The sequence below is a fragment of the Amborella trichopoda genome, chromosome 2 (genome assembly GCF_054954075.1).
Source record: "Amborella trichopoda isolate Santa Cruz 75 chromosome 2, AtrichopodaSantaCruz75HAP2 v2.0, whole genome shotgun sequence".
NCBI classification, from domain to species: Eukaryota; Viridiplantae; Streptophyta; class Magnoliopsida; order Amborellales; family Amborellaceae; genus Amborella; species Amborella trichopoda.
In genome coordinates, this window is record NC_142337.1 from 20,090,960 (window position 1) to 20,163,048 (window position 72,089).

The window sequence follows — 72,089 nt, forward strand, 5'->3', positions numbered from 1 at the left end:
AATCCTCCCGTTGTACGAGAATCCATGGGGTCTTTTATACAATTGCCCTCTCATTTGCATGGAGGTCATCGAGGCCTATCATGTTGATCAGCTACTTAGGCACTTTGGTCATCCTCAAGTCGGGCTTCCACAAACTCCTATGTCCCCGATCCCTCGCATTCGTCATGACGAACAGTATCTGGCAGACAAGGAGCCGTTCATTTTTCTATGGGATTGATGCCATGATCTTCAAGAGGCCAAACCCATAATGGTGTCCCATGAGGTGATGGACGAGTGCCGTCAGGACCATTTGGTGCAGTCCTTTATCTTCAGATCCCCATGTTTCGAGAGATGTGCTCGTTTGCACTTAGAGAGTCAAAGCTTGAAAGATGATAGGGCATGCACGTTTTCCTCTTCTTTTTTTATGGCTTTTATCTGCTTTACATTATCCCTCTTTCTTTATGCTGACTTGCTTTTGTTGCCAAGACCATGCTCAAGCCAAAGAAGTAGTTAGCCATCATGTGATTATGACTTTGGAGGCGTTCGTTCTGGAGAGGGGAGATTACCAAACTGAAAGGGTTTCAGATTGCGTCTGGTTGAGAGGTTTGCTGCATGTCCTAAGCTTAGGTTTGCTATGGCTTGGAGAACAGCTTGGGCTATTGCAGCGAAGTTTATGGTGCGGCCAGCCCCAAGAGGGATTTGGGTTTGAGTGTGGTGCTACCCTTGGGTTAGGTGGGCTAGTTCGAAGAGGTGATCTATCAGACCTACAGCTTCCATGGGAATTAGAGGATCCAGTTGCACTATTCTTAAAGAAGTACTCCCTGGTAAGCTGAGTGGAAACTAGGGGGTTCTGGGGATTGTCTATACTTAGATCATCGTCATGGTCGTCGCTGGAAGCACAAACCCTGTCCTGCATCCAGCGTTGTGGCGATTACAATACTCTAGCCTGCTGGAGAATTGCGCCCAGTATGACCCCTTGGCTGCTCAAGGTGGGCGTAGCGGTGCAAACCTGATCACCCCTACCATCTGGCTGGTGACTCAGTTGGTTCTCTATGGGCTCAAAATTGAGGTTGAGTCCCATAGTCCAAGGGGACAGCAACACGCTATCTCACTGGACGGTTGGTCGATGCGCCTGCTTTTGATATGAGTTGACGGTGGACTGGTGTCCGAGTCCCATGCCCCCATACTTGGGTCACGGTACATCTCTCTACTTAGGCACAACAATGATAAAAAATACATGGATCCCTCTAAACTCCTAGAGGGTTAGGCCAGGCTCAGAGTTCCTACCTACGAGTACCTTTGAGAAATGAGATAGGGTGATAGGGTACCGCCCACCTTTGGCCTGAACTTCTCGTATAAGCGGTTATGGGACCAAAGCATTGTGGGGTTGTTCTTAGAGGCTGATAGCAATATACAGAGGGTCAAGGGATCTTCTTGTTGTGGACCACGATCCCAACTGCTCTTCCTCTAGAACTGGGTCCTTACTCCGAGAGCCTGAAAGCCAGATGCAAGTTTTTTTGAGAAACTATTTTTGTAAGATTTTTCAAGTGCGTGCAAGGGTGTGTCAAACCACATGTGTGTGTGACTAAAGTGTGACAAATAGGCAAGAATGTGGGTAAATAAGTACATGAATGAAAGGTACGATGGGTATCGAGCAATGCACGCTTCGTGTTAGCAAAGTTGATCGAACCGTACTGAAGGTGAAGGCTGGATGCCCCAGAAATGAGTGAATACTGGGGCACACGAGGGCTGGGCGATGTGCATTTGGATCGACAAGTCGACCAAAGTACAATGAAAGTGAAGGACTAGGCACCCCAATAATGAGTGAGTGTCGAGCATATTAGTGTTAAATGATGTGTGCTTTGGGTGTAAATCAACCAAGGAGCGGCCTATGCCAGGTTGTGTGTGCTCTGGTCCGAGTGTAACCATTCTTGAAGAGCAATGAAAAATGAGGGTGAGGAACCCACTATTCCAGAACTGTCGAGGAGATAGAAAGATCCAAGAAAGTAGTAAAGTTACGCTACCTAGCAGGAAAAAAGCGACAGAAAGCAGAATACTAGGACGAAACTTTCTGACATATATGGCAATGGTATCAGAGCCACTGTAACCAGTGATAGACTATTCCTTCACAAAACCCCACGCAGAAGGCTGAGGCCAGAAGAGCCTCTTGGGGTCTCAAAAGTATGGCACCATTGGCAATGAGGTTAGTGTTGTTGTCATAAGCGACTGACTTTTTGAGATTCCAAGGAGCGCATGGAGGTGACCGAGATTGACATAAGGTACTGGGGATGGCTTTTGAATCTATTTCCAGTGTCTTTTATCATTTTCAGGCTCCGACAGTGAAAGAACAACTCAAAGTGAGTTGGGATGAACTCCAGGTTGATGGTGGCCCTTCAGAACGGAGTCCAGAGGATCACTTCAACAAGTAGGGTATAAGGAAAGCTTGACGGGCCCCACGATGGGTGCTAGACTATTTTATACTAAAAAATACAAGCTGAGAACTTGGTTCCCCACCTTAGTTTTGGGTGCAAACAGGCCAAAAAGTTGATAGGAAAAGGGTCCCGACAAATTATATCTCGAGTGAGAATCGAGCCACAAGGCCGTATCCCCCTCGGACCGCCGACAAAGCCGACTTTCGGTACACCTTAGCCTTAGAGTTCAAGGGAGACTTTGGAAAGGGTTTAATGAAGAAAGGAGGAGATTTAATGAAGATTACTTGGAACTAGTAAAGGAAAACGAAATCAAAGAACAAAGCAAAGCAAACAAAACTATACTAAGAAAGCTTTAAATCATGCTTGTAAATGATAACAAAACATTGAAGATGAAGAACTAAATGAGCTTTATTAATGCTAATAATTGAAATAAAAGAGGGAAAGGATGAGAATGTGTGATTTAATAGAGAATATTAAAGAAGCGAGCAAAAGAGAGAGAGAGAGAGAGAGAGAGAGTTAAATGGAACCTTAAATGCTTATTAATGGAAAAAGTGCTTGAAATTCATATGTGCAATTAGATAAAAGTGCTTTAGGGAGTAGCTAGAGTTGGCATCCTCCCCCCCCCCCTCTCTTTCTTTGTTCCCTCCACTCTGCACATTAGCATGTCTCTTGACTTTCTCCCCTTCCTTCTCATTCTCACCCAATTCTTCATTGACCTATCTTTGTCCCTCTTTATTGCGATGGTTGTATGCCGTTGCACCCTCCTGTATGCCCGCAAGCTTTTGCTTGTTCTTCTTTTGGATGCCATTTCATTGTAGGCTTCACGCCAGCCCAACCTTGTCGTTGATTGAGGTCAATGCAGTAGTAAAGGCGAATTTGGGGTGTCAATTGAGTAGTTTGGGTAGGCGGTAGAGATCTTGGAAGTGCTTCGTGGAGTTTTGTTGGGGTCTTATGTAGTTGGGGGTGTATGAACCTTTCGAGTTAGGGTTATTGTTGAGTTTGTGAGTCAAGATGGATTATCCCTGGAAGTAAAGAGTGCTCGCTTTTGTAGTTTTGGAGCTTTTCTCCTTACATTAATAAAAGTAACTGAGAACATTAAAAAAAAAAAAACGATATTAGGGGCATATTGGTCCATTCTTCTAGTTTGAGGTCATCATCATTGTATGGATAAGCACAAATTAACACTTAGCCATGTAATTGCAAAGTTTTTTTTTATTTTATATTTTTATTTATTTATTTTTTGGTTGACACGACTCTTTCTTGACTAGATGAGGTTTGTAAGAGGTGCCTTATGTATAGAACTTGCACCTCTAAATTTTGCCTAAAGATACTCATCCGGTGTAAAAAATCTTATGATGGCTTGAAAATCCATATTCAATCCTAATTATGAAATTTTAAATTCTCAAACAGATCAACAAATCTATATACATTTAAAAATCTCTCGAAAATTAACGGTCCAAATAACTGGTTACTAGATATACTGTTTTTAGGGCTAACAATTCTCTTTTTTTTTGTATGTATACATCTTAACGCAAGATGATCAATTGATAGGGTTTCCAATTTTTTAACACTCCTTTACAACGTAATTTGACCGATTGAATTGCAAAGCATATAAATTCTATCCATGTTTGCTTTTCATTTGGGATCCAAATACTAGCCATTAGACCTCTGGACTTTTGAGTCTTATGGCCAATGTGCATGAATAATGGACTATGGCACTATAATTATATTCGTATATACTGTCAATGATTCACGCACTCAGGACTTCCTACAATTGCTTCACACATCCCTTCAGTCCCAACTGGTACGTTTCAAACTACAGAAAACTAAAAGGGTGTTCAGTAATACTTTCCCAATATGATATAATTCATTTCGATGTCAGGGAATAGGCAAGGTTATTTTTGGAAACTTTGATGCTAACGTGCAGTTTTCTGTTGTAAAATAGGAATTGCGATCAGCATTGTAAACCGCCGAAGTTTTGATAGAACTGGAACGACTTAATTTCACAAAAGGAAAATTTATATAACGTTATCTTAAAATGTAAAATTAAGGCGCACCTAAAAAATCCCTCGAAAAAAGTTCTTCATACTGGAAAAACATCTAATTTATCATCTCGACATCACGATGTATAGATATGAAGAAAAAAAGATTTCTAAGTCCAAAAAATAATACATCCTGCACATATCTGATCACCCATTTTCAAAAATTTCATGCGTTTATATATTTGTTTGGTTTGAACTATTTTTTTAGTTCAAAATTTTATAATTAGAGACAAAAATAGATTCTTACACCATCATAAGAATTATTTACACCAAAATTTTGGAGGTGTGCCTATTTAAAGTTGTGACCTTATGCAAACCACACCTTCACTAAATATGGGAAACTTGAACAAATAGCAGCTCTCACTGTGTCCGTGTATTCCGCACATTGAACCTGCACTTTGTGGGTGTGTATGGGTATATGTGGATAGTGGGTGTGGGTGTGGGTGTATGTGAGAGTGTGAGAGAGAGTTTGCAGCAAGTGGTGACTGCCAAACCACGAAAAGGTGGCCAGCACTAATCCACATTTGCCATATTCCTTAAACAGAATTTCAACATCAGCATTCTTTCATTGCTTTATTTAGCAGTAACAATGGATTCTTTCATTGCTTTATTTAGCAATAACAATTGAAAGTACAGTACCACTAACTCAAATAGCCCAACATTAAAAGCCTCCCGGCATTGGAGCCCACTACACCTCGCAAGTCTTTTGCCTATTAACAAGCCATCAGATGGACCAAAACGTTAAGGGAAACAAGTCTGCCAGGGATCACTTTAACTAAAAGTATTAACTTTAATCATCAATTCATTCCAAGTGCAAGCATTGTAACACCCTTCTCATTCACTACTAGTTTAAGGCAGCTCAAGACAGCAGATTAGTATACACGGAAGACAGTATCCATGCTAAATAAATATAAGAGGGGAGGAGGGGGACACCTTTGTATAAAGCTAAAGAGCCGCAATGCATTCGATTTCAACCTTACAACCCGCCGGAAGGGCTGCAGCCTGGCAGCACGTGCGTGCTGGATGGGGAGCCGGGAAATCTGCAAATACGAAGTGACGTATCTCCATCACCTTCTGATATTCCAGTTTTTTTCTGTTTCTTCATTAAAATATCAATTAAATGCACAGCCTAACTTCCCTTATTTCAGGCCTCATAATTTGACCGACCTTTCAATTCTTACGGTATGCGGCAATGGCTTACACTTTTCAATATTATGTCTTTATTTTAATGTTTTAAGTGATAACATTCTGTTCAGAATATCTATAATTGCTCCCACAGTAAACAATAAATTTCCTGCTGATAAAAAAAATTAAACAAATTAAATTTCCAACACTTTTGAAGTCGAAAAGAAAGAAGTGTATAATTCAAATTTATTTAACGGGACAGAAACTAATCATGAGAATACTTCCGACCAATGTCACACAAGAAGCTGAAAACTAGTTATAATAGCATAGGATTTCTGTGCACATTTGGGCATGTTGGTTTGCATGGGGCATGGGGAACAATCTTTGATTCTGGAAACTGAACCTTTTCAATGCCGTCACCCTCTTGAAAACAAGAGTTAGATACAAAGGAATAAATAAAAGGGAAAGTACACCAAAATAGAAGGGAAATGGATGCCACTACTGGAGACTACCAATGAGACCTATTACTCATTAATTTCTGCCCCTTCCACACAAGACAACTAGATATTTTTTCAGTGTAAATTTCCTAGAATCACGCCCTGGTGTTTCCTCTGAACGCTAGTTTATCATCACCTGACACAAAACAAGGCAACTGTTCCAAAAAACAATTATGGGAATTGCCTTGCAATTTGGTAAAGAATAACCAGGCCCAAGAGAAACCACAAACTAAATGATCTTCATATGCATCTTGAAGAAGAAATATGGATAAATGCAACCTTCAGAATAACATAGTTATCAAGATTAACACCACCATCATCTGGAAAGCAGACGAGAACCCTCATTCTTATAATAGTGTATATTGTATGGTTAAATGATTTGACAAAATGTAGGAACAAGACAGGGCACTTCCAAAAGATGAAAGGTGGTATTCAAAGGCCATCTAGGGCTTTTGAGGTGTGATTGAACCTGAAATTTGTGTAGTATCTGGGTAATGAAGACAAGTAAACAGGAACACAAGAGGAGAAAGACAAGAAAGATGACTGAGGTAATGATTAACAGGATAACCATAAAGGCCATAGATATACTCTAGAAATTATGAGAAAGTTTGAAATTCTAGAAGCAAGGAAAGTTGGGCAGTGAAGCAGCACAATACTGAGATCATTATCAAACATAAGAGGATGAGAGAGGAGAATAGGTGCAGCCCAATTGATGAGAATAAGGAATATCAGAATGAGGCTACCAAGATGTAAACTAGAAAATGGATAGAGATTCATAAGGTTGCAAAGCCTGTGATATTAATATCTAGGCTAGAGGGAGATATAAAATCATAGACAACTCATCCTGGCTCAAATGCAGATGAGGTAACTAAACAATCAAATTCGAGCCCACCTCAAAAATTTCACTAGAAGAGGTTGTTTTGATGCCCAGATATCCTCAAATTGATCATCTTGACATCAAGATGCATGGACATGAGAAAAAAGTGGATTTCAAGTTTTGGAAATAGTGCATCTTGTAATGCATTTTTGGACCGTCAATTTTCAAGGTTTTCAAGTTTTCATAGATTTGCTCAATCTACACTATTTTTTAAGCTTTAAATTTAATAATTAAAGATGGAAATACATTTTAAGGCAATCACAAAGATTTCCAATATTGAAACCACATTTCTCGCTACTATTTGAAGGTGTGCTTTACTTTAATTGTTTAGAGCCTCAGCTCTATACAAACCACACCCTTTTTTAAAATATTTACTCTTTTTATGTTTTTGGCCCCTTGTCAATGGCTCTGACATGACTTGGGCAAGTCTCAAGCAGACTTACCCAAGTAGCTCTGGTCGGGCAGGGGCGGGCAGGTGTAGAGTACCTTACCCAAATGGTGTTTTAGAACACGAAAACAAAACATATTATGATCAATTGTCATTTGTTAACAAAGAAGAGTTTTGTCAAGGAGATACTACATAAGAGACTTGTGGGAATTAGCTGATGCTTTTCATTTTATGATTTACAGTGTCAAAATTCATAACTGTGTAAAGCATATGTAAGAATCGTAATGTGGATTGGGAAAAGCAAGAAGGATACAGAAATGCACAATGGACCATTTCAGCAAGAGATCTGGGTGATTGCGGATGAAATTACTGAAAACCCATCTCTAGCCAAATAATCTGTCAGTTTATTGGCTTTGCATTATGGGTGTCAAAGTGACATCAAAACATAAACATTTGTAAAAATTGTCAATAAGAATGTGCAATACCCATGAGTAGGGTCCCCTCATAGACGCCCATGGAACAATGTTTCTAACAATAATTCAAGTTTGGAAGTACAAGAGCTATATCAACAGATCTTGATTTTTCTCATATAAATGAAATTGATGTATCTTCCCGTAAAGAATTTCTCAAAACTGACCATTGACTTCACCATGCCTCCCTCCATGAGCAGCAAGATAAATAGCTAATGTTCACAAATGCTTTTCGTAGAATGATTCTTCTAAGAAGGTTTGCAAAGTAGCCGTTGTTCACAAAAGCTCGTAGTGAAAACAGGCATCCAAACCTACTATGCTCTAACTAGAGGTGGAGTGTTGAAGTGTGTGCATGTAAGATGTGTTACGAAGGGTAGGCCCTATAAGAAAACATTGCAAGGGGGTAGTTCAGTTAGTCTTTAGTGCCCATGTCATATGCCCATCTAAACTACAGTCTTGTAGTGCATTTATGATGCAAGGAAGATGGGACAGAAATAAACAAAAATAATAATAATAAATAAACAAGAGAATATATCCTCTCTTAGAGTCTACAAGGGAGTCCAACCCAAGGAGCTCGTCACAAGATCAAAAGACAATTTCTTTACTCTTTAAAAAACAACCACAAACCTAAAATCTAGAAAATAGCAAAATAAAAATATTAAAAAGAACCTGTCTAAATAGATTAAAGCGGATATGGGTCAAATGTCAGGGGATAAGGTTCGTAAATATCTTCTCTAAATCATGATGGCTGATCTTAAAGACAGATGACTCAGATTATTTCTCAACACCTCACAGATTACCGCAATATTCTAGATAATATTGAATCCTAATATGTCTCTCCTTCTCAAGGCTCACAGATTACCTCAATATTATATTGAATCCTAATCTGTCTCCCCTTCTCAAGGCTTTGATATCAACTAATGCATGGAGAAGCTCTGATACCACTTGATACAAGGAAGATGGAAAAGAAATAAAAATACTAATAAAAATAATAACAATAATAATAATAAATGGAGGTTATGGAGGGGAGAACATACCCTCACTCAAAATCTGCAAGGGAGCCCACCGCAAAGATCTCTTCACAAGATCAATAAACAATTTCTTTACTCTTCAAAAAAACAACCCCAAACCTAAAGTCCAGAAAATAGTAAAACAAAAATATTAAAAAAACATTACATCAATTTATAAACTTAAACTAATATAAGGGTAATCAAAAAGTGTATGCTTCCGTTGGAAACTCTCCTCCAATCTCTATTGTGGGTTCCCTATCCATTTTCCCTATAGACTCTTGTTTCTCCTTCCAGATATCTAGTATTGGATCCCTGTCCGTTTTCTCCATAGACTCTCTCCTCTCTCCTTCCAATCTTTAGTGTTGGATCCCTATCCATTTTCCTATAAACTCACTGCGAATATAATATCTGTTACAAATTGTTGTGCTATCTGATTTCACTCCTCTGGATGTTTGGTACACGATCTTCAACCTAGGAAGGTAACTAAACAAAGGTGTAGACATGGACAGTCTTTCTTCTTGATTTCCCATAGGCTGAACCTATTTCCTGTTGTTTAGTATGATGATATTAAGAGTGTAATTGAAGTTTGGAACCTACGGCATTATTGCCAAGATTATCTACATAATCATAGGCTAGCTAATTTATTTTCTTCTGCCACTATTACAAATAAATTTGATGAGGGAATTCCACTTTGAGTTTTACCTATCCCAACTATTGTGCTACAAAATCCCATACATTGCTTTTTCATTCTCATAATTTTCATACTAGTGCACGTTTACATATTATCCGTAGTGATGTCTGAGGGTGAGAGGCACCAAAGTCCATTCCATTTAAGACTGGGAAATACACTTTGTTTTACTTATTGATGATTGTACAAGATTTACATGGGTGTATTTCTTAAGATCAAAGTCCGAAGTTTGCATATTTGGTAATTGGAAGCTGGGGATTTCTTAGAATCTAGAAGTTCTAGTTTATTGGAAGCAGGAACCGTTGATATCTGTAATTTCTTGAATACTTGTTTGATAACCTGTCTGGAAGTTCTCGAACATGAGATTAGACTTCACCGTGACTTAATAAAGCTTCACAAAGATTAGGCTTCATTATTTCACAAAGAGAGTGATAGAGGAGAGAGAATCAAAGAGAGATAGAGAATGATTAGAGAAAGAAAGGACATGATTAGAGCAAGAAAGGAGTTGGAAAATGCACATTTAGAGAAGAATGGAGTAAGAGAGAGAAAGGGCACAATTAGAGATGACTTAGAGATAGAAAGGATAAGGTTAAAGAGAGAGGTTAGAGAGAGAAAAGGCACATTTAGAGAATGGAGTTAGAGAGAAATAGTGATGAGAGAGACTGAACTTAGAGTGGGAGAAAAAGGACATGTTAGAGAGAGAAATAACACAATTAGAGAGAGATGTCAAAGAGAGAAAGGGCAAGGGTTAGATGCAAGGAGTGCTAGATAGAGAAACGAGTGTTGCAGAACATTAGAGAGATAAAAGACATGGTTAGAGAAAGTATTTAGAGAGAGAGAGAAGGGGCACAGTTAGAAAGAGAGAGATTAAAGACATGCATGGTTAAAGAGAGGTAGAGAGAAAGGGAACAATTACAGAGAAGAGTTAGAGAGAGAAAGGGCATCATTAGATAGAAAGGAGTTGTCGGGAGAGAGAAAGGACATGGGAAGAGGAAAAAAAGAAGAGGGGAACTTCCTAGAAAATGAGACAAGGGAACTTCCATGGCAAGCTTGGAGGTTGCAAGCTCGTACTTTTTTGAAAACCCAGAACTTCCTAAAGCCAGTTTCTTATAGCACTTCTTGTTAACAAGGAAATGCTACAGGAAACTGAACTTCCAATTTCTAGATCTGAAACTTCCAATTATCAAACTTGACATGTGTTTAAACAATTTCATGCCATGATTGTAACACAATTTCATAAGCACATCTAGATACTGTATCAGATTCAAGCGGAGAATATCCCACACGAGAGTTTCAAGAGTTCTTATTGGACCATAGTCGTCATTCATCAAAGTCCATGCCCTCATACCCAAAACAGAATGGCATTCCAAAGCGAAAGAATCACACATCAGAAATACTTGCAGAGCACAAATGCATCACTCTCAGGTTCCTAGTATATTGGCTTGAAGCATGCCATACAACTATATATTGATTAATAGAATGCCTAGTGAAACTTCATACCCCATTTGAGTGCTTGTTTCAACAAAAGCCTAATATGAGTACCATAGAGGTTTTTGTTTACTTTGCTATACTCTGCTCCTCATAGTTGTTGGAGGCAGGAGCAGTTTCGGGAGCGGAATTAGTTCGGGAACGGTGGTGAATCACCACAAGGTGGAAGCTCGCTGGGTTAAGATTGACGTCTACATTCAACAAGTTAAGAAGCTAGATCCTAGGATAACTGGAAGCGAGATCGCATGTCATTGGGATCGAGGTTTTGACTTGGAGGGATCTAAGCTCCACTATATAGAAACAAGGTCAATTAACAGTATATGATAAAATTAGGATCGAGCCAATGCCCGCTTGACCATTATCATACACTTTAACTTATTACCAATCCATGGTTTTGGTACTCCAATTTACTACTATAATATACTTTAATAATAGCATAAATTGGCTTACTATGATATTAAAATGTAGTTTTTTCACTAGCATAATTCTAGCATACCATGATGTAATATACACCACAATTTAACATATTCTAAAGAAATAAATCTATAATACCAAGGAGAGCAGCAGTAGTTAAATTAATTGTATAGCTCCTCTCCTTGGAGAGATCCTACAAGCATGTTGACCAAGATCCCATTTTATAGGAAGTGAGATCCCTATTTCTCTGAATCCAGCTCCCTCTAAGATCCCTTATAGGAACCACGGGATCGAGTTCCTAAGGTGGGACCGTGGCCTTACCCCCACAGTTCCGGCAACTATGCTCCTCCTTGATAATGAATGTGATAAGCTTTGAGCAAAGACTGTTAAATGTGTATTTCTAGGGTCCTATGACACTCAAAGAGGGTATAAATGTTATACACTTGTGAAAAATCAATTGTGTATCACTTGCAACATTACCATTCTTGAACACATGCATTATTTTTTATCTACACACCTCTCCATCCTCATATAATACTCCCATTTTTGTCTAAATTGTTTGATTCCTTGTCTCCATCACCAGATAACCATATGCAGCCTCTCCGCACCTATTCTAAAAGGGAAAGAACTGTCCCAACAGTGGTACCCTCTGACCCTTCACCAGGGTTAGATCTTAGTGTTTTTTGTACCTACTATATCCTCTGACCCTTCACCAGTGTCAAATCCTCCTCAACTGTACACTTCAAACACAACTTCTGATGTAGTAGTACGCCATGCATCTCATGTTTCTTCATAGGTAGCTTCCTTAGATATTGCTCCCATTACTCTCTTATAAACAGGCAACTGAGCGCTTATGCTAGAGGCAGGCTATGCAGGAGGAAATTGAAGCTTTTGACTAAATCATACTCAAGATCTGATACCAATGCCAAAGGAGCACGTAAAGTTTGAAGCAAATGGGTTTACTCCATAAAACTCAAACCTGATGACACTCTTGATCGGTATAAGCCATGCCTAGTGGCATGAGAGGGCACAAAACAGGAGTATGGCTTCGACTATGAAGAGACATTTGCCTAGTAGCCAAAATAGCTAATTCTACGATCTAGGTTGTTGTTGCTTCAATATAGAAGTGAGATATATTCGAGATGGACATCAAGAATGCCTTTCTAAATGGCGATCCAAGGATAGTGTTGTCGGTTTCGGATGCGTGGGGGGCTGTAAGGGGGACCCAGTCTGAGATCGCACTCTCGGAAACCGCAGTGCACGTGGTGTTCTTGCGAATGCGGGTAGGGACCAACTAAAGCGAGAGAATTAGGGGTGTGAGACGGGACCTACCTCACAGTGGGTTGACACTCTCGGGCATGCGAGCCACACTCTTAGATCGCGATGCTATGGCTCGATCTGGCTTTGGCTCCCTTTCCCTACTCTGCAGCTTATAAACACACGTACATACGATGGCCAGATGACGGGGTCGAAAGACCCTGACTTGTCCTTAGAAAAATGCGTTTAAGAATATTAAAAGGGGGGGTGCTAAGATGAAGAAGATGCGATAGAAAGTGAAAAGGAGAAGACAGAAAGGGGGAGAAATGACCACTTGTCAATCTGACAACCTACCGACATAACCTCCCCTAGGAGGTATTACCAGACGCAAAAAAGGTACCAGACCAAAGTCTGAATACCTAGGAGCATACTTGAGGAACTGAGCTGTGGGACAGACTCAAACCAGACGAACCTCAGCAGAGCCTCCTAACAAATAGTCCGATGAAACGAAGGTAGAGGACGGGGGTTTTATAAAAAGGGAAGAGAGACGAAAATGGGGTAAGAAATAGAGGAGAATACGAGGTACAAAGGAGAAAGAAAGAAATTTTTAAGAGTTTGAGAGATATTGAGAGACATAAGAGAGTTGAGAGTTGAGAATTTGAACGAGAAAAAGATAGAAGAGAGAGAAGAGAGATAGAGAGGAGGAAATGAGAGGAGAGTGGGAGAGAGGGAAAGAAATGAGAGATAGAAGGCGAAAGAAAGAGATAGAGAGAGAAAAGAACGAGAAAGAGAGAAACGAGAGAGGGGGAGAGAAAGAGAGATCGAGATGTAGGAGAGGAGTCTAAGAAAAGAGAGAGAGGGCACAAGGGAAACAGAGTCGAGAGAGAGAGAAGACAAGATGAGAGAGGAAAAAAGAGGAGAGAAAAAGAGAGAGCATCAGAGAGCGAGTCGAGAGAGAGAAGAAGAGAGATGAGAGAAAGAGAGAAGACGTGATGAGAGAGAGCAAGGGAAAGAGAGACGAGATACAACTTTACAAATGCACTAAAGAGCTTATATATCATCCACAAAAAACATGGGTGGAAGAAGAAAAGTGAAAGAAATTGCTTGAAATTACATTTTGTGAATTTAAAAAGTGAATTCGTGTATGGGGAAAAATGACAGGTTTAGCCCCTAGCAAGAATCATTGAAATGGCAAAATAGTCCCTCAAAAAGGTACCATATGCCAATGCCATGGTTCGGGGCCATTTTTAGTGGTTTCAGGAGACATTCCGGGTAAGATAACATTGTGAAAACATTGGGCTCGTTGCAACGATCGATTTGATACCAACTTTTAGTCTTGGATCGAGCATTTGACCTTACTTTGAAAATCCGGCCAAAACCAATAAACTTGTCATCTTCGATCTTCGATCTTGCTCATTCTGTAGCATTTCCAGACATTTTCTTTATAACAAATCACAAGGGAAGTTGTTGCGGTCATTTTGCAATAAAAACCCTTCGATTTGATGCCAAATGATCACTTGCCAAATTGGGGAGGTCGCCGGATGATGGGATTCCAGTGACCGAAAAACATGTGGTTATGTAAATTTGAAATACGATGTCTGTCGGTCTTTGCATCTTGTGTAAATTTTACCACAAATCGAAGCCCTCTGAGTTGTGGTCGCAACAGACCCACATTTGGGCGATCCGATGTTGGGGCTTCGAGATATGGCCACTTGAGCGAATGGGTGTTTTTCTTTAAGGAATTCTTCAACACGAGTTTTCGGGTCCAACTTCTCTCTAGGATTTCTCTCAATCCGAGCAACCTGTCGGGTCGTGCCTTGTATCAAAATGTATGGGTTGATGAGACCTACCACATACTGAAATTTGGGCTTGATTGGCCTGAAGATGAGAGAGTTATGACCTTCATAAGGCAATTTCGTTTTGAATGACACAATTTCCATAAATGAAAATTGGTTCATTGAGGCAGCATGAATAGTGTGAAACCCACCCATTTTGGCTAAGTTAGCCCTAGAATGGTCCAGAAGCGTCCAAATGAGCTGAAAATTAATATTTGGGGGTTTTTGGACCTTCTGAACTCAATGAAAGTGGTCTGGTACTCATTTGAGACCTTGGCAATATAGCTCTAGTTATGAGGTACTTTTTAGCATAATAAGGACTGGCTTTGTGAACTAAATATCGTCCTGATCTGCTTTAACTTTGTCGGATTGGGACGAAACTTGGGGGGTGTCCTTAGGGCATAAAATGCTATCATCACATGCGTTTTGGGGCCCAAATCCGCCCAAAATTTATTTAAGAAGTGCTTCTGTAGTCCACAGGCATTTTTAGTACCTACATGCCTAAGTTGTGACTATCTTCTCCTTTATTCGCATCGAGGATGCAAGTGTGTCGAAAAATACCCTACAACATCTATGTCTATGACATATCGCCCAGGATATAATTCGACAGATACACAATACATGTGCCAGTTGAAGAAAAGCTTCATATAGGGTAAAACTAACTTCTAGTGCTTGGTTTGGCTGTCTAACAGAGTTATTCATGGAGCAGATTATATTCAAAGTCCTAAAACGAGTACTCTTGTTTACTTGACATGTGTGCCAGCACATTTCTCATCTTATGTACATCATAAGATGATTTAACTGGAGTTCGAGCAATGCAGGAGGATCTTCTCAATACCTTTAAAAACAAAGGAATGGGACATCTTAAGTGATTTTTTAGGCTAGCATTTTACAATACTCCTGAAGGCTATTGCTAAGACTACAGAATATACCCAAGATCTTATATGGCTTGCCCATCTAAGAGATTTAGATACTATAAAAACAACATTAGAGCATAATGTGAAGTATTCTAAAAGTGATGGTGATCCCTGATCCTTCTACCTATCGATGACTTGTTGGCATTCTTGTATACCTCACGATGACTCAATCAAATATGGCTTATGTCGTCCATATTGTAAGTTCATTTGTCTTAGATTCCTGTCATCCACACTTAAATGTTGAGTATCAAACCATTTGTTGTCAAGGGACTCAAGACATATCTTCTCCATTCCACCAAATCCCATCTTGTGCGAGTGGCTCAAGACATATCTTTTCCATTCCACCAACTCCCCACTTGAGCGAGTGGCTTCACTGATGCTCACTGTGCTAGAAGCATGAAACTCATTGCTCTGCTATAGGATATTACTTGTTCGGTTGTCCCTTGGTTCATCAATTGTCACATAGAAATCCAAGAAGCAATCTACTATTTCCAAGCCCACATCTAAATCAGAGTATAGAACTATATCTTCTCCGATAGAGAGGTGCATAGTTGCCAGGATCTTCCAACATATGTGGCGATACCACTCCCGAATCTCGCTCCAGCGCTCCACGAAAGGATCATCATGGGATCTCAATATTTAACTTTCGGGACCTCAATGAGCACTATTAGGGATCTCAGTCCCCATTGATATAGATCATAATCTCCACCTCGAAGACCAAGATAACAAGCAATCTAATAGTTTTTTGTAATTTATAACTAGTTACTAATACAACTATACTATTAATATAGTTGCAGTGCTTGTTGGCTCTAAATAGAGATATCGCTACTATTGGGGGTTGTAGCCTTTAAAGGCCATGCGAGCATGTAAATATGATAAATTATATCGTTTTGTGCACTTCAGTGGGAGTGTACTATGGTTGACTGACCTAAGGTTGGGCAGTCTAATGCCCAAGTCATGTCCACAACCTTTTTCCTTAGGCATAAGCACTATCGTTATGGATTTATAAGAGGGTCATCCCTTGTTGAGGTCAAAGAGATGGCCAAAGATGTTGTTTGTAGGCTAGGAGAGCTTCATGGTCTCATGTGTGCGGATGTAGGCTTGTGAGAGCGAGAGCTCTTCAACAAAACTTCCGCAAAATATGTATATATGATAGCTGCATTTTTTGGAAGCAATCCTAAAGAGGCTTATGCGTACACATAGAGAGAGCCCCCTTTATTGGCTAATTTTGACATGCCAATCATGAGCCCCAGATATGACTGTTGACCATGGGTCCCCTTGGGTTGATTTGAGAAGACAACTGTGGATCAAGGATCCTGACACTGGTGGAGTGCTCTAACAGTCATTTTTTTAACCTATTGGTACCAATCCACTTTTAGAAGCATTTATATGTGTGTTTTTAAGTTTTTAAGAACCTAAGAAATACTGTTTTGACCTAAAATATGTGACTTTTTTTTAGAAATTTTTCAAAAATTTATTTTCTATTGTGAAAAGCCTAGAAAGGAAAAAATTAATATTTTACAATTTAGTAGGGGCCTGATTTTATGCGGGATCCACATTGGGGGGGAGGTCAAGGGCCCATCTCCCACATGTGGCTAGGTCCATAGCTACTCGAATTTCTCATCGAAGGTCATGATTCCAATTCAAAACCCCTATTCAACAATTTTGACAGGGAATCTGCATGGAACCCATTTATACAAGTCTAGAATCTTGATTCCTTATTTTTTGAATAACGATTCCAACACTCAGAGAATCTCGTTTCCAATTTTTACTAACTCTCAATTCCACAATTAGTAACACTCGATTCTGCACTTGTTGAAATTGGTTTTCATATTTATCGGAGTTCCACCACTTCTTTTTTCTTTCTTTGTTTTTGCATTTTTCTGAGAAGAGATGTTTAGAAGTTTTCAAGGCATCAAAGTAATCGAGCTTCACACCCAATCTCAAGCTACAAGGTATAGTCATCTTTTTTGGTATGAAATAACCAATGGAAACCAACGTGGTGGTCCACGTTCTCTACTTAATCCTTCAAGTATGCATTGTATTGATCCAATAAAGAGATTGCAACTCCAAGATGTTAGAAATAATGTAATACATATGATGTAAATGTGCATGTATGGCATGTCGATTAATGAATGGCATAGAGAAATGTATTGTTTCCCTCTCAATTTCAAAGATGTCGGAATCTTGATTCTATATTGGTTGACTCCAACTTGGTTGGAAACTCGATTCCAAAGAGCTAGGAATCTCGATTCTATCTTTTCTATCTACATTTTGGACAAATTCCAATTTTTAAAAATAGGAATCTTGTTCCCCACTGTATGGACAACGATTCCAAAAACAAAAATTTTCCAGCTGGTCGCGATTCCTCGAATTCCATTTCCTAAATCGATTCAGTTTCGAAATAGCTTCGAGTAACTATGGCTAGGCCACGAGGGTGGGAAATGTGGCCCACATGGGCCCCATGCCACACACACAAAGTGGGACACCAATAATTAAATTTAAAATATTATTTTATTACTTGAGGAGTCCTATTTCTAGTAGGATTCCTATTTGGACAAGGACTCCTAGTTTGATAAGAGTTTGTATAAAAACATTATTTGTTTAAAGAGTCCTAATCATAGTTAAGGGAATCGTGTGGGTAGGGTGACGATCCGGCTCTGTAACCTCGATCCCACGGTTCCTACAAGAGATCTTGTAGGGACCCCAGTTTTTCGATTTTGGGATCTTGCTTCCAAAAAAAGGGGACCACATTCCATCCATTAGTGGAATCCAATTACATTTTGAAATAAATCCATGCTCCCATCAACCATGGTCCAAGGTTTTGGTACATTAAAATATTGGGTTCCATATTTGTGGGTTCTACTTTCATTAACAGATGATACCAGGTTAGAGATTGCCATTGTTTGAAGTTCCCATTAATTGAGGAATCATAGGTTCTATGATGTTAAAATCCAATCCCTTTTTCACATATCACGAAGTTCCAAAATTTTATATTCTTGATTTGAACTAGGCATAGTCTAGAGTGACCCATTCTTTTATTAAGTCCTGTTGTGTAAGTCAATCGTCTTAGTTGTGAGAGTATATATATCATTTAAAATCTCATTTTAATGATTTCCTACTGATTTGGAGTCTTGAATCACAATGATGAATATTGTTAGTTGTGAGATGAGAATATATGCTTTCATTTCTAGCTTTAAAAATCTTCTTAAAGTTCTTTTACATTAGAGAGAGAGAGAGAGCAGTTCATCTTGTCATCTTGCCCTTTCGGAGAACCAGCCTTTGAAAAACAATGGAAGCAAAGGAGACTACATTCAAAGAAGATGACCCTTCAGTGGTAGGATTCTGGATTGCCAGTGACTTAGAGGGAATGGTGGATGCCAAACTTATGTCATGGCTTGAAGATGTAGTGGGAGGGACAGGCCGTGGTAATGGAGCACTCTGACGAGCCTCATCATTAGCATCAAGGCGGTCGCCTAATGCTTCTAATGCCCCAACATCATCCTCGAGGTGGTAATCACCATGATGAAAATCCCATCCTTTGTACTTCTCTACATAGTTTGATAGCAGTCTACTTAACAACCTGTCAATATAGTAAACCTAAACCAATGACTCGAAGCGTTGAGCATTTAACCTATTCTGCTTAACACTGTGAATATAACTATACATACTCCAACACCTCTCAGCACATGATGAGTTGACAACCTGAAACAACACCTTAACAGCCAATGAATACAATTCAGGAACCCCACCACAACTAAGGGTGGGGAGCACTTGATAAGGGATCCCTGATAAATGGCATTGGCAGACCTCAAAGCCAATCAGCTAAGGATTTTGATTCCTATACTTTAACAATCTCGTTATTAAAATAAGAGGAACCCCATTATATGACATACTTAAACCTCGATTCTTTAACCAAGGGAACTCGTACTAGCTCTACTTAACAACCTTATTTTTTTGCATAGTGGAGCTTAGATTCCTGCTAGTCAAAACATCAAACCCATTGACATTGGATCTGGCTCCCATAAACCTAAGGATCTCGGTCCTTGTCTTGTTCATTGTACACGCGCCGATCCAAACCCCAGGAAGCTTCTACAATAGGGCGGTTCGGCGAATCCCGAACTAATCCCGCTCCCGCCTCCAACAACTATGGTCCTAATTGCACTGAGTCTTATTTGGATTAGGATTCCTACTTGGACTAGGACTCATAGTTTAATTAGAACTCGTAATAAAATATTATTTTGTAAAGAGCCCTATTTTGATTAGGATTCCTACTTGGATTAGGACTCCTACTTTAATCAGAATTCAAAATAAAATAGCAATTTATCCTATCTAGAAGTGGATATGGGTAAAAAGATTCACAGGATAAGGTTCCCAAAATTCTCCCTAAATCATGATGGCAGATTTCAGGATGGATGGCTCATATTATTTATCACTCACCTCACTAATTACCTAAATATTTTTTAGATGATGCTAAATCCTCATCTGATTGGAACACCCTAGAGCCCTTGGCGCCTATATAAGGAGGTAAACCCCCCTCCATTCTCTACACACTTTTTTTTTAATATGGTTTGTTAAAATATAACTCCTAGTATCTATTTCCCCTCTCTCTCTTTTTCCTTTCTCCACTCCATGCCATTTATCTCTCTTTCTAGCTCCCTCTCTCCTCTCTAGGTGGCTCACCACTCCCATAAGGACATTAGGGTGGCACGCACCACTAGAAAAAAAGAGAGAAAGGGGTGCCCAGTCATAGACCAGGCTAGGGGCTGCCACTCAGTGGCATGCCCCAAGGACTGAAAAGGGTCTAAGAAGCCCTAATAGTGACCCATGCTCTCAAACCTATAGATTTTAGATAAGGGTAATCCAAAGGTGCGTCCCAGTTCAGATTGGTGAATTCAACAGGATCTAAGGATTCACAATTACTATTTATATCCTAAGTTGTAAGTTCAAGTTCATTTTTAAATAAAGTTTTTTTGGCAGTACGATTTAAGATCCTAGACTGTAGCACGTTTATTTCTGCATTGTATTCTGGTAATTGTAAGTAGAAATTCCAGCTATTAATAAATAAATTTCTTGAATTTATAAGCTGAAATTCTATACAGCCACACCTTTCACCCACTTTAACAAGTATATATAGTTTTAGACTGTACATACTCTTTAAGGCTGGGAGTCAGATCCCAAAAAGATGGGAACGAGATCCCTAACATTTAGAAACTCTATCCCTAGCACATGCACTGCACGGAATGCGCTCCCAGGTATAGGGATCTTCTAACCATGATTCTGATCCCGTTCCTAATCCCAACAACTATGGCGAGGTGGTTTGGCTCCATTGGCTTGTTAGTGATACGAACATCTAGGATATTGCTCCAGCTCCACTTTATGCTCATAACATCAGTGCCATTGAAATTGTTAAGAATCCAGTCTGCCATAAAAGGAATGTCCATGCCAATATAAATAGATCGCACTATCAATTCAAATTTATGATAAAAGGGTAGGGTGCGTCCATGGAAGCATCTATTACAACGAGTCCATCTTTGGAGATGGATTTTGGATTAAAAATTGCATAGGTCTATTATCTTGACCACCACGACCACTAATCTGGAAGAAAATGAATTTTTGAACCATATAAATCGTCTTTATTGTATTTTTTTTTCTTTTGTACCATTCATTTCAATCTTCAAAGATCATCATATCTGTCTTTGGAGCTCAAAAGATCATGGATCAAAGAAAGAAATTGGTTTGTAGTGATTTGGGATGTTGCTTTGTGTCCTAAATCCCTTGAAAATCAGGGCAGACAAATAAATCAGTTAACTCACATCTTTTCCATACAAAAAATACACCAATATTCATACCCAATTAAAGTTGAAAGCACTCATAGAGGAGGAACACATGCTTGATCCCTCCACCCAAATCTAGCCATCTGCTTTAAAACCAAATTCCAAGGTCTCAGCTATGAACAAAGTCAAAAACAATGAAAATCCTGCAATGGAAATGGAGAATATTAGGGAATCGATCACTAGAAAATTGTCAGAAAGCAAATAGTCAGCATGAAATTAGAGTTCAAATTCTAAAACTTCCAAAACACCAACCGAGATTGAGATCCCTTCAAACCAGGATCACACCCCCATTTCCAATGGGGCCACGATCCCCTTCCATAGTATCGTGACCCCCTTTTCGTCAGGGATCAAGCTTCCTTTAGTTAGAGACCACAATCCAGATAAGATGGGGATTGAGATCCCTTGATGTAGGGGAGCAAGTTCCGCCCAAGGTCTCACCTCTAGATTGCAAGAGTGAGATTCAGCGAGGAGGGAGCACCATTCCCTAGTCCACTCCCCCCATCTATGGCCAAAACCTACCCAAAGTGCAATGTAGGTTCCACAAGGAAAGAAAACCCTTTGTGCTTATCACAAGTGAATTGTTGGAGGCCTACTTATTGAGAGGGATTTGTATGCTCTAGGTATTATACTTGAACAAAGTAAGATGGTATAGGAACTAATGTCCAATCCCATTGAGATTTGAGGTATATATTTCACAAAAATTGAGTACCTTATTTTCAACTTTTAGATTGTGGACATTATACATGCCCAAGAAGCAAATGGAATTTAGTTTAGCCAACATTGGTTTCAACAAGACAAAATCATGCCAATAGGACTCTAGGCAAAGTTGACCTCCCTTGAAGAAACAAAAACCCATTTCTTTTCTCTATGGATAATGTTGTCATAAAGGTGATGCATCATCTCACCTAAGGAAGACATACAATGTCATTAATATTATACTAACAGTACATGGTTGAAGACACTAATTCCCTTACTAATGAAGTACTTTCATGTGACTATTTGAAGGTACAAGTTGCAGTGCTTCATGAACATTCAACCTGCAGTTGGCCATACAGTCAATTAAAGGTTGGAATGAACAAAAATCAAGTAACATCACTTGGAGAGACCTCTTCCAAATAAGATATAAACAATCTATAAGTTCAATGATAGCACGAAAAATGGAAAAATGGGATTGACCACAATGTACAATGCAAGAGTTTATCGCAATAAAGTGCTAACAAATCACAAGGATTTCAACCAAGACCCACCGATGGCATTGAAGATCACGGCATGATTTTATCTTTCTGCACTAGAGTAAAAGTAGGGGTGGCAATGGACCCGGACCCGACCCAAACCTGCCAGGTATACTCGACACGGGTCTAGGTATGGTTCCAAGTTTTGAACCCACGGGTAGGATCCGAGTTCAATAAAGGATACCCAGATAGTCTCGGGTCCGGGTTCGGGTTCTGCTATTCCTGATCCGGCAGGTACTCAGACCCGAATTTTTAGTTTACTTAAAGGCCAAGGCTCCAACCGTAAAATCATTTCAATACTTTTTGTCTTCCCCTGGTTTCCCAAACGGTCAAACCCAATCGCCATCCTCCCTCTCTGCAACTCTCTCTCTCTCAGTTTCTAAGAGACATAGCTCTCTCTGGATCTCGAATGTCTCTCTCTAATCACCACCCCTCAAAAATTGGTTCTCTGTTGTTCACCATTATAGGCTACAAAAAAGGAAGCTGATAGTCGTTGGAAATATGGCCTATCAAGGCCTAAATTCCAGTAGTCTCTCATTCAGTGGGAGCGATTGAGAGATTGAAATCTTGACGACTTGCGAAATGGGCGAAGATATGGCCTATCAAGGCCTAAATTCCAGTAGTCTCTCATTCAGTGGGAGCGATTGAGAGATTGAAATCTTGATGACTTGCGAAATGGGCGAAAATATGGCCTATCAAGGCCTAAATTCCAGTAGTCTCTCATTCAGTGGGAGCGATTGAGAGATTGAAATCTTGATGACTTGCGAAATGGGCGAAAATATGGCCTATCAAGGCCTAAATTCCAGTAGTCTCTCATTCAGTGGGAGCGATTGAGAGATTGAAATCTTGGCGTCTTGCGAAATGGAGCCCATATTCTTTTACCCCGAGTACGCATGAGGCATCGAGAGTTCACATGTTGAGAAAGCAATTTCTCAAGGAGCTGAGGGTCACTTCCTAGTCAGGATTTTTTAGGTTAGCCTCATGTTTAGCTGCAATAGGCCAAGGCTTGGAGAATCCAAATGAAAAGAATATAACCCGAGTACTTATTGAGTATCTGCCCTGTATGAAATGGTCAAGGCTCATGGGACATAAGTCCGTATCCTGACACGAGACCATTGCATGGCATGTCCATTTTCATTTCGTACGGGAAGCCACTCTTCCAAATGCATTATCCGAGTTTGGAAGAGTCAGTACACATGTGCTTTGAGAGGACCCCTGTAATTGAGTTGGATCATGTTCCACAGAAGTACACATGTAATCCATTGAGAGCCGAATGATTGAAAATTCTGACTCAGCGGCTTTGATATGGCCAATTATGTGTCCCTGCTTTATACTGTGGAACATACGTCTATTGGGTCGATCTGAGACTCGACGGAACATCATTCAAGACGAGCCCAATGGAGTACTCCGATACCTATAGTTATTAGCCTGAGATCTCACTATACCTTTTGTCCGGTTTTATAATGATGAGAAAAACCTAATAATTACGCAAAAATACTTTAAATATTTATTGTGAATTTTAGAGATTTTTTTGGAATTTTATTTGCTAAAAAATAAAGGTTTTCATATTGTTTAGCTCAAATTCCACTTTAATCCTAACCTGGTAGTGCCATGTGGCATCCGAGTGGCCATAGGGTTGCCACATGGCACCCCACACCTCACTCTAGGATCACCACCCAACTGGGCACAGATCCCTAGGTGAGGGACTAGATTGGCATTTGGTTGATTGTTTTATAAGGGGTTGTGTTATGGTGTCATGCTTTATATTGTTATATTTTGTTATATAATGTTATAAATTACGGCCCCATTTTTATCACGTCTTGATTAACTCACACATGGGTCATACATGGCATGTGTGAAGTTTAATTAAATTATTTATTTGATATTAAAGAGAAAATGCATTTTCAAATTTGAGTTGAAAAATATCTTCACACACATGTGTGAAGGAGACATTATCTTTAAATTGATTGGATTGAAATTTTAGATCTACAAAGTGATTGGCTTTGATAAAGAAGAATATCTCCACATGTGTGAGCTTTGCCAATTACTTATTTGCCCTTTAGCCTTTGCGGTTATCTACTCTAATACATTATTAAAAAAACTAAGGGTATTTTTGTAAGACCATATTGGATACAATTGGAACAAAAACATGGGCCAAGGACAAAATGGTAAAATGACATAACTTAGGGTTAGGGTGAGTGATAAGGGTGTGAAATCCCATCCTTCATCCTATTGGTTGGATAGGAATGGGCGGCTAGGTACATTAACCTCTCATGTGCCTATGGATTAGTGCATCAAGGGTATTGATTGAATCCAAAGTTACACCCATGTTATAAAAGCACATCATGATATTTCAAACCCTAACTATCTCAATTCTTGAACCATTTTGAAAAATTGTTGCTCCCCTCCTTTTAAGGTTTTGTGATAGAAAATTGAAGAGAGAGATCTTGTAGAGTTCCATTAATGGTGATCTTGATGGTGGTCCTCCTTTCTTATGCTTAAGTCCATTGTCTGCATTTATCAAGGTAAACTCCAATGAATTTTCTTAGCTCATAAGATCATATCCTTGGCATCTATAGTTGCTGGAGTTTTGAATTTAGAAAAGTTTCATTGATCTTAGAATCCCCATTTGATCATCTTTTTTATTATGCTTATTCATAGTGTGGTCCTTCATGAGTTATAGCATATATGCATGAGAATCCATGATCATGCATAGTATCCTTTAATTACTTTGCTTCAAACCCATCAAATAATTTAGTCTCAAAGTGTCACTCCATTTTCAGAACTTTTTCATCACGTTTTTACCTATGGGGGTTCATAATCTTTCCATACAAGACTGTTTTGGTGGTTCAAGGGACCTCGTGTGTAGTTTGACCATAACTCTATTATTTTTTATCCGATTTGATGCAAACCTTTTGCTTTCTGTTTTGGATGATAATGCCAGTGTGTTGAGATCTTAAGAAGTGATTTTAAGGTTTATAATTTTTTCCCATTTTGCTTAGACACTCTTGTGAGATTGAACCACTTTTGTAAAATTTGAAAGGACAAAAATAAGTCTTTATAGGGCCCGATTGCGTGGCCCCGACACAAGGGGTTTGAAACATGGCTTCCCTATTTTAATTTGGCATTCTAATTCCCTATTTAGTTGATTTCATTCTTTTGAATTTTTTTTAGATTAGTTGCATGATATATTTAAGCTTTGGGATATAGTTTATGTAATTTGTGCTATGAAAGTGTAATGCATAAGCTAGTCTTGTTTTATATGTAATTGCCCCATAAGGGGTTGGTATTTGAGTTTATTTACAGTGGTTATACAAGGCTAGAAATGGTTGTAATTGTTATGTAAAAAGATTATACTTTATTCAATTAGTTTGGTTTTTAGCAAGTGGCTTGTTGAAGGTGTCCATTTTGCCTTGTTTTTCGGCTTGGAAATTTGCTCTAGTCTTTGTATCCACTATCAATAGTGGGGTGGCAAAGAACCTGACAGCTACGGGTATGGGTCCAGCTTTTGGACCCGACAGGTCAAGTCCGGGTCCAAAACCTGGACTCGAATACATTCGGGTCGAGGTTCGGGTCCATCCGGACCCAACCCATTTCCACCCTTAAGTAAAAGCACTGGTGGCATTTTGGCACACTGAGAAACTATAGTGAGACACAAAAATAAACAAGGAGCCACATAAATATGTAGACCATTCATGAAAGCCACCCAATGAGCATCACCAACGAAGAAGCATCGCAATGTAAGTCACTGTTAAGAAGTAAAAGTTAAGGCGACTAGGAATGATACCCTTAACATATCATAGCATTATATTAAAGCAAAATTAGAATAGCTGGGAATGTCCATGAATAGATAAAAGAAATGGACAGCATAGAATATCTGGGAATGTCCATGAATAGACAAAAGAAATTGACAGCATAAGTTACTGACTATACATGCAACAGAATAATTTAGTGTCAGGCAAAGGGTCAATTAAGACTGAACTAACTTGTGATTGACTTCGATTGACTTCAAAGTGCTACTTAGTTCAAGGGAGGCCTACTCCACATGACACAGTACTAGCCTCAAAAATCCAAAAAGGAAAGGAACACAGTCCATAATATCAAACTGAAAACCAAGACTAATTGCAAGCGCAAGGCAATCTTTCCTCATAAAATGATGTCATTAACATAGAATAGGAGATTGTGTCACCTCAAGTTGAGCTAATCATCAAGAGATCAGTTTGATTAAATTTAAAATTTTGCGAGGGTCATCATTTAAACCATGCTGTGGATACATAAAGAGCAAGGTTTTTTAAAAAAATGCTAGGCGGCCCCTAGGCACCCGGCCTAGCCTAGGGTGCCCAGCAACCCTAAGGTGAAATTTTCCAAAAGTTTGCATATATCTTCTGTCCAAATGCATATATATGCATACATATTTGTGTCAATTTTGAATTTTTTTGCATTTAGAGTTATTCTAACTAACTTTTCTACGCAAATACATATGCATGATTGTTGCAATATGTTTGTCTTGTACCATTGAAGATTCTTTGAATAACAGAAATAGTGAAAACATAAATAAGTCCATAGTATATTAACCTCCATACTGCATAGTGGCATAGTCCATATTAGATAGTTTATACAACCATCATACACATAGTACCTAAAATTCTTTTAGATGAGTCTTCAAGCTTTACAGCTTTTCTTGATTCGCAAAGATTTGCAAGGACAATAAAATTTGGGTGTTTCGAGGGTCTAGGATTGAGTTTTTCAACTTTGGGGGGTTTAGAACACCCACAAAACAACCTTTTCCCCCTTTATGGGTCAAAAATAGCCAAATTTCCCTCAAGGGCAATGTTTCGCCAAAAAAAGAACTACTACCTAGAGATACCGGCCCAAGCCCAGGCGAGGCAATTTAGGGCCCCTTGGGCACATAAGCGGAGTGAGCCATTTTTCAAACCATGATAACGAGATCAATTTGATTGAATTTTGTTAAGAGAGAGAAAAAAGAGAAAGTAAATTCACGCACAAGATAAAGAAATTATAGATGACTTTTTCACTAATCGTGAGACAATGTGCCCCAGATACACGGATCCCTGCGGGAGTTACAGCCCATTATGCATGACTGTTACATGGTTGTTATAAACCATTATGCAACAGTTGTTACAGCCCATTATGCAAGATTGTTACATCGTTATTATAGTTGCATTATTCAAGACTATTACATGGTTGTTACAGCGCATTATGCAAAACTGTTACATAACAGTTATAGCCCATTATGCAAGACTATTACATGACTATTACAGTCACTACACTCCCCTTTAAACTTGAGCATAGAAGTGCCCAGCTTGTCCAAAGTATCCTTTAGTCAAACTCAATTAGAGGCCTTAGTATGTCTGCCAATTGATTCTCCGATCGAACAAATGGAGCACATATTGTCTTTTAAGCAACCCTTTCTCTGATGAAGTGACAGTCGGCTTCAATATGCTTCATTCTTTCATGAAAAACAGGATTTGAAGCAATATACATTACCGCATGATTAACACAATATAAAGGAATAGTAGCTAATACATTAACACCCATCTATTGAAGAAGAGAAAGGAGCCAAATTATTTGCCATGTAGCACTTTTGAATTTTTTGAACTGAGCCCAAGGTGATTATTTCAATCCATATATAGCTTTTCTCAATTTACAAACCTTTCCTTTCTCCCCCTGAGGATAAAAACTAGGAGGTAATGCCACATAAACTTCCTCTTGCATCTCTCCCTTAAGAAAGGCATTCTTCACATCTAATTGGTGGAGCGACCATTTCCTATTTACTGCAATAGACGTATTGATTTCAATTTTGCTACAGAAGCAAAAGTCTCCTTAAAGTCAACTCCATATAACCATGTAAAACCCTTGGCCACTAGATGAGCTTTATATCTCTCAATTGAACCATCTGGTTTGTACTTCAAGGTATACACCCACCTACATCCAGCCACATGTTGTCCTTCAGGCCGATCAATTATATTCCAAGTTTGTAGTTTCTCTAAGGCAATCATTTCCTCAATCATGACTACTTTCCATTATGGATGAGCCTATGCATCTACATTGGTGGGAATAAGAACAGAGGAAGAAGAGCAAAGGTATGCATGAAAGGAAGGTGAAAATAAAGCATAAGAAACAAACTTATTGATTGGACGAGAAGTACAAGTCATTTTTTCTTTTCTTATAGCAATAGGTAAATTGAGTTGAGAAGGAATAAGGGTAAAGGGTAGTGATTGTAACAGTCATGTAACAATCTTGCATAACGGGTTGTAACAGTCATGTAACAATCTTGCACAATGGACTGTAACAACCATGTAACAATCTTGCGGACTGGGTTGTAACAAATATGTTGTAACAGCCACAGTATTGTAAAATGGGTTGTAATAGCCATGTAACAATATATGCATAATGGACTGTAACTACTATAGGGATCTTTGTACATAAAGAGCACATTGCCCCACAATTTGTACAGAGCAAGGTTCAAAAATGTGGAATCGCCTAGGCAGGCGCCCAAGAACAAGGAGAGGGGTAAGGGAGCAACATGCTAAGTCAAAGTATCTTTGATAGCACATATTTAAGTATTTATTATTAATATTTTTATAAACAAGTGCCTTGAAAAACAAGTCATAGCATTTTCATAAACAACAGCACACGTGTAAATATTTTGTTTATTATATGTCCAACTATTCCAACAACTTACACGTGTAGAAATTTTGACAGCACACTTGTATGTGTCTATGTATTTATTAGTATTTTTATAAACAAATCGCCTTCGATGGACAAGTGCCTATGCGTTTATCAATATTTTTGTAAATCTATGTTGAACAACTTACACGCGTATAAATCGTTAGAGCACACGTGTAAGTGCTTATGTGTTTATCAATAGTTTTATAACCAAGTCCGTAGATGGACAGGTTGAAGTGGCACAAAGTCTAGGAACACTTTAATTGAACCAAAAAACAACAAAACAAATACACAATTACAGTTCTTTAACATAATGATACAAACATCTTAGACTTTAAATACCACTGAAAATCAACTCTAAAATGGTCCCCTTATGGGGCAAGTTACATGCCACTCACCAACACAAAATTTAAACACTTAGTTACATACAATAGACATACACCATTACATAATCAAATTACATGAACCAAACTATCCCAAAAGTGACAACAAATAATAATAATAATAGAACAGAGGTATTAGAGTGCCAAAAGTACTTGGGAAGCCAATGGTGCGAACCCCTTGTGCCCGGCGCACGATTGAGGCTTTTGACGACTTAATCTTGTCCCAAAGAAGAGTGCACGAGTGGTTTATATAACTCAGGGTATCTATCCAATTTGGGAAGCTTAAACACCTTTAAAACACTTCTTCTTTTTTTGAGGAAAAAAAAAAAAAAAACACTAGGAAGATCCAATCAAAATCGAGCAAGATAGAGCAAAACTGTCATATAGTCCACGGGACCACCAAAACGGGATTGCATGCAAAAGTGTGGATTCTAAATGATTCAAAGAGGTAATAGATCGCTGGAATTGAAACTGAAGTATAAGAAATGCACCAGAAAAATTCGTGTGGAGTAAATCAAGGGTAAACTATGCTCAATCAAAGTATCATCAAGGTATGAAGCTTATAGTCAAATGGATGACTACCCTATAAAAGGCTATCATAAAGATCACATGAAGCCAAGGTAAAAGCATTACAAACCTACTTTAACTAAGAATTTACTGCAAGATTTGAAGTGGAAGATCATGAAGCACAATAGGGAAAAACTCGATGGAGGGTTACCTTAATGATATCTTAACTCGACCCTGATCTCATGTAGTGAAGGATCACCTTAAGGCTCCAAATATAATCAAAGGAATGCAATGTAACATGTTCTACAATGGCTGGTGCGTGGAGCTCTTGGGGGCTCTTGCTCTCTCTCTTTCTCTAGGTTCCTTTTGCTTGTAAACATTTGTTTTTCAAAATTGACGTTATGTTGGACCATAAAATAGTATTTATATAAAGTGTTTGAGTAGAGTTAGATCTCAACCCTTGATGCACATCATCAATGGTACATGAGAGGCTAATTACCCTTAACCACTCATCCCCATCCACTAGATTTGCCACCATTATCATCCACTAAAACCTTAGGTCAAAGCCACATTTACCTTTTTGTCCTTAACCCCATACTTTTATTCTAAAATGTCCAAGTGCACATACAAAAATGTCTTCAATATATCTTTAATTCAAAAGTGGAGAGAATATTCAAGGGCAAGGGGCAAAATAGTAAATGGCATCATTGCATGGGAAAGGCCACTCTTCCATACGTATTATCCAACATTGGAAGAGTCTGTGCACATGTACTTTGAGAGAACCCTTGTAATAAAATAGCACTATGTCCCACAGGGGTACAACTGTAATCCATTGAGAAGCCAGATGGTGGGAAGCTCTGGCTCAGTGACTTTGATGCGACCAATTATGTGTCCCTGTCATAAATTGTAGAACATAGGTCCGTTGGGTGAGCTTGAGACACTGGTGAAACATCATTCAAGACTAGCCCAATGGAGTACTCACATCATTAAGTCAAAGCTTTGAGATCTCACATATACTTTTAGTCTGATTTAATTATGACGAAAAATGATGTGAAAATATATAAATATGTTTCAAATATTTATTGGGATATTTGAAGATCATTTTTGGATTTTTTAAACCACAAAAATGTGTTTTTCAAAATTGTTTGACCTTAATTCCAAATGGGTACATCCATGTAGATGCCACATGGCACCCAAGTGGCCATAGGGTGGCCACGTGGCACCATGGACCTCACGTTAGGCTCCTTCTATTTTGGGTGTGGATCCCCTTTTGACACTTAATTATTTAATTTGATTTTGAAACCTTGTGTTATATGGTTATAACTTAAAGTTACATTTTAAACACAAAGTTAATTGTTACACATGTGACATACTTGGCTTGTGTGAAGCCAAGGGAATTTTGAAATATAAATTATTATTAAAATTAATATCCGCATGGAAAATTGCTTGTGAATATCTTATGTAGATGCACCTCATTGGTGTGACCCATGTGAAGGTGTGAAGTGCATGTAAAGGATGTAGGTTGAGTTGATCCCATTGGTGGCATCCTAACCGTCCATTTTTTCTTTCCCATGCAATGGCGCCATTTACTATTTTGCCCCTTGCCCTTGAACATTCTCTGCACTCTTGAATTAAAGATATGTTGAAGGCATTTTTGTAAGTGCACTTAGACATGTTTGGAATAAAAGTATGGGGCTAAGGACAAGAAAGTAAATGTGGCTTTGACCTAGGGTTTTAGTGGGTGACAATGGTGAAAAATTTCATCCCTTCATCTTGGTGGTGGATGGGGATGAGTGGCTACGGGTAATTAGCCTCTCATGTGCCACTGATAATGTGCATCAAGAGTTAAGATCTAACTCTACTCAAACACTTCATATACATGCTATCCTATGGTCCAACATAACTCTAACTTTCGAAAAAGAATTTTTGTGCTTTAAAAATCCTAAAAAATCCTCCAAAAATCTTAATAAATATTTGAAACATATTTTCACATTATTTCTCATCACAATTAAATCGAACTAAAGGTATTTGTGAGATCTCAAGGCTTTGACTTAGTAATGTGAATACTCCATTGGGCTAGTCCTAAATGATGGTCCACCGGTATCTCAAGTTGACCCAACTAACCTATACTCCACAGTTTATGACAGAGACACATAATTGGTCACACATCAAAGTCACACCAATAAAAGCTGCTACCTGAAGTAAATGATAAACTTAAAAATCAATGATCAAGCTTCCCACTATCCGGCTTCTCAATGGATAACAAGTGTACCCCCTGTGGGACATATTACTACTCTATTACAGGGGTCCTCTCAAATCACATGTGCATATGCTCTTCCAATGTCGACTAATACTTATGGAAGAGTGGCTTCCCATGCAAATGAATGTGCAAATGCCATGGATGGTCTCGTGTTAGGATACGAACTCATGTCCCTTATGGCTTGACCATTCCATACAAGGCTAGCTCTCATGACAAGACACTCGGGTTCTTTTACACTCGATTGGTAACTTCAAGCCCTGGCTAATCGCATCAATTATGAGGTAATCTAAACTATATTGTCCTGACTCAAAGGTGACCCTCAAAGCGTAAACTCTCAATGCCGCATACGTACTCAGGATATTAAAACCTGGGCCCCAATTCGTAAAGCACCCAGATTTTATCTCTCACACACTCGCACTGAGAGAGAGACACTTGGCATTAAGGCCTTGAGAGGTCATATTGTCAACACAGGGGTCTATGTGTTTATTAATATTTTTATAAACAACTGTCTTATATGTCCATCCATGTCCAACAACTTACGCATGTACAAATTTTGATAGCATGCTTCTAACCCATGGTTATTAATATTTTTTATGTCCACCAACTTACATATGTAGAATTAAATTTCTACATGGGGTTGTGCCTTTAGAGGCTACAGTACCATCCTAATATTTTATAAACAACAGCACACATTGAGGTATTTATTTGTTTTTTTTTTGGATAACTTTGAGGTATTTATTTATTTATTCATAGTTCCCCTGCCCAACACGTCCAAGTCATAGTATTCTTGAGAACACATGAGTAAGCATTCATTGGTTTATTAGTATTTTTTACAACATAAAATTGAACCTTGTTCACTTGAATTTTAGCTCTTTTACTATGAACATTACTCTTAGCATTGGAAGCTCAAAGGATATCGACTATTAATTGACCTTGTTCCAAGGCACTACCTAGACGCTCGCCTAGGAGGCGTGCCTGAGGCAGTTGCCGCCTAGGCGTTTTGGGTGCCCAGCCGCCTAGGCGGACGAGGCCAAAGTTTTGAATATTGGTAGAGTGAAAAAAAATCTATATTTTTTTTATTTTGTGCTTGAATTTACTCTCTCTTTTCTCTTTCAATCCTAACGTGGTATCAGAGCATGGCTTGAAATCCTAGGATATCCAGTACTTTTGGTGACTCCAAAATCATGATTTTTCTTCCTTCTTGGCTTGAAGCTACGATGTATCAGCAACCTCGTATTTCCAGCGAGATCATCTCTCTTTCCTTTATCAATAAGTTTTCACCCCAAACTCTTTTCTTTTTCAGTAACCTCATATTTCCAGCAATCTCATATTTCCAGCAATCTCACATTTCCAGCAATCTCATATTTCCAGCAATCTCACATTTCCAGCAATCTCATATTTCCAGCAGTCTCACATTTCCAGCAACCTCACATTATAAACTAAGGAATTAGCACCTTAAAAAAAAAGCCTTAGGGTTTCTAGTTTGAGAGAGAAGGAAAATGTCAAAAATTGAGCACAATATTTTCTTGGGAAGCAATCAATTTGACCACTACTTAGAATGGTCCCAATCTGCCAAAATGTTCATAGAAAGCCAAAGGAAATTGGGTTACCACAGGAAAAGTAAAAAAGCGCATCCCACATATTATCCATCTCATGATGAATGGAAAAGTGAGACCTTGACAATAATGGCATAGCTCCTTCATTCCATGCAGCCAAACATCAACAAGGGGCTGTTGTTTCCTCAAATTGCAAAGGATATATGGAAGGCAGTAGCTAAGACATACTCATAATGAGATGATATGGCTAGGACTTATCAATTGCTTCATGAAATAGCGAATTTGCAGCAAGGAGAAATGATTGTGGAAGAGCTTTGGGATACTAAGGCACAAGAGGGAAGAACTAGACCACTATCAGTCTATTAATCTCACCACTGATGACATTAAAAATCAAGCCGAGCAATGAAGGATATTTAAGTTCTTAGCAGGCTTACATCTTGACTTTGAACTTTAGAGGGTACAAGTTCTTGAAAAGGACAAATTACCCTCTCTTGAATCAGTTTATAATTATGTAAGAGGGGAGGCTAGTAGAAAGGCTATTGCGGAAGGAAGAAACTCAAGCATCCATTCTGAATAATCAGCCTTTGCAACAAGCTTCAAGAAAAAGGAAAGCCGAATGGAAGGACCAAATCTGCCCCACTTTCTCCCGCCAGAAAGGAGAAACAAATGCCACTATTGTGGTAAGAGGAGACACACTTGAGAGCACGGTTGGGACTTGCATCCACACCAGAGACAAAAACCAAGGAATGCAAGTGCCATACAATATCGAGTGAGGGGCAGGAAACCTCAGCCACACAACCTAATGTATCCGATCCAAGAGATCAGGCCATTACAGATTTACAGCACCAGTCCAGTTGACTACTCTCAAGGCTTCCCCCAGCTTGAAGACACCAGTAGAGCAGCCAGATAAATATTCAACTGCAAAACATGCCTCCAACTCCACCTCTTCTACACACTAGATCATATATTCAGGGGGTACTAACCATATGAATGGTAAGAAAGTTGGTTTTTTAGTCATTTTCTCCTGCTTTTAGTGAAATTAAATTTGCTAATGGATCCATGACCAGTGCCTCTGGGCGTGGTATATATAAACTCTCATCAACCTTGTCCTTACACTCGGTAATACATGTGCCTTCTTTTCCCTTCAATCTTTTTTCTATTACAAGCCATCATGTTGTTACATAGTTGTTACAACCCATTATACAAGATTGTTACATAGTTGTTGCGTGGCATTATGCAATACTATTAGATGACTATTACAGTCACTAAAGTTTAAATTTTTGAAATAATTGAAACCATGTTGATAGTGCATAAAGCGATCAGTTTGATTAAATTGAACATTTTACAAGAAGGCTCAAATCTTTGAAACCATGTTTTAGGTTCCCATTTATGACCATGGATAGTTTTAGAACTTCCATACATAACTAGAACAAGGAGGATCCCTACAACTAAGTTGCTCTTGCTTAGTTGAGAAATAAAACTGAAGAAAGCATTTTTAACACTTGGGGATCGGGTTTTGTGGCCTTCAAGGGCCTTGGCCCTTGATTCTTTGGATAAAAGCTCTTTTTCATTTTCCATGGTTTGAATTCTCATTTTCTGGACATTCCTGGTTTGCGTCGGCATATTGGACTCACATTGATGAAGCAGGCCCCTAGAGTGGGTGTGAGTTGGTTCTACTTAGATGAAAGAATCCATTAGAACCAGTTGGAGCTCTCTATATGGGACAGTGGGCTCCATCACTCTCGGCCTTAGTGTATGACTAAGCATTGAGTAGAAGAGTGGATCCGCACCCTAAACAAGATATGGTTAATCCCTATGATGCACACCATCAAAGAGGGTTCAAGGATTCCCTGTCAAGGTTGGTTTTAGCCTAGTGGTGGATATTTAGCCAAAATATGAAATAGGCTCTTATGTGTTACGATGGTGGCTTGTGAGGACGAGTGCCTGAAAGCCTGGACAGGCATCCTATACAATGAGAGTGCTGTTAGTCATGTTCTTTCATCTAATAATAGATCAGTAGCACGCATGTGCTTAACAAATGACTCCCCTCGCACTGAAGGATGAAACACAGACACTCTGGTTAGGTGTTTGGTCTATAAGACCTGTAAACTTATCCTTGGGGAGCTTCTCAACTCGCATTTGTTGCTAACTTGTGGCACTTATGTGTCTTGGTCAACTTTAATAAACCAAACATGAGCCCCTCGAATGGGAGACTTGTGGGTCATGGGTTTGTTGGGGTGGCTTATAGTGCACAAGGGATCATAGGGTATTTACAGAATGTCCAATGGATATACTCTAGTTCCATAGATAACATTCTCTTCCAATGTTTTGAAAGGGACTCCTCATAGGCTTTCTCGAGAAAATAAAACAGTTTTCACTAATTAACCACCCATATTTGGCTTAAAACCTGGGATTAAAAGCATTTATTTTCAATCAGGGGTACTTTTGGAAATTCCAATTTCCTAAATGGAAATTTGTGCACCACATGATGAGGCTCATTAAGAAACATGTGACATAAATTTCGGCCCACGTGCTTGGATGACTGGGCCACAAGGACCCCACATCATGATTGAGGAACGATGGTTCCTCAGCTTTATGGTTGTAGCGTGGGGCCCACTTCATGCCTAGATTGTGCGCAAAGCCCATGGAGGACTTCTATAGCAAGATGGAGTTTTGCGGGTGATTAGTTAGTTTTGATTTGCTTTTTAAAAGCCAAAGTCCTCGTTTGTCAAGAAAAGATAGGATAAATCATATGAAATCTAATCTAGTTAGGACTTCCAGAGTTAGTCATGGAGATTCCTACTAGACCTAGAAGTGCTATGACAAAATCCAATGGGACAATGGGATTGGAAAAAGAATTGGAAATCTATGAATCCCAAGGTGTGATTGTGTTAAAATTCAACCTTCATCCATGATGGCTGGCGACGGGATGGATGGCTAAGATCAGCCCCCTCACCATTGATCTACAAATCCTATAAGAATACCATTTCAGATAATTTCATCTCTACCCCTCTAGACCTCTATATAAAGAGTGCCCCACCCCTTTATGCGAGCACATTCTTTCTTCCCAAAGAGAGGACCACGTAGTAAATAGAAAGGATGGTTAGAAAAGAGAGAGGAATGTGATAAAGAGAGAGAGAGAGATTTTAGGGTTGTTCAAGGTTTTGTACAAAGAGAAAGACTGGTGGTGAGAAAGGGCTGGGCTGGATTTTGGAATCCTTGTCTAATGTGAGAGATCAAAGAAAGAGAGGAAAATCATACAATGTAAATCACCTATTCTTTCTAATTTACTCTAAAATGAGAAAAAAAAAACGAGGTGAATAAGTCTCCTACAAGCTGCGCCATTGATTTGGGGAGATCATATGGGGTAATACCCAATGTTTGAAAATTCGGCCTAGGCGACAAAATGCCTAGGCAGGACCTAGGCAGCTGCCAAGGCGTCCTTGCTCCTAGGCACCCGCATTTGCTGCCTAGGCAGTAACCTCGGCATCTTAGACAGTCGCCTCGAGGCGATGCCTTGGAACAAAGTCGATTAATGGGCAATATCCCTAGAGCTTCCAATTCTAAGAGCAATGTTCACAGTAAAAGAAATAAAAGTCAAGTGAATAAGGTTCAATCTCACACGTGTTGGGACAAGGAAACTATGAATAAATTTGCGATAAAAAATATTAATGAACAAATGAATACTTACACGTGTGCTGTCAAGAATACTATGACTTAGACATGTTGGGCAGAGGAACTATGAATAAACAAATAAATACCTCAATGTGTGCTATTGTTTATCAAAATATAAGGATGGTACTATGTTTATAAAAATATAAGGATGGTACTATAGCCTCTAAAGACAGACCCATATAGAAATTTGTTTTTACACGTGTAAGCTGTTGGACATAAAAAATATTAATAAACACATAGGTTACAAGTGCGATGTCAAAATTTCAACACGTGTATGTAAGTTGTTGGACATGGATGGACATATAAGGCAGTGGTTTATAAAATTATTAGTAAACACATAGACAAATGTCCATCTAAGGCACTTGTTTATAAAAATATTAATAAACAAGTAGACACTTACAAGTGTCCTCTAAAAATTTATATATGTGCAAGTACTTTTTTTTTTTTTTTTTTTTTGGAAACATACATGTGTAAGTTGTTGGATAGAGATTTACTAAAATATTTATAAACACATAGACACTTGTCCATCTAAGGCAGCTGTTTATAAAAATAATAATAAATACATACACTTACATGTGTGCTGTCAAAATCTCTACGCATGTAAATTGTTGGACATAAATGGACATATTACAAACAAATACTTGCACGTGTGCTGTTGTTTATAAAAATACTATGACAAATTTTTTTGGGATTGTCGACAAAAGAGACCCTTTATCTTTTATACATGGAGGTCACAATCATTCCCACTCATTAGATGTCAAATTGGATGCTTTGGGGTGAGTTATTAAGTGCGAGAATTTTTCTTTTGGAACTTTGTATCTATTCAATGACATCCTTACAACCACCCATTTCAAAAATTAAGGGACAAGAATGATTGTGACCTCTATGTACAAAAGATAAATGGTATCTTTGTAGACAATCCCAATTTTTTAAGGCAGTTGTTTATAAAAATATTAATAAGAAATATTTACATATATGCGGTCCAAGATACTATGACTTAACGTGTTGCATCCCTCCTAGGCGATCTCCTGGCCACCTACAACTGCCTAGGTGGGCACCTCCGCATTTTGGAACCTTCTGTAGAGCAAATCCTAGAAGGTGATTCTAGGTAAATTTTCAGGTATGTGATCTTGCTGATTTTTCCAATTTTTGGAGCACCTAGTTAGCATCATGGCAGCAACACACTTAGGGCAGATCTTGTTCTTCATTTGTGTTTTTGAGTCTGGTTTTACTGTGCAAAATTTCAATGAGAGACATGTAAGACCAGGGAGTTACAACGGTATTAATGAAAGGTGCTCAATGCAGTTGTCCTGAAAATTTAAAAAAAAAATAGCACCTTGTAGCACCCGGCCATAGCCTTCCAGAGAGGGAGTGTATGACACCACAGCTAGGTTGAAAGCTCTACTCTCTAGAGTGAAGATCATATCCCAATGTACATTTGTGGGGGCTGCCTCAAGGTCATCAAGTGGAAAAAGAAGGAAGCTTCACAACCTTGGAGAGTGGCCCCTTTCATGGGAGACGACAGGAGCTGTGAGGGAACACAGCCACTTATTTCTTCATACTGGTAAGGATGAGAATGAGATGGTTGATAAATTGGCAAAGGAGGCACTCCGCCCCCCACCCCCAATGTGTTAAGACAACATTTTTCATAACCTCTTGTTTCTTTTGTCCTGCTTGTATTTTACCCTTTTAATAAAAGCAGCATATCTTAAGGGCAAAAAAGAAAGAATAAAAAGAATTGCAACAATGTTTTCTCTTGACACAAAGGTACCGATAGAGAGAACATTGAGAATACTTGCAGCACAAGGAATGCTGGGCCATGTTGCTTACATCCTAAGGGAGTGTTATATCCCTCAAGATTGCCATTGAAACACTATTTAATTTTCTTTTTCACCCAATGCATGTCAATCAAAATTCAAGGTAACTGCAGAACTAACATCCTTGTCAGCCAATAGGGGATCAAGATACGGACGAGGAGGTGCCGGATTCTCGACTAAGTAAGCTAGGCTATAGTATTTGTGTAGTTTGTCTTTCAATAGCTGCTCCTTTATCACCAACAAAAAAATTTGTTAACCAGAAGAAAAGGCACAAGAACAAAAGAAGTAAAATATGATCAAAGCCAAAGAGCTGCCAAGGTGACAATCAGTGACCCATGATCACAACTTTGAGTTCAATACCCATCCAGCCCACTATTAGTGTTTTTTTTTTTTTTTTGAAGGAATATGTTGCTTGTAGTATATTAAGACAGCCCACAGGGTGCTCTACATCATAATGTCTACCAACAAATGGGAGAGTTGTGTACAAGGTCAATTAATATAAATGAGGGGGCTGATGGAGATGAGAGCAAACAAAAGCTGCACAGTCCCACAAATAACAAAAAAAGGGGATCTGTCACACCATGTATATGGCATCTTCAGTTACTTCACTTGGTTTCTCTTATACCTTGTATTCTTCTTATTACTATTTATTTTAAGAAAATCCCTCTATATTGCCTCCAGCTCCTCAACCATACCAGCAATAATCTAGCGACTTTCTTAATTGAAATAAATCATGATTTACTTCGCTGGGTAGCTGTTATTCCCTGTATTCTTCATATTATAATGTATTTAACAGCATCCCTTAACATTCACTCTAGCTCCTCAGCTACAACAGCAATAATCTGGAAGACTAACATGATGAATATGAGAACACTACATAGGGTAGACCAAATAACAGGGTCAACTAGAGAAACGAAGTAGCTTTTAATGCGGCCAGCCTCCTCTCTTACATTCCGAATGACAGCCCCACTGATGCACCCGAAGTGTTTCCTTTGCATCCGAATCTCAGATGTCAGGCCAAGAGATCTACCAACTAATCTGAAACTTCAATGTTTATAATGGAACTTTCCTCTGGTCCCAAACAAACTCAAACCATTTGATAACTACCCACAAATTCTCAGCTATTGACCATTAGCTTCTAAGGAATAGAACAAATCCACATATATGCAATAACATGAGTTAACATGAAGTAACTATGTATGCATAAACATGTTGATGATGGATGACCATGCACAAGCATAACTACCTATGGATGAGTATCATCTACACCAATGTTCTAAAAAATGGCAGGCAGTGCCTAGGTGGCCACCCAGGGTGGAATAAAAAGCATAGGAGAGTCTGTGATCCAATTGTTTTAGGGCCAAATTCTGTGTAAAACAAAGAAATGCATATTGCATATAGAGGCAAGTAACACATTAAGAATACATAGCATATAGTTCATCCATAGTCCATTACTTCATAATCCATACATTTCAGACCATTAGTCCATACTCCATACCATAGACCATACTCCAAAGACTCCATCCACACAATAAACATAGGAAAATATAATCCAACATTCAAAATTTTGGAATTCAATCATCAATTCATCATCAAGAAAAGGAAAGAAATAACACATATAACATATCAAATATCCATAGTCCACACACACCTCCATAATCCATAACCATAGTCCATACATAAACATAAGAGGAGGAAAAGAAAATGAAAAGAAATATAGACTTGAAGACCGCATCATATGCATCGGTATCGAGCCCATCATCGGAATCATCTCCCTCCTCAACATAATGGTGATCCTCCTCTGTCTCTTCTGCATCTACCTCTGCTTCCTCCTCTTCCACCACCACCCTTGCCCTATGTGAAGAAGAAAGAGTGGCCCTAGGAGGCTTGGCTGCTAACCATGAGGCCTCCATGACCATATATGATGTCAATCCTTTATGCCCCTCGACCTCATCATCAACCAACCACTCCATGGCATTATCCATATCTTTTGATCTGAGGGAGTCTCTCTTATCTCTCTTAGCAAATTTCTCCTTCAAATACCAATTGTACTTCACATAAACTAGGTTATTAAGCCTCTTTGATTCAAGCCCATTTCTTTTCTTTGTATGAATCTAATAAAATCAAATGAAACTAATTAATATTTCAAATTTACAAGAGACAGTAATTAGAAATTACTAACTAGTAACTACTTACCCAAAAAAAAAAACCCTATCTACTAATACAAATTAGACTAATTAGTAAACTGTAAACTAATAAACTAAATTACCATCTCAAAAGTACTCCAATTCCGCTTATAGCCGAACAAGGTAATGGTTAGGCTCAAGATCTGAATGGCCAACTTTTGTAAGTTTGGAGTACTACACCCATGTTGGTTGGATCCACCAATTGGCTGCAAATTGATTATGAATTACGATTATATATGAAAATACAAACAACAAACATGAAACTTGAAGTTGAGGACTGGATTAAGTATATTATTACTTGGATCAATTTTGGTCGTTTGTCTCACTGCTATTGGACTCCCAAAAGACTTCAATGTGCACTTGTAACTTATTAGCCCATCAGCGGCATATAATGTCTTGGATATCTTAATTAAGGACTAGCACATCCAGACACTTCTTAAAACTAGTCATCGATAATCTTCCAAACTGCCTCATAGCGGCTCACATCATTATCCAAATTATGGGCTATCTCTCTTTCGCAACATTCCATTGCCTCGTATATGTAGCCCATGGAGGGCATGCGAAGGACTTCGACAAGAGGAAAAAATACCTTAAGAGCGCCCTTCACCCCTCGCCAAAAATCCTTTGATAAAATAATATCTCTCACCTTCTTTCCCTTTTGATCCCTGACCCACTTGCATGCTCTCCAATTATCAAAGGTGAACATCTGCCTCAACTGGACTCTCCTCGAATGTGTGCTATGTAGACATAGGTACCAAGTAGCAAACCTCGTGACCCCCAGCCTCACTATCTGCTCCTCTTTGTAAAAGGGTGAGGGTGAGGGTGAGGGTGAGGATGGGGGTGTGGCTCTATATGAAATCTGTAATTGAATTAGCCTTCCTAAACCAGCAATCTCGCTCAAACCTCCAATAGCCTCAAGCATGAGGTCTATACAGTGTGTTGTTCATGGTGTCCAAAAGATATGAGGGTAGGCTATGCGCAACAAATTAGCAGCATCATTATCTATGACAACCTGTCTAACATACTCCATCGCTTTAAATATGTCATGGGCTTCATGGCTATCATAAGAGGCATCAATAGACCTCAAGAAATAGTCCCTAAAGGACAATTCACCAACAAATTCATCTTACTTCTTCTTTTTTTTCACTCCAAATATCAAACATAATAGATACCCCATTCTGAGCCCATGCATGCTTCTGTGACTCCACAATCTCCCTCATAACATTCACCTTGTTTTTCAAAAGAGGCTCTGATAGCTTATATGGGGTTGGGGGCTTCAACCCACGCCCAAATTGGCTAAATACCTCTACCACGGTGTAAAAGCTACTTAGACAAGCGGCATTGAAAGGAATGTTTGCATCATAAAACCACCTAACAATGTACTGAATAGTTCTCTCTCTCTCTCTCTCTCTCTCTCTCTCTCTCTCTCTCTCTCTCTCTCTCTCTCTCTCTCTTCCTTCTTGATTATGTTTTCTAGTTGTTTGCTCCTATGTTTTCTCATCGACAACCTCAGGGTCAGGCCAGGATAAAAAATAACCCATAAGCCCCCCAACCCGAGGCCTCTTAGGTCCCTCACCCCCCAGAACTAACTAAAACTCCCTTTCTTTTCCCCATAGGATGAGACATAGCAAGCCGCCTCACTTCATCGCACCCCTCCTCATCACTATCATCATCAAAATTAACACAAACCCCAGACCTTAGCTTTGCTATGCATGCCTCCCTTTCCTCTTTTTTTTCTTTTTACTATATTCATATAATTTTTTATCTCCTCCTTAATCCCATCAGTAACTTTTTTACAATTGGCAACCTCCCCCCAATATCAGCAAGATGCTTTTTAACCAGTTTATACCCCCATTGTATTCTTCTCATAATAATTGCATCTTATGCAATTTTTATCTAAAGGATTCAGGTTATAGTCATATTTCCAACCCAGAACACCACTTCCATTAGTATCCGAAGAAGACATCTCAAATTAATCTAAGCAATCTGAAAAACAAAATTTTTTCACTAACCTTGATTGCTCAATCTTCAAACTTCCACCTTTGAGATGTTTTCAATCTCAAAATATTTTAAAAACCCTCTAATGAGCCTAAAAAATCTCCAAAAGTAAATCCAAACTCAAAGGGAGATGTTTGGATCGATTTCTCGAAACTTTGATAAATCCTTCGATCTTATGGAAACCACCAAATCTCAACTTTTTGAAGTTTTTCTCTCTCTAAAATAATTCAAATGGGGTTTAGGTTGCATATGAACCTAACCCCCCCCCCCCCCCCCCCAACCCTTTTACAACCTAAACAAAAAACACTCAAAAAGCCCCTCCACGAGGGGCATTTTCGCCCCTAGGGGGCCGCCCAAGGCTGGGCACTAAGCACCCACCTAAGCAAGCACCTAGGCGCCTAGGCAGCCGCCCAGGGACCCTCGGCCCAAGAAGCCTGCCTGGGCCTGGGCGATGCACCCAACCACCATGGAGCTGCTTTTTAAAACACTAATCTACACATGCAATAACCACTATACCCCTTACTGTTATTGACTCATTTAAACACAATTCATTCTCCATGCAAGTGCCTGCAAGAGTCCCTACAGAAAATTTAACTTGATTCAGATGATCTTCAAGTCCACAAAACCAACAGCTCAACCCAGGACTAAAAGAAAAGAGGGAAAAAGGAAATGACCGAGTCAAAAATTCAACACTCATTCAACTTGCATTGTATCAAAACTCACATTTTGCATAGATCTCATTGACTGTGTTGAAGTCCTTGATGTCAGCAAGCCTGTCCAAAAACCATTCCTAAGTCTTTTTTTACCCTATAACTCTTTCAAGATAAAATAATAGAGAAATATAATGATGTACAAATACATACCAGACTGTTGCCTTCACAACTGAAGAATAGTTTGCACCACTAGCTTTCAAAAGTTCTCCAATATTCTTAAGAGCCTGAAATGTTTCCAAATGCAAATAAGGAAGCAACACTTCTGAGTAAACCATCAAGTCACAAGGGCATAAAATCACAAGTTCATAAAGATAACCAGGCCGGACTATTCTTCTTATTACATTTATCATAGAAACAAGAAATCATGGGAACAAGTAGCAATTCAAAAGAATCCAGTTGACAAATTTTATAAGTAACTAATCTGGTGTTGTATTTGGTAATGATACCAAGGAGCACGAGGGTAGAATTAAGCTCCTGTTACAGCACAAAATGTCTATATCAGAAAGCCAAGTGACTTTGCTCACTAAGTCATCTTTCAGTGGAAACTAATGCAAATAAATTATGAAGGCTATCTTTAGGATATCCTCCAGACTCATTCTCCTTCGAAAATGTAAATTTCATGAATACATTATATTGGTGGGGTCTAAATTTGGATTCTACAAGTTTGAAGCCACCCGCAACATCTCTGACACTTCTTCCTAATGAGGGATCAGGAACATTAAAATCCTCGCTCAGAAGTACCTTAAGAAATATCCTTTCATGGAATAAATGTTGTGCATAACCTCTGCAAGCATCAAGTTTTTGGTTATTGTTGGTTCAAAAATTGTGCTGACCCAAATTAATTGGGATACACGGTTTGGATGATGATGATGTTAGTTAAAGAATTGTTGATCCCAAATAAGATTTCCTGTTTCAAAGTTAACGTTTCAAAAAGAAAAGAAAAAAACAAAATAAGACTTCCTTTTTGATAAACCAAATAAACATTCTCTACATGCTATTATTAAATGCCAAGCATTTAGGGCCCGTTTGATAACTTGAAGTATGTTCTTATTGAGAATCTCGAAGTTCCTTCTCCCTAAGAAGCTGGATGTTCTAGCTCCTTGTACGGGAAATTACTGTGTTTGGTAACCAGCCTGGAATTTAGAGGGAGCCAGGAATCTCTTTCACAATTCAGAAAAAAATTATGAATTATGCATGTCTTTAAATTTACCAATTAAAAAAAAAATAAAAATGATTAAGATATAGTTTTAGAATAATTATACATTCTATTGTAATAACTAATAAATATAACAACATCAAACATTTTTGGAAATAACATTCTACAAGACAATGAAATGAAATTATATTGAATCAATATACATAAAAAAAATTCAAGACAAAAAATATACACTAAAAAAATCAAAATCCCTAATAAAGTTTCACATTATAAAATCAAAATATGTTTTTTCAAATAAGAGAGCATTCTTTTCCCTAAAAATGAAAATTGAACCAAGAAAAATCAAGATATTATAGAGCAAAGGAAAAAAAATAAAAAAGATCATTCTAAAACTTTTTTTTTGATAAAGTTAACATTGTATTACTTGGACATAAGCGGGAATACAGTAGATTAGAGGGAGGAGAGTACCAGGATACCCACAGGATGGGTATCTCAGTCTAAAAATTGGTCTACTGACCCTATAAAAAAATATAGCCTCTTGAAGTGGCTGATTACAAAAGGTTGAACTTTCAAAAAATGGGGCTTATAAGAACGCCCAAAAACAAGGAGGAGCAAAAAGGTGTCTATTGTCCTAGGAAACCTCTGTGGTCCAGAGCAAAAAAGGAGATGGAGCAATCAGGGTCTTCCCGATGTGATCGTTGTCGGGCTCCGTCTTTAGCCAGAAGGTCAGCAAACTCGTTCGACGTCCCCCAAGTATGCCTCCAATAGACGTTGGTATCCCTACATATGTGGTAAATTTCGTCAAAAATCTTTGATAGATACCAAGGGGGGGTAGCGGGGCCTGCTGCCCAAGATACAATATTTTGAGCATCTCCTTCCACAACTAAAGGTTGGCCCCAAAAAGGATTAAATTTTTTTAGGCCCATAAGGAGTGCCAAGGCTTCGACAAACTGAGCATCTCCATGTCTGACAAATTCGAAAAATGTCATGAGGACATTGCGGTTGTGGCCACGGAAGACCCCCTCAACTCCTGATGGGCCCAGGTTCCCTAACGAGCAAACATCGAAATTAAGCTTTATGGCATTTTCTGGGGGAGGCTGCCAATTGTGAGGTCTATGTACCTTGAGAGGTTGAAATTGGATAATATTCTCCCACTGCCCGAGAAAGGTATTCATGGCAATCCCACCAAAGATACTTTGGGTGGAAGCCCAAAAAGTTACAAGGGTTGTAACCTTGTCAAAAAGCACTGAAACTTCGTTTTTGTGTCCTTGAAAGACACTCTCATTTCTTTCTAGCCATAAGACCAAGATGGTAGCAGCAATCGTTGCCTTCCACAATATTCTACCTGCTTTGGGCCAATGACCGCCTAAGTAATAAATAACAAGTTCCTTAATCGATGATGGGAGGACCCAATGGAGACCAAACAAGTGGAGGGTAACAGTTCAAAGTTCAAAGGCCGCACTGCAATGTAAAAGGAGGTGAGGATTAGACACCTCCTCTACTAAGCACATTACGCATCTGTTTGGGAACGGCAAGCCTCTCTTTTGAAGCTGATCGAGCCTGAGAGCCCATTGACAGCAAACAATCCAATTGAAGGTTTGGACTTTTGGAGGAGCTATAGTATTCCAAACTTTGGAGAGAAGAGAGATGGGATTTAACGGGTAGCTAGGCGATTAGGTAAGTTTCTTGTAGAAAGAAGCTACTGAAAACTTACCAGATGGAGATAGAGTCCATACCAGAGAGTCATTCCCTGAAGAAGGTAGGAACACCAGGTAAAGAGCAGCCAAAAAGTTGGAGAAAGCTGAAGTTTCCTCCTCGGTGAGGTTCCTTCTAAAAGAGGGATTCGAAGTTCTACGCCCCCCTGCAAGGACCATTTCATCTGCTATGGTGGACTCTTTGTTGGATGAAAGTTCAAAAAGGTTGGGAAATAAGTCCCTAAGGGGAGCATGTCCAATCCAAAGATCAGACCAAAAGTGCGCTCTATTGCCTTCTTTTGGATGGAAGCGTAGTGATTGCTTGAAAAGAGCAAGAGAAGAGGTGAATTTCGAGCTCCTGAAGCCCTGCTACGAGAAGTCTTGTGAGGCACCCAAGTGTGGACCAAAATCTTATATTTGTTCCGAATAACCTGTGCCCAGAGGGAGTTTGGTTGGGTGGCCAATCTCCACCACCATTTCCCCATCAAAGCCAGATTGTGTTTCTAAGATCCCTGATTCCTAGACCACTTTGAGATTTGGGTAGTCGGACTCTATCCCAAGAGATGAGGTGATGTCTGGTTTTTTCTGCTTGGCCAGACCACAGAAAGTTCCTCATAAGTTGGTCCAACCTGTTAGCCACCGAAGCTAGCATGTGGAAGATGGACATTAAGTATATAGGGGAGTTTGCCAATGTAGCTTTAACTAAAGTAGAGTGACCAACCAGGGAAAGAAACCTCCCTTTCCATCCACCCAATCACCTATCAACTATGTCAATCACTTGGGCCCATTGTCTCTTTTTTGGCTTCCCTAAGCCCAAAGGCAACCCTAAAAAAGTGGTGGGTAAGTCCTCCACTAAACATTCCCAAGAAGGAATAAGGGTTCTGATTTCTTTAGTTGTAAGACCCACTCCCATCATCTTTGATTTTTCCATATTCACTTTGAAGCCTGTGGCATTCTCAAAGCATTTGAGGAAGAGTCCGAGGTTTTCGATTTCATGAGTGGCAGCATCAAGGAAGACTGAGGTATCATTTGCATATTGCAGGTGTGATACCGAAGGACCTTGTGGGCTGCAAAGAAAAGACGAGAGAAGGCCCTCCTGGTAAAGGCGAGAGATAGACCTGCTGAAAACCTTTGCAGCTATTGTAAAGAGAAAGGGAGATAACGGGTCCCATTGGCGAAGCCCCCTCGAGGCTGAAAAATATCCTTTTGGACTTCCGTTTATAAGCACCCGAAAAATGAGGGGATATACATCCTTTCATCCATTTTCTCCATCGAATTCCAAAATTCATTCTGGCCATCGTCTCATCCAATAAGGACTAGTCCACGTGGTCATATGCTTTTTCCCAATCGATTTTGAAAATCAAGCCTGGCTTCTTGGATAGGTGCCTGGAGTGAATACACTCGTGGGCAACCAGCACACCATCCAGGATCAACCTTTCTTGGATGAAAGCAGATTGGGACTGCGAAATGATCATAGAAAGGTACCCATAAATGATTTAAAGGGGGCTATGGGAAACCCATCTGGCCCCGGAGCTTTGCCTTTGGCTAATTGGTCAATGGCGCTGGAAATATCCTCTGCTAAAAAAGGTCTTTCCAACCAACTTGACCAATGATCAGGAACTGTTAGGAAGTCCAGAGTGGTCATCCTAGGCTTGTGTCCCACAGAGGCAATGTAGAGAGACCTGAAGAAATGGAGGATGGCTGTTTCGACATCATCTGGCTGGGTAAGAGAGTAATTATCCACCTTAATTGTGGATATCAGGTTCTCTCTTCTCCGGCAGTTCGCTGTGCGATGAAAGAACGCAGTGTTCTGGTCCCCTGTTTTTAGCCATTTGACTCGGGATCTCTGGTACCAATAAAGTTCTTCTTTCTTGAGTGTAGCGAGGTATTCCAACTTGGATTGGGTTCTAAGAAGTGCTTCAGAGTCAGAAAGGGGTCAAGCTTCTTCTATTCTATCAAGGCTTGTATGGAATTTAGCAAAGAGCTTTTTAACTGAGAATGATTCCCTGGTCGCGATTGACTCCAAGTTTTTTGGGACTTTTTGAGAAGCTAGATTTTGGTTTGTAGTTTGAAACCCGCTCTACCCGAGACTTGAGAAGAGAAGGAATTCCACCAACTGGGGATGAGACTCAGAAGGGAATGCTCTTCTAACCAAGCCAATTCAAAACGAAAAGGTTTTGGCCCCCTACGGACCACCTGTGTATTAAGAAGAATAGGACAGTGATCCGAGGTGGGTTTAGGCAGGGTGAGCGCATCTGAATCAGGAAAAACAGCTTCCCAATCTAGAGAAAGAAGGAAGAGATCCAGTTTAGCCAGGGAAGGCTGAACAGAATGAATGGACCACGTGAATGCATTCCCTTGGATAGGAATGTCTAAACGTTCTCGTCAAGAGATGAAATCAGAAAAATCCAATGTACCTTAGGAAATATTTTTTTTTTGAGAAAGATTAACGTTGTATTTCTATGGGAGTTTACATGAGATATGATTGAGAGCACACCCTCCCATGGTGGTTAACAGCAAAAAATACATTAAAGCATTAGTCTTCCAAGATCAATAAGGGCTTATAAGAAGCGCCCATCTTACAGGATATACAATGAGATATACAGAAACTGAGCACTGACTTGCTCAAAAAGAGAGGTGGTAGACTGTACTGTAGAGGTCCTAAACAAAAAAGGAGTTGGACCCAGTCTAAAGGTCAGTACAGCTAAGATCCTAAACAAAAAAGGAGTTTGTCCTAGCCAGGGAGTCCAAATACAAACTAGCTCCCTCCTTGGCCAATAGATCTGCTAGACTGTTGGACATCCTCCAAGTATGATGTCATAAGACGCTGGTATCCTTGCATAAGTATGAAATTTCATCAAAGATTGAGGGCAATTGCCTAGGAGGGGGGGACAAGCCTCTAGCCCAAGATATTGTGTCAGAAGAGTCTCCTTCCACTATCAGTGAAGAGCCCCATGAGTGGTTAAAGTTTCTCAATCCCAGTAAGAGAGTCATGGCTTCTGCATATTGGGAATCAAAAGTCCCAAGATGGGCCAAAGGAGAAAAGAGGACGAAGACCTGGCTGTCTCTTAACACACCCCCTGCTCCTGAGGGGCCAAGGTTGCCTAAAGAACAGCCATCAAAGTTCGGCTTGATGCCCCCCACTGGTGGGGGTCTCCACCTGCAGATTCTTGGGGGTTTGGGAGGTTTATGGTAGAGAATGTTTTGCCAATGAGGGAAGAAAGTGTTCCTGGGGATGCCCAAAAAGGCTTTATGTTGAGAAGCCCAGAAAGTGGAGATACGCTAGGAAATATTAGTGTTAAGGTTTCTCTCATGGGACCATCGGGTGATATAGAAATCACCACCCAGGCACCACGCAGTGTGAGGTAAAGCTGCAATGAAGTCCAATTCAGACAAAAGATGGGAACGGAGGGAAGCTGAATTGGGACCATAAATGGCAGAAAATTTGAGCAGCAAACCATCTGTAGCCCTAGAAAGAATGACGGTGACCGAGAAATCTCCTATGTGGGACGAAAGCAGATTAAACTCAGTTGGGTTCCAAACCACCCAAATACCACTAGAAGCCCCTGTCACCGATAATGATTCCCATTGACACGGCCTTCTGCCCTACACACTACGAATAGATTGCACGGTAGGGTTCGGCTGTTTCGTCTCAATCAATGCTAGAATCGATGGGGAAAATTTTACTGTTAAGTCTCTCTCCGATTCCCTTTTGGACTTTTGTCCCAACCCTCTAATGTTCTGAGAGAGTATCTTCATTGATAAAAGGAAGGGCAGAGGGGGAGGCTGTTCTAGTCGACCGCCTAGGATTTAGGAGGGTAGGGGTGGTGGAAGGAGAGTTGACACCAGCTGCCTGTTTGTCATAATTGATGGAAGAAAACAAGTTCAGCAGTTCTCGATGTCCTTTGACTTTCACCTTGAACATGCTTTGGACGTCCGCAAGCAAGAACCGATGTGCCGGGCCTTCTGGTCCATGATGTTCAAAGCCCATTACCCGGTAGATCGCCTTCATCTTGTCATTCTAAACTCTTTTTGCCCATTTTAAATAATTTTTCTAAAAAGTGACATTTTTTTGGGAAAACCCTAAACGTAATTGTTTTGGGCCTAGATATATGCAATAATCCATTTGGATCCATCGAATTGGATCAATTCAATTTGGCGGATTTTCAATAAGTGTAATATTACATGAAACCCTAGCAAAAAATTCAAAGTAAAAAAATATAAACAAAAAATTATTATGATACCGGTGCAAATAAATCAAGCACCTTGTAGATGAAAAACCCCATTCATTTTGATAAAATACACAAAAAATATATATATTTGGCAGATTTAAGAAATGAGTGGAAAAAACCGAATTTTTTTAAGTCAGATCCACAAAAAAGGGTAATAATCAATTGAGTTGAGCCAATAATCTTGTAATAGGCTTGATTGCAATCATTTAGAGCCAAATTTGAGAAAGATTGGTTGAAAAACAAAGGAGAATGATGCACTTTGGCGGATTTATCAGAAAATAGCAAGAAAAACCCATTTTCAATTAAAAAAAAAAGGGGGGGTAATTATTAGTTAAAAAATCAAAGGAAAATGATCAAGATGAATTTATCATCCAATTTAGGGCTTCTTATATCCCTTAAATCAATTATTTCATTCACAAAAGCTGTAGAAAAATCAAATGTGGTTAAACCTCACACTCTCTCTCTAAAACCTATATTTACAGAAAGATAAAGTCAGTGGCAGAAGGTTACAGAGAGGAAGAGAGCTCAAGGAGAGAGGGTGAAGGTAAAGAAAGAACGCACGGAGGAAGAGGAAGAGGGAGGAGAGAGGAAGGGAAGAGGAAGAGAGGATTTGGGCAACGGGGATGTGTTGAAGATTGATGTCTTGTATTCTGAGGAAATAGATCTGCCAAGGTGGAGTCAAAGGGGCGACTCTGGAGGACCGTTAAAAGCCCGAAGGGCTTGAGGCCCAGGACTACATATATTTTGGTATTTTGGTAATTTGTACCATCTGCCTGGGAATATAAATATTGTTGCGATGGGGGTTCTTTTAAGGTTAAGAAAAAACAGAGATTTCTTTGTAGTACGAAAACAGAGAGAGGTGTGAGGAAGAGAGCCATTGTAACCCTATTATCCATTGCCAGTAAAGAAGCTCTCATCTCCCCATGGACATAGGCACGTTGCCGAACCATGTATATCTTTGCATTGTGGTTGGTTGTCTCTTTCTTTTGTGTTTGTTTTTTCTTTCTTGTTTCATGGATTGCTTTTCGTTTCTACAGAATGTACTTTTTTTTTTATGGGAGAAGCTGGGATTTTGAGGGGGCTGAGCGAGCAAAAAAAAAAAAAAAAACATAAGTGCAGCTCTCCATGGGGTAGGGAGGAAGCCCACACTTCACATTTTTTAGTGACGTGGTCTCCCCACTCCTCAAACCACACCCCTAACCAAACTTAGAACTGGGGGTAGGTATTGGAACTTCCGTCATCTAAAAACGAAAATTCTAATTGGCAAACTGGCCCTTAAAGAACCATCTTTTTCAAACAAGTTGGCAAGTTGAAACTGCATTGTGCAAGATGAGTAAATTTTTTAAGTCCATATTCTATGAGAAATCCAGGCATCATAAATGTTTGCTAAAATTAGAAAGAAAATTATATGTATGCACAAAATTTAAGTAAACTGGACAGTGAAATTCTTGTTGAAGCATATAACTACAAAATTGTAGCTATGCAGAAGAAATAGATGCTCTTTCAGAATTGAAAGTACAAACAATCAAGAACCAATTCACCTGCTCTGTCTGCTCCACTATGCCATCAGAGATGAGTTTCCCAGTCTGAGCACATGCATTAAGAAAAGTTCTTTTAAAAAAAAAATTAGCTCATGCATTAAGAAATTAGAAAGCAACTGATAAAGAAGCCTAGTCAACAGGTGGATCTGTGGAAATATTATGTGAAGAAATATGGCTAAGGAACATCTAGAAGTGAAAACCTCAGGAACAAGGCCCCCTTGCCCAGACAAGAAAATGAGGTTATTAGATTTGATTCCCGGAGAATATGGTCCAATTGGTTTTGGGGCCTTGTCTGTTCGAATAACCTCATTTTTACCTGAAATCAGCACTAAAATAAGTCAAGATAAACATGAGAAAGTTAAACTATCAATCCTGCATTATGAGAGACAAGATCGAGCTAAAGTACAAGAGCCAAAAACAAGCCCACAAATACTTAAGAACATTTGCCATGCATTTAAGATAATTAAGTAAACCACAATCAATAAAAACTTGTGTTCTAAATAAGTAGATTAATTACATGACAAAATCATATTCAGATTTTACAATCACATAGCATTTTTGAACAAATATTCAACGTGATTTATTGCATGTCCTAAGATTGATGAGATAATGAATTAGCTAAAACTGTAAGTTATTTTAGCCCTGAGTAGCAGAAATCATATATAAAGAGTGGTTGTGCCACTCCAAAACCTTCATCTGACTCAGATCCCACCCCTAAACCTCACTTTAGCCACTTCTTGCCCTAATCTTTATAGATAATGACATTTCCTCCTCCCACTTCTGTTGCTTATCTTGCTTCCATTTTAAGAATTTATATTTCAGCCTTGATTGGCGAAGGAAGTGCCGATCTGTTCTGGTGCATACTACCATTATCTGGAAAGATAACAATTACTGCTCCGCAAATTAAAACTAGAAATTTAGTATTTATGTAGGTGCATTCCAATAGAGACAATTCATCAACTGAAGTTACAGAAAGCGCTAACAATTTGATTGGTTATAGAGGAGACAAAAAGAACCATATTATGAGACATCGTTTTATCATATTCACTGTTTTACATCTATCATTGATCAAGTTGTTTCTTTCATATAAATATACAGATAACACAATTTCAGAGAGATTTTAATTTGTTAAGTGACTGCAGATTCTGTAGAGAAATTTTGATGCTGCAAACAAGCAACCCACTGGAACCAATAACTCGACCATTTTAAAAAATGAGGAATGAGCAATTGTATATCATTACAAACATGAGTATCCAACTCCCATAATTTCAGATTCCAACATATTCAAAATAAACTAGAACTGAAAAGTTGCTCACTAGAATTAAAGAGCAACATTTCATAAATTTCGGTGGAAAAGGACGCTCATATAGCAAAATGCTTCTCTTATGGAAAAACCCTTCTGGAATATGGTGTGGCCCTGACACTACAGCATGGAGACCATATGTAATTCAGAAGAGAAACTATTATGAGAAACAACTATAAACCATGCAGGAATGACAATCACGGCAAGTTTCAAGTGCTCTCTTTTATGGGAAATTTTTCATTATTGTAAGATCTATACATCAATTTGCAAACAATGCAAACAGAGAGACAAATACTTTAATAAAACCATAAGCACGCCAGAACAAAAAAAATGGAGAGGAAAGAGAAAAACAGGCCAATAAGATAATCATGGTAGTCGAATACTCCCTCTAATCATCGAGAGTCTCCAATCAACACCTTGTCTGAAAAGAAATTGGATATCAATAAACTTCTATAGGCATATAATCTATAGTAACAGGTTCCATGCAATGGTAAATTTAAAACATGTTGCATCGCGTCCACAAGCCTCCCAAAGAAAGAATCCAAACCCAAAGAAGGTAGTGTTTCCCAAAAATTTAGAATTCAAAATTGATGTTGTAACTAATGAAGCTTCACTGCACAAAATCTCAGGATGAGAAATTAGTGATGCTAATTGATACATGTCAATAAAATATAAGATTTTTCCTTCATAAAGAAGATGGTATAATTAATAAGCAGAAGGTGAGGGATTACTTATGGTATTTTGTGATGTTATTAAAATGTTAAAGTTCCATTGTTTAAAAAGGTTGTATGAGCATGACAAACAAGTGATAGGAAACGAAAACACCACCAAGTTTAGTCATTTTCACAGATTTTTGCATGCATGTATAAGTATTTCTTTTTTTTTTACGAAATATGTGTAAGTATTTCTATCATTTCGATATATGTTATTTTCAAAATTCCAAGTTCTTTGATTATGTTTTAACAAAATAAAAAGAATGAAAGGGCGTGCAAAATGCTTCTGCACAGTTCTCTCTCTCTCTCAAGGGACAAGTGATGAGCCGACACAGACTTACGAGGAGTGTCTGAGATGCTCATGGTGGAGGAGGCAAACAAGGGTGGAGTGAGTTGTTTTCTTCTTGTGGTCCGATGATGAAGAAGCAAAATGGAGCCTCCGGCAGCAAGAGCGAGGCCCGCAGCAGCGGCACCCTGCGCGGAGCCCATGCCCATGGCCTTGGTGCTGCTCGACAATGCTTTCTTAAACTCGATGATGGACGCCAAGGGAGAGGAGGATGGGCCAATACACCACGCCATTGTTGCACTGCCCTGCCTACCCACCGACCCACCCGCTTCTCCTATGCTTCTGCTTCAAAGCATCTGGTCTAACCTCTGAACTACTCTCCTCTACATATGGTAAGAGTCAAAAGTCTCTGCTCCCGCGGGACCATTTCCTCCTTTCACTCTATTTAATGGTTATTATTTTTATCCAACTGGGGTAACTTTGTAACGGTAGGGTAAGGGGGCAATATGCCGGGTCCGTACCGGTCTTGGTCCTAGCCGGGCCCGGAGTAGCATTCTCTTAGTTGGGCTAAGCAAAAAAGAAATGAAAAAAAAAAAAACAAATAGAGCTGGACCAGGCAAAATCGGGCTGGCACTGTCCCGAGCTTGGCCCTCGGGCTGTAGTTTGTGGCCATGCCTACTTTTTAGGGCCATCTTCTAATTGCTACTTATTGCTGATCATTGATATTCTCTCTTCTCTTTACCTTATACCTTACGCTAGGTCCTAGCTGCTCCTGGCTTCTACCTATTTTTCTCATTCTCTCTATCTAAACTTATCCCTATGTTTCTCACTCTCTCTATCTAAACTTATCTAAGCCATTTCTATAACTTTTTTTTTTTTTTTTTTACGATGTCTTTTTGCTTTTTTTATAAGCTTTCCCTCTTTCTTTCACTCCCCCTTTGATTCTAGGTTTTTTCCCATACTCCTTTGTTCTCTCTCCCTTTTACGGACAAGCTTTCTATGCTTTCCCTACCGCATAAAATTTTATATGCTTCTCCCTTTCCAATTGTTCATTTTGAATGGAGGGCTGAGATGGCCTCAATCGCAATATCACGTCTCTCGACTATTTTTTTAACTTTTTTTACAAACAATTTTGAAACCAAATTTTGGACGTCCACTCCTCCATTAAACTCACACCTGTAAAAAATATAAAAAACTATTCTCAATAAAATAAAATGACCAAAATACACTTGAAAGTTTCAAGGGTATTTTGGTTATTATAATTTATCAAAAAATATTTTTATTATTATTTTTAGGTGCGTCTCATTGAGGTGATGGCACGTACCAAATTTTATATTCATATAATTTATAACAAAAAAAGATAAAAATAAAATACTCTAAGGCATCGGATCTTAGATCAAACGGTCATGGGCTCACTTGATCTAAATTGGATGGCTGGATTGGGGGGAAGTATATATCTTATTGTTGTAAGGGAAGTATAGAAATGTTTCCCTCTTTTTTCTCCCCATCACCCTCATTTCTCCTACCTTTAGCTCTTATATTTTTCTTTGTTGTTCTTTTCTCTAATTCACTGCTATCTTTTTCGCTCTTTTGCTCCAGTCTTCCAAGCTCAACGACCTCCTTTCTGTATCCAGAGAGCCAATAGATTGAGTTAGGGGGGTCTCTCCCCCCTCCCCTTCCTCTTCCTCCTCATCTTCTTTTTTCGTCTCCTCGCTTCACCCCTTCCATACCCCATGCACTTTCTTGCCCATCCTCTTCCACTCGTCTCCATCTTTCATTGTCGATCTCTTCTTGGTACACAACCACTTTGTCCCTCCCCCTTCGCCCTTCTTTCCAAATGAAATTAATGCTTAATATAGGATTCTCCCCTCCTTTTGGAGATCGGTATCCCATAGTGGTCTTCTCTGGCCTCTGGGTTCCCCTTTGGGTCTTGAAGACCCTTGTATCTAATTACTTAAGTTAATGCCTAAGATGGGGCACGGTCCATCAGGTGGCCGTAGGAAGCTCTATCGTGGTTTTTCAGGTACTATATTGGGGGGCTTGAAATTCATATATGTAGGAAGATACATGTGCTTTTGGAGTAATTAAAGTGAGCATCATCCTCCCCCTCTCTCTTTACTGTTGGGATTATGTGGCCTATAAAAGCCTTATGAGTGATTATAAAATGAAATAATATAATGGAAGATGAACTTAGTAGGAGTGTGGTCTCTCGTGGACCATACTAAGCAAACGATGTTTGCTAATATTGGACTGTGCTTGACGATCTAGGCCAGTCGATTAGGAAAAACACATGTTACTTGAGCATAAAGAACAAACCGATAAGGGTTATAATGGGTTAACCCTTGATGAGGTTGGAGAATATGCCCGGATGAGTGAGCTGAGAGACTGTGTAACCCTTCTGTGTGATGGTGGCTTACAAAGATGGGGGACCTGTAATTAACAAATTGGGATTGCGATCTCTTGGTTCATCGGCCAGACTTTGACGACCCACTAATGAGCCCATGCTTGGATTGTGGGTCATGGGAAACAGTGGGTCGGTCAAATAAAGCAAGTATGATCCGTAGTCCACAGTTGAAGGTGGAGTGCCCCATGATTGTTGATTCAATTCCCAAACCATATGGATCATTTTCTTATCAAATTAATTTAATTGTGTTTGTTTTATGTTTTGAATATTTGATTTTTTTATAAACCACTGGTATTTTATTTATAATTTTTGGATTTATAAAATTAAATATATTGATTTTACAATAGTATAAATATTTAAATACTAGAAATTATTTTATAAATTTTAATACATAAAAATATTATGGGGGCCCATTGTGCACATGAACCCATCATGTTTCTAGAAGGTGGGGTCCATATGTGCCTCCCATTGGTGGCACGCCCCACCCCTTGGATTCCTTTTATTAAATTTTGGTAATGTTGAATTGTCATATGTGATCAACTATGACTTGGACCATATATTGACATAATTTAGAAGTAAATATTGACTTAATATATCTTTGATAGATTTTTATGGAAAATATGAGTAGAGATGTACTATTTTATGGAATGCACAATATTTAAGTAAGATTAATTTGACTTATTTTCTATTAATGGGGAAATGATTTAGGAAAGGGAGATAATGGTTCATGCACATTCCATAATATTGATGGCTCATCTATAAATGGATGACTCAAATCTCTCACCTCATAAGTTTCCTGATCAATGGTCCACATTTAATCTCACAAGAAGAGGCAAACTATGGGAAACCCTAAGAACTCCTAATCCCAAATTTCTTTATAAATAGGGGTGCTCCCCCCTATTCTCTGCACACAATCTGTCTAACCTCACCCCCTCTCTACCCCTTCACTCTCCTACCCATAGAGGGGGCACGCCCCAACCCTAGGGTCCCCTCCCACTTTCTCTCTCATCTTATATGCTAAGGGTTGGGAAATATGCCAAAAATATTTTAGGGTAGGATCTAGGCTTGATGAGCTACAAAAGGATTGTATGAAATAGTTTGGCCAAAATTTGTTTTCCCGGGTCGAGATTAAAGCTAGACCGTTGATCCCGTGCCATTGGATGATAGTGACTCGGTATGGGGTGTAATAAGCTCGATTGAGGTAATCTTCAGCGCTCTTCCTTTCTATTTCTTGTAATCTTATGTTTTATTCTCAAGCATAGTGCATATTTATTCCAATGACATCAAGTTGTTAAGATCTTGGTGTTATTGTTATGTTGATTTTATTTTAAAGTTTATCTTGTTGTAATAAATATCACATGCAAGTGATCTTTTGCCAAAACAAAAAGGGTGAAATAAATAAATAAATTATTCCCCGATAAAAGATCACATAGGTCTTACTTTTATTGGTATCAAAGCTATTGATACTTGATGCCATTAGTTTTGTTTTCTTTTTATTGAGTATAGATCTAGCTTGGGAATGAGATATAAGAAAGCTAACTTTTGTGGTCAATAAAAACACCTATGGTTAAGAATTATTGAAATATTCCAATACCAAAAAGGCACTCTGCATAATGGGTATTCTAGGCTATTTTAGAGCAGTGATATGAAGAAAATAATGAGGTCTTTTTCTCTTATATGCTTCAATGATATTGTGTGTATTTGAGAGTAGAATTTACCGACAAAATTTAAGTGGGAGATCATAAAGGAATTGAGAGTGATGGAATTGTCAATGAATGACCCTGCAAAATCCAAGAACTGTCCATTGAATTCCGTGATTTTTCCTACCAATTATATGATTTAATTTCTTACTGAAATTTTATTGTGACTCATAAAATTGAGTCTACATTCAAATAAAAAAGGTTCCATCAAGAAATTTATTGTGGTTTGAAAGGTATGATCAATTTATTGAAGGGTGCGTAAGTGCTTATTTTTTTAACGAAAACTATTTCAATGATTTGGAAGTCATCGTTTTATTTCTATTATTAGCAAAATGTTTGATGGTCCACATTAAGTTTTTAGACATCCATTCTGAGTCTATTTCCTAATAAAATTTATTTGAAAGAGAAATATATTTGGGAAGAGAGGAATAAAATTTTGGATTGAAGATAGGTCATCCTAAATTTTCTGCAATTTGGAATGTTCTTTATTGAGACATAAATAATTATATTTATCAAGCCTACTTAACAAAGTGATATGACGCTTATGAAAATAGTTATCATTATGTGTCTAATTTCAAACAAAATTTGTTTGAAAGGGAAACTCCTTGAGAGGAGAGAAAAAAGACAATTTTACTAGATAGTGTTCATCTTCAAATTTTGCAGTGTGATCTATTTTGTGATGTAAATATCACTTATTTATTTCTCTGAAGAAATGTATTATTTGGGATTCAAATTGTAATGTTATGATTTGGTTTTGAGTCTAGTTTTCAACAAAAAGGATTTCAGAAATAAATTCTTTGAGGATTGAGAGAAATTTTTTTTATTGAGAGGTGCTCAATCTGATCTTTTATTGAGAAAATTGCATTGTAATGTAAATGTCACTAAAACGAAGACTCACTAATGATATGATTTAGGGATGGAACTGAGCATTATTTTATATTTTTTACTCTATTGCAATACTAAAAAGGATTCGGAGATAAATAATTTATAAGTTGAGATATATCATATTTTTATTGTGGGATGCTCATATTTTATGCTGCAGTAAATTAAAAGATGTGGCATGTTATGGCGCATATTTGGATTCCTAATTATGGAGATTTTTTTAATGCTCATTTTAAAAGGTTTTATAGTGTGTCATGAGTATGGTTTATTATAGTACAACTTCAGAAATATGTAATACAGAGTTGGTAGGATATGATACTTTATATGAAGAGTATTCGATATGAGAGTAGCAAAAATAAGAAAAAACATAATACTCTAAAAGCATCTTGGTTTCTTCGAGATGAAATGATACATAGAGAGACTTACTAGTGGCATAGAAATGTTAAAGATTATTGGGAGAATCGAATTTGTGATATTTGAAATGATGGAATGAAGAAGATTATTCCTTCACAGTATGAAAAATAGAGAATCCAAGTGCCGAAGAGATGGGCACTTCGTGACATGTGAAACCGATGAACATTATATTCTCCATCAGTTGCGTGCTCTTCCAAGATCACAAAAGCTTGTCAATAAGTAAAAGCAAATAATCAAGAAAGCCCATATACCACACTACATGGTTTTGAGGTATGCAATTTATCCCATATTATATAGTAAGAGCATATAGGAAAAGATGATTCAGTAACTCTTTTATTTTAAGTTTCATATACTTCTTTGTTTTTTTGGCTATTTGAATATGTATGAAGTGTATAGACATTAGGTAATGTGTGCAAACAAATTTGAAAGAGTCGGTTTTGAAAACCCTGTATTTTTGTACCTCATTGTATTTGAGTATGAACTACTTAAGGGTCAGTTTGGATGTCAAACAAAAAAACTTTCACGTTGAAAGAAATTGTAATTTTTTTCAACTTTATTAATAAATATTATCGTTTTTATTAGTTTGTTGGGCTATTTGGATGGTGTGAACATATTAAAATGAGTTTTACGGAGGGATAGGGCGCTGAAGCAGGGGTGGGCGGGAGGCATATTTGCATTCCTCTCACAATAACATACGCTCTCTCCTCATACAAAGTCCTACCAACTCCATTTGAGAGAGAGAGAAAATCGTTGCCCCACTCGAAGTTGGTGCTATAGTTATGGTGGCAGCCAAGCATGGTGGTGGAGTGGAAATGAGTTGCAACTAACGTCTAGAGAGAGAAACTTATCCCTTGGTGTCAAAGGGCGAGTTCCTTTCTTGTCTTGCCAAAACCCTAGTTTCTGCAATTCTTCTTCCTCATCCATTTGTTTCCATTTCGAACCATATAACTCTTCTTCCTCAGTCATTTTCTTCCATTTCTGCAACCCTTCTTCCTCATCCATTTTATTCCATTTCTGTAAGTGAGGCCAGGCTTAGAATAAAAAGAAATTGTATGCTGGTTAAGAGATGAGATTTGGGGTTTTTTTATAAAGATGGATGGTTTTTTACGAAGATGGCATTTGGGGTTTTTTACAACCAAGATGGATGGTGTTTTTACAGAGATGGGATTTGGGGTTTTTTACAACCAAGATGGATGGTTTTTTTACAGAGATGGGATTTGGGGTTTTCTGTTCTTTCAGTGTTAAAGCTTGGAGTAAAACATGGATGTTTTTTTTACAGAGATGGGATTTGGGGTTTTTGGCTCTTTCGGTGTTGAAGCTTGCAGCAAAAGATAGATGGTTTTTACGGAGATGGAATTTGGGTGATTGCTTTTTGGTGACTCAAGTTTGGAGAGAGAAAGTAGAGAGATGGGGTTTGGGTTTTTGGGCGTTTTTGTTGTTCATGAACTGGTGAGAGACGACCCATATGGAAAAATTCTAATCCGACTTGAATTTTTTTTATTGTAACTTTTGCTTTGAAATTGCAGGATTTTTTATTTCAATCTTAAAATCTTGCAATTTTGGGTGGTTGTCCAAACGGGTCAAAAATATTGCAATTTCGGGTACATCCAAACTGACCTTAAGGTAGTGATATACATGGAGATATGGTTTGCTCGAGGGCTTTAGGCCTAAATATGAAACACGAGAGATGGGTGTGACTCATTCAAATATGTAAGCATGAAGGGAATGTTCAAATGGAACTCGGTCTTAGTGACCATCATCTCAATAATATCTATAAAAAGATGTATTACATGTGATGATAACCTCTTGATAAAATCTCCATATTTGCCAAAAAGGAAGTATTTTGTCAAGGCTTTAATAACATTTCTTTAGTCATACTTTATTTTCGATAAAATTATAAGATGATATTTATGATTTGTTTTTATGGCCATGAATTTGACTTGGTAGGAAATTAAAGGTGAATGCGGTACAATTATTTATGAAGTCTAAGCATGTATTTTAAAATTAACAAGGATGATTTGAGAAAAAATCTAACTCTATGAATATGGTTTAAAAAAAAAACACATTGTCTTTATGAAAAATCATTTTAAACCGTCATATTATTTATCTAACTATTGCTTGTGAATATATATATATATATATATATATATATATATATATATATATATATATATATATATAGAGAGAGAGAGAGAGAGAGAGAGAGAGAGAGAGAAACATTGTGTCTTGAAAGGTATTTATAAATTTGAGAGAAAAACTGTCACACACTGTTTTTTTTAATACCCATATGCCTTGACCCATGTTTCTAATAATTTGGAATCCTCAATTACCTAAGACCTTGAACCATAGGGAATGTTGTAGGAATTCTATCTTGTTAGGCTTCCTTGACACATGTTGTGTTGTTTAGATAACTTGGTTTGTATGAATTTACTACCAAGACAATTAGTGTAGTTGAACCTTTGTAGTTCAGGAAGGTTTTGCATATTGTGAACCCAACGGGCATTGAATTACATATTGTGTGACGCTTGCTATGCTACTTCATGATATATGTTAATAATGTATACGTTGTATGTGTACGTGGGAGCTGCTACAGTCCCACGTTTCTTTTAGCTGCTTAGATATTCAGATATACAAGTGCGATGCAAAGTCTATATCTGGATATGTGTTCATGCTTGAAAGAGGTACAAATTCTTGGAAATCAAAGAAACATGATGATGTGGAATTATCCACTATGGAGGCAGACTATGTGGCTTGTTGTTTCGGGGCCAAGGAGGCCGTATGAATTAAAAATTTCTTAATCGAATTGACTTTGACCCCATGTGTTGTGAGACAGTAAGGATTTTCTTTGACAACACGGCGGCGATATGCGTGTCAAAGGAGCCACGATTTCATAAGAACTCCAAGCATATAAAACCATGTTTCAATCACCTAAGGAATGAGGTGAGATTGAGAAAGATCGATATCAACGTTAACTAAATATTCCAATAGGAGCACCTGTTATGACCAGATAGAACAACAGACTATAATGTTGTTCACCCATGTAACCTACTTGTATAGCTATAGAATGAAGCAACTTATGTGAAGAACACCTTCGAGCCCATGAACATACGACCCCATACGATGAAGGTACGTGATGGTCTTCTGCGATAATAAGTTCATGATTTATGATGCGATATGAAAAATGGCCTACGACCACTTTTGGAATGAGATATGAGCAGTAAAGAGTAAAAAGAGTTACCTCTATTCCTTTTGTGAAAGGATTGATGGCAAAATACATGATTAATGTATTGAGAAAGAATAAGTGAAAAATGTTTGAGAGAAATATTGTAATTAAAAGAGAGAGATGGAGATGAGAGAAAGTGAGGAAGAGAGAATGTAAGGCTAAGTAGGAGATGTTGGGTTTATATGGCCTTTAAAAGCCTTATGAGTGCTTGTAAAATGAAATAATATAGTAGAACATGGACTCAGTGGGAGTGTTGTCCCTCGTGGACCATACTAAGCAAACGATGTTTGCTGATACCGGCTATGCTTAACGATCTAGGTCAGTCGGTTGGGAAAAACCTATGTTACCTGGGCATAAAGAACAAACCGAGAAGGGTTCTAATCAGTTAGGCCTTGATGAGGTCGGAGAATATACTCGGATGAGTAAGCTGAGGGACTGTGTGACCCTTATGTGTGATGGTGGCCTACAGAGACGGGGGCCAAAGCCTCATCCATGTGTCATCACACAACATGCATATCAATAGTCCACAGTTGAAGGTGGAGTACCCCATACTTGTTGATTCAATTTCTAAACCATATGGATCATTTTTCCATCAAATTAATTTAATTGTATTTGTTTTATGATAATAATTATTTATTTTAGAATTATTATTTGAATTTTTTATAAACCACTAGATATTTTATTTATAATTTTAGGAATTATAAAATTAAAGATATTAATTTTACAATAGTATATATATTCAAATAAATATTAGAAAATATTTTAATAATTTTAATGCCTAAAAATATCATGGGGGGCCATTGTGTACATGAGCCTTCCATGTTTCTACAAGGTGGGGTCTATATGTGCCTTCCATGTTTCTACAAGGTGGGGTCCATATGTGCCTCCCATGTGTGGCTCGCCCCACCCCTTGGGTTCCTTTTATTAAATTTTGGTAACGTTGAATTGTCACATGTAGTCAAATATGACTTGGACCATATATTGACTTAATATGGAAGTAAATACTGACTTAATATATCTTTGATAGATTTTATCGAAAATATGAGTAGAGATATGCTATTTTATGGAGTGTACAATATTTAATTAAGATTAATTTGACTTATTTTCTATTGATGGGAAGATGGTTTAGGAAATGTGGATAAGGGTTTATGCACTTTCCATAATGTTGATGGCCCATTTATGGAATGGATGACTCAGATCTCTCACCCCATAAGTCATCTGATCAATGGTTCACAATCAATCTCACAAGAAGAGGTAAACTATGAGAAATCCTAAGAAACCCTAATCCCAAATTTTCTTTATAAATCGGGGTGCCCTCCTATTCTCAACACACAATCTCTCTATCATCTCCCTCTCTCTACAACTTCATTCTCCTACCCATACAGGGGCACGCCTCAATCCTAGGGTCTCCTCCCACTTTCTTTCTCATTTTATATGCGAAGGGTTGGGAAATATGCCAAAATATTTTGGTGGTAAGATCTAGGCTTTATGAGTTACAAAGCGTTGAATGATATAGTTTGGTTGAAATTTGCTTTTTCGGTTCGAGATTGAAGCTAGACCGTTAATTCTGCATCATCGGATGGTGGTGATTCAGTGTGGGGTGTAATAAGCCTGGTTGAGGTAATCTCCGACAATCTTCCCTTCTATTTTCTTGCAATCTTATCTTTTATTCTCAAGCATAATGTATAGTTGTTCCAATAACATCAAGTTGTTAAGATATTGGTTTTATTGTATGTTGATTTTATTTTGAAGTTTATTTTGTTTTAATAAAGATCACATGTAAGGGATCGTTTGCCAAAACAAAAGGGGTGAAATAAATAAATAAATAAAAATTATTCTCCGGTAAAAGATCACATAGGTCTTTCTTTCATTAGTATTAGAGTTATTGATACTTGATGCCAGTAGTTATCTTTTCTCTTTATTGAGTTTAGATCAAGCTTGACGATGAGATATAAGAAAGCTAATGACCTTTATAGTCAAGAAATACACCCATGGTTAAGAATTATTGAAATATTTTGACACCGAAAAGGCACTCTGCATAATGAGTATTCTGGGCTATTTTGGCATAGTGATATGAAGAAGATAATGAAAGCATTTTTCTATTACATACTTCAGTGATATTGTGTGTCTTTGAGAGTATGATCTACCTGCAAAAGTTCAGTGGGAGATCCTGAGGGAATTGAGAGTTATGGAATCGTCAATGAAGGGTCTCAATTCTGACATTGTAAAATCCAGGAATTGTTTATTGAGTTCCATGATTTTTTCCCACTAACCATATGATTTTATTTCTTGCTGTAATTTTACTGTGACTCGTAAAGTTAAATCTACTTTCAAACAAAAAATATTTCACCAAGAAAGTCCTTGTGGTTTGAAAGATATGATCAATTTACTGAAGGGTGCACAAGGTATACTTTCTATAACAAAAACTATTTCAATGACTTGGATGTCATGATTTTATTATCATTCTTAACGGAATGTTTTATGATCCACACTAAGGTTTTAGACTTCCATTCAAAATCTATTTCCTAGTAAAAGTTATTTGAAAGAGAAATATCATTGGGAAGAGTGGAATAAAATTATGGATTTAAAAGAGGTCGTCATTAATTTTTTGCAATTTGAAATGTTTCTTCATTGAGACATGAATAACTATATTTAACAAGCCTATTTAGCAGAGTGATATGAGGCTTTGAAAATATATGTGTTACCATTCTATGTCTAATTTCAAACAAAATTTGTTTGAAAAAGAAACTCCTTGAAAGTAGAGAGAAAAGACAATTTTACTAGATAGTGTTCATCTTAAAATTCTGCAATATGATCTATTTTGTGATGTAAATGTCACTTATTTATTTCTCTGAAGAAAAATATTATTTAGAATTTAAACCATAATGTTATGATTTTTTTTTTAGTCTAGTTTTCAACAAAAAGGATTTCAGAAATAAATTCTTTGAGGATTGAGAGAAAATTATTTTATTGAGAGGTGCTCAACCTGATTTTCTGTTGAGAAAATTGCATTATGACGTAAATGTCACTAAAACGAAGACTCACTAAATGATATGATTTAGGGATGGAACTGAGCATTGTTTTATATTTTTTAGTCTATTTCAATACTCAAAAGGATTCGGAGATAAATAATATATAAGTTGAGATATATCATATTTTTATTGTGGGATGCTCATGTTTTATGCTGCTGTAAATTCAAAGATGTGACATGTTAAGACACATATTTGGATTCCTAATTATGGAGACTTTTTTAAGGCTCATTTTAAAAGGTTTTATGGTGTGCCATAAGTATGGTTTATTATAGTACAACTTCAGAAAGATGTAATACATAGTTGGTAATATATGATACTTTATATGAAGAGTATTCGATATGAGAATAGCAGAAAGAAGAAGAAACACAATACTCTAAAAGCATCTTGGTTTCTTCGAGATGAAAAGATACATCGAGAGACTTGGTAGTAGCATAGAAATGTTAAAGACTACTGAGAGAATCGAATTTGTGATATTTGAAATGATGGAATGGAGAAGATTATTCCTTCACAGTATGAGAAAGAGAGAATCCAAGTGCCAAAGAGATGGACACTTCGTGACATGTGAAACCAGCGTTTTAAAAAACGTCGAGTCGAACCGGACTCGCCCGGTTCGACTCGGAAATCGTGAAAAGGGACCGGATCGCCCAAAGAATCGGAAATCGTCCGGTTCTAGAGAGAACCGGACGATTCTGTACAGTGAATCGCCGATTCACTGTACGGAATCGGCGAGTCCGAACAGTGAATAGGCGATTCCGTACGGTTTTTTTTTTTTTTTTTTTTTTTTTTTTTTGTAATTTGTAATCCATGATAGATTTTTTTGTAATACTTGATCGATTTTTTTGTAATCCATGATCGAATTGTTTTTGTTTTTTTATAATCCATGATCGAATTTTTTGGTTTTTTGTAACCCATAATAGAATTTTTTGTAATCCATGATCGAAATGTTTGTTTTCTTTTCTTGTAATCCATGATCGATTTTTTTTTTTTTTTTTGTAACCCATGATAGAATTTTTTGTAATCCATGATCGAAATGTTTGTTTTTTTTTTGTAATCCATGATCGAATGTTTTGTAATACATGATCGAAATGTTTGTTTTTTTTTGTAATCCATGATCGAAATGTTTGTTTTTTTTTTTGTAATCCATGATTGAATTTTTTGTTTTTTGCTTTTTTTGTAACCCATGATAGAGTTTTTTGTAATTCATGATTGAATTTTTTGTAATCCATGATCAAACTATTTTTTTCTTTTTTTGTAATCCACGATTGAATTTTTTGTTTTTTTTTGTAATCCATGATCGAATTTTATGTAATCCATGATCGAATTTTATGTAATCCATGATTGAATTTTTTGAAAATTTGTGATTTTTTTTGTTTAATCCATGATCGAATTTTTTTTTGTAATCCATGATAGAATTTTTTGAAAATTTGTGATTTTTTTTTTAATCCATGATCGATTTTTTTGAAAATTTGTTTTTTTTTTTTTTTAATCCATATTATTCAAAGAGAAAACGAGAGAGATGATGATTCTGAGGCCACCCTATCCCAGCCATATTATTCACATATCGAGTCCCAACAGCAACAGTGTAGGGATGAGCACGAAATACTGTAAATTAAATGCTGAATGGCGGTTCATGCAGGAAAGAACATATCAATATTCGCATATTCATTCAAAAACATGAAAATTCTTAATGGAGTACCCTCATTTTTTATTGAATTCCTAAAAACAATATTTATAATGAATTTTAATAATTTTTTCGAATTTTTTTTAAGCTTTATTCTGACCGATTCACCCGATTCCCGATCAGGATCGCCGATTCGCCGATCCGGATCGGTTTTTTGGAAGCCCGATCCGGGTCACCGATCTGTTTTTTAAACCATTGTGTAAAACCGATGAATACTATATTCTCCATCAGTTGCATGCTCTTCCAAGATCACAAAAACTTATCAATAAGTAAAAGCAAAGAATCAAGAAAGCCCATGTACCACACTACATGGTTTTGAGGTATGAAATCTATCCCATATTATATGGTAAGATCATATAGGAAAAAAGGATTCAGTAACCCTTTTATTTTTAGTTTCATATACTTCTTTGGTTTTTTGGCTATTTGAATATGTATGGAGTGTATGGACATTAGGTGATAGGTACAAACAAATTTGAAAGAGCCGGTTTTGAAGACATTGTGTTTTTGTACCTCCTTGTACTTGAGTATGAACAACTTAAGGTAGTGATACACATGGAGATGTGGTTTGATCGAGGGCTTTAAGACTAATTATGAAATACGAGAGATGGGTGAGGCTCATTCAAATATGTAAGCACGAAGGGAGTGTTTTGATGGAACTCGGTCTTAGTGACCATCCTCCTAATAATATCTATAATATGATGTATTGCATGTGATGCTAACACCTTGATAAAATCTCCATATTTGCCAAAAAGGAAGTATTATATCAATGCTAAAATTACCTTTCTTTAGTCATGCTTTATTTTGGATAAAATTATAAGATGGCACTTATGATTTGTTTTTGTGGACATGGGTTTGACTTGGTAGGAAATTAAAGGTGAATGCAATAAAATGATTTATGAAGGTTAAACATATATTTTAAAATTAACATGGATGATTTGAGAAAAAACCAAACTCTATGAATATGGTTTTAAAAATAAACCACATTGTTTTCCAAAGTCCACTAAGTCTTTATGAAAAATCATTTTAAACTGTCATACTATTATCTAACTATTGCTTGTGAATATATATATATATATATATACATCAAGTTAATTTTTTTTATTAAAGAGAAAACATTGTGTCTTGAAGGTATTTATAAAATGGGAGGGATATTATCATGCACTATTTTTTTTTAATACCCATGCCTTGACCCACGTTTCTAATTATTTAGAATCCTCGATTACCTAAGACCTTGAACTATAAAGAATTTCGTAGGGATGTCATATTGCTAGGCTTCCTTGACACATGTTACTTTGATTAGATAAATTGGTTTGTATAAATTTACTATTAAGACAACTAGTGTGGTTGAACCTTTGTAGTTCAGGAAGGTTTTGCATATTGTGAAACCAATGGGCATTGAATTACTTATTGCACGAGGCTTGTTATCCTACTTCAAGATATATGCATAAGAATGTTAAGAATGTATATGTTGTATGTGTAATAATTGAGTGGGAGCTGCTACAGTCCCACATTTCTTTTAGCTGCTTGGATATTTAGATATACAGGTGCAAGTTATCTCACGAATCCATATGATGCAAAGTCTACATCGGGCTACATGTTCATTCTTGGAAGGGGTACTGATTCTTGAAAATCAAAGAAACAAGATGAGGTGGAATTGTTCATTATGGAGGCAGAGTACGTGACGTGCTGTTTGGGGGTCAAAGAGGCCGTATGGATTAAGAAATTTCTTTATCAAGTTGACTTTGACCCCATGTGTTGTGAGGCAGTAAATATTTTTTGTGATAACACGACAGCGATATACATGTCAAAGGAGCCACAATTTCAATAGAACTCCAAGTGTATAAAACCATGTTTAAATCACCTGAGAAATGAGGTGAGATTGAGAAAGATCGATATCAACATTAACTAAATATTCTAGTGCGAACATCTGTTAGTATTTGACAGGCCAGATAGAACAACAGACTATAATGTTGTTCACCCATGGAACCTGGTTGTATGGCTACAGAAGTGAGCAACTTATTTGAAGACCTCTTTCGAGCTCATGAACATACGATCCCATACGATGAGGGTACGTGATGGTCTTCTATGATAACAAGTTCATGATTTGTGATGTGATATGAAAGATGGGCTACGACCATTTTTAGGATGAGATCCGAGCTGCAAAGAGAAAAATGTGTTACCTCTATAGGACTTTTTGTGAAGGAATTGATGGCGAAAGCCATGATTAATATATTGAGAGAGAATAAGTGAAAAATTCTTGAGAGAAATATTGTAATTGAGAGAGAAAGATAGGGATGAGAGAAAGTGCGAAAGATAAAATGTAAGGCCTTTAAAGATCAAGTGGGAGATGTTGGGTTTATGTGGCCTTTAAATCCTTATGAGTGCTTGTAAAATGAAAAGATATAGTGGAATATGAACTCAGTGGGAGTGTGGTCCCTTGTGGATCATACTAAGCAAATGATGTTACTGATACCGGATTGTGTTTGATGATCTAGGTTAGTCGGTTGGGAAAAACCCATGTTACCTGGGCATAAAGAACAAACCGAGAAGGGTTCTAATGAATTAGCCCTTGATGAGGTCGGCGAATATGTCCGGATGAGTGAGCCGAGGGATTGTGTGACCCTTGTGTGCGATGGTGGCCTATAGAAACAGGGTCAAAGCCTCATCCATGTGTCATCACACAGTATGCATATCGATAAATCATTCAAAAAAACCAAGAATCCACCTTTTAGGGTGAAGCGTACGCATGTGCGAGAGATACCCCTATGTGCCATTGAAATGTGGCCGCATGAGGTCTTGGTGACCTTGACTCGTCTCTAGGGGAGGATCTGTAATCCACAAATTGGGATTGCGACCCCTTGGCTCATCGGCTAGACTCTAGTGACCCACTAATGAGCATCTGTTTGAACTATGAGTCATGGAAAACATTGGGTCATTCTGATAAAGGAAGTGTGGTCCGTAGTCCACAATTAAAGGTGGAGTGCCCATGATTGTTGATTAAATTCCTAAACCATATGGATCATTTTCCCATCAAATTAATTTAATTGTGTTTGTTTTATGATAATAATTAATTTAGAATTATTATTTGAATTTTTTATGAACCACTGGATATTTTATTTATAATTTTAGATTTATACAATTAAAGATATTGATTTTACAATAGTATAATTATTCAAATAAATACTAAAAATTAATTTATTAATTTTAATGCATAAAAATATCACGAGCGCCCATTGTGCACATGGGCCCACCATGTTTCTAAAATGTGGGTTCCATATGTGCCTCCCATGGGTGGTACGCCCCACCCCTTGGATTCCTTTTATTTAATTTTGGTAATGTTGAATTGTCACATGTAGTCAAATATGACTTGGACCATAAATTGACTTAATATAGAAGTAAATATTGACTTAATATATCTTTGATATATTTTATGGAAAATATGAGTAGAGATATGCTATTTTATGGAATGCACAATATTTAATTAAGATTTATTTGACTTATTTTCTATTGATGAGAAAGTGGTTTAGAAAAGGGGGATAAGGGTTCATGCACATT

General features: G+C 38.0%; 1 protein-coding gene across 4 annotated transcripts; it reads right to left on the bottom strand.

Moving 5' to 3' along the window:
- Positions 1–4,921: 4,921 nt before the first annotated feature.
- Positions 4,922–55,573, bottom strand: LOC18445654 (uncharacterized). Of its 4 annotated transcripts, XR_016049382.1 has the most exons (8): positions 55,254–55,573; positions 53,097–53,212; positions 52,897–52,941; positions 44,424–44,497; positions 44,284–44,333; positions 21,272–21,399; positions 5,387–5,493; positions 4,922–5,163 (listed from the first exon to the last, which is right to left on the bottom strand). XR_016049382.1 is itself a non-coding variant. In XM_011629296.3 (7 exons), exons 1-6 carry the CDS (start codon positions 55,489–55,491, stop codon positions 5,399–5,401), a joined length of 618 nt encoding a protein of 205 aa, XP_011627598.1. In that variant the 5' UTR covers positions 55,492–55,573; the 3' UTR covers positions 4,922–5,163; positions 5,387–5,398. The 4 variants fall into 4 exon arrangements, 2 of the variants coding, with proteins under 2 accessions (XP_011627598.1, XP_020530097.1); XM_011629296.3 differs by lacking the exon at positions 21,272–21,399; XR_016049383.1 differs by lacking the exons at positions 4,922–5,163; positions 5,387–5,493 and adding an exon at positions 8,848–8,940.
- Between the last annotated feature and the right edge of the window lie 16,516 nt (positions 55,574–72,089).

Coding starts and splice junctions, on each gene's coding strand:
- LOC18445654 (XM_011629296.3), bottom strand. CDS start 55,491: ATGGCGTGGTGTATTGGCCCATCCTCCTCTCCCTTGGCGTCCATCATC. Junction 53,213..55,253: donor GAGCATCTCAGACACTCCTC/GTAAGTCTGTGT, acceptor TGCTGATTTCAG/GTAAAAATGAGGTTATTCGA. Junction 52,942..53,096: donor AAGGGGGCCTTGTTCCTGAG/GTTTTCACTTCT, acceptor GCATGTGCTCAG/ACTGGGAAACTCATCTCTGA.